Source organism: Ranitomeya imitator, chromosome 2 (genome assembly GCF_032444005.1).
Source record: "Ranitomeya imitator isolate aRanImi1 chromosome 2, aRanImi1.pri, whole genome shotgun sequence".
NCBI lineage: Eukaryota > Metazoa > Chordata > Amphibia > Anura > Dendrobatidae > Ranitomeya > Ranitomeya imitator.
The window spans coordinates 31250129-31322217 of NC_091283.1; the positions used below are offsets into that span (position 1 = coordinate 31250129).

General features: G+C 46.9%; 2 protein-coding genes across 3 annotated transcripts; one reads left to right on the forward strand and one right to left on the reverse strand.

The window, feature by feature from the left end:
• Nucleotides 1-4854: 4854 nt before the first annotated feature.
• Nucleotides 4855-48602, forward strand: LOC138661584 (complement C2-like). 2 transcript variants are annotated; one of them, XM_069746397.1, is made up of 19 exons: nucleotides 4855-4945; nucleotides 21091-21283; nucleotides 22519-22734; nucleotides 23158-23340; nucleotides 24174-24347; nucleotides 24439-24525; nucleotides 25890-26023; nucleotides 28958-29093; nucleotides 30252-30389; nucleotides 36961-37050; nucleotides 40556-40693; nucleotides 43088-43179; nucleotides 43609-43720; nucleotides 44761-44908; nucleotides 45699-45775; nucleotides 46402-46508; nucleotides 46730-46841; nucleotides 47656-47708; nucleotides 48067-48602. In XM_069746397.1, exons 2-19 carry the CDS (start codon nucleotides 21217-21219, stop codon nucleotides 48256-48258), a joined length of 2256 nt encoding a protein of 751 aa, XP_069602498.1. In that variant the 5' UTR covers nucleotides 4855-4945; nucleotides 21091-21216; the 3' UTR covers nucleotides 48259-48602. The 2 variants fall into 2 exon arrangements, with proteins under 2 accessions (XP_069602498.1, XP_069602499.1); XM_069746398.1 differs by lacking the exon at nucleotides 4855-4945 and having other exon boundaries at nucleotides 21102-21283; nucleotides 47656-47701; nucleotides 48060-48193.
• Nucleotides 48603-55667: 7065 nt separating this feature from the next.
• NELFE (negative elongation factor complex member E) lies at nucleotides 55668-66363 on the reverse strand. Its single transcript, XM_069746399.1, has 11 exons — nucleotides 66175-66363; nucleotides 62434-62512; nucleotides 61821-61890; nucleotides 61119-61264; nucleotides 60477-60551; nucleotides 60338-60375; nucleotides 60064-60266; nucleotides 59577-59721; nucleotides 59442-59496; nucleotides 58206-58308; nucleotides 55668-56101 (listed from the first exon to the last, which is right to left on the reverse strand). Exons 2-11 carry the CDS (start codon nucleotides 62506-62508, stop codon nucleotides 55977-55979), a joined length of 1035 nt encoding a protein of 344 aa, XP_069602500.1. The 5' UTR covers nucleotides 62509-62512; nucleotides 66175-66363; the 3' UTR covers nucleotides 55668-55976.
• Nucleotides 66364-72089: the final 5726 nt, after the last annotated feature.

Below are 72089 nucleotides of genomic sequence, written 5' to 3' on the forward strand. Positions count from 1 at the left end.
GGGGTAGCATAAGCCGGAAGATGCCCATGAGGTGTACGAAGGTCCTTCACCTGCCCTCCTGTCTCCCATTCCTGGAAGAAAGGCCGAAACCACCCCCTACAGGAGAATACCCACAGAGGAGCCCTCTCTAACCAGAGGTTGGCGATGTTTGCCTTAAGAAAGGTGTTTACTAGAAACACCACTGGGTTGACCATACCCAACCCTCCTAGTCTCCTCGTGCGGTACGTGACCTCCCTCTTGATTAGGTTCAGCCTATTTCCCCATAATAATTGGAAAAACAGGCTGTAAACCCGTGTCCAAAGAGGCTCTGGCAAGATGCAGACGCTGCCCAGATATATTAGCAAAGGAAGCAAATAGCCCTTGGCAAGACTAACCCTTTCCCTTAGGGTCAAAGACCAACCCTTCCACTGATTCACCTTCTGAGCGGCAATCTTAAGTCTGCCCTCCCAGTTTTGCTGGGGATAGTCCCCCGGGCCGAAACTGATGCCTAATATTTTTGCTGTGGCCTGAGGCCCTGGAAGGGTGTCCGGGAGATCAAAACTTGGATCTCCCCCTCCCAGCCAGAGACTCTCACACTTGTCCCGGTTGATCATGGATCCGGATGCCACCGAGTAGCGTTCAACCTCAGACATCACCCAATCTGCCTCCTCTCTCGAGGATACAAAAAGGGAAACATCGTCAGCGTACGCCACTACCCTCAAGGCGGCCTCAGGATCCGCCTGGTCCATCCCGACTCCCACCAACGGTCCACGCTCCACCCTCCTTAAAAGGGGGTCGATCGCAAACACGTATAACAGTGGGCTCAGAGGACAGCCCTGGCGGACACCAGACCTCACCTCAAAAGGGTGTCCGACCCAACCGTTCACGAGCGGAAAAGTCTCTGCCCCATTGTATAAAACTCTCAACCAATCAACAAACCTCCCAGGCAGACCATATCTCAGAAGGACGGACCAGAGGTACTCATGGTTAACCCGGTCAAAGGCCTTCGCCTGATCTAAGGACAGCAAGTACCCCTTCCAGTGACCCGCCCTGCCCTGCTCCACTGCCTCCCGGACACCGAGCACAGCACTAAATGTACTGCGGCCTGGAACAGAGCAGTGCTGGGCCCCCGAAAGGAGCCGGGGCGCAAACTGCACCAACCGATTAAAAAGCACCTTTGCCAGAACCTTTCGGTCCGTATTGAGAAGCGCTATGGGACGCCAATTCTCAATACGGGACGAGTCTTTACCCTTTGACAGGATAATCAGGGCTGACTTCCTCATTGAACTGGGCAGAATGTCCGAGGAGAGACACTCATTAAACATCTCAGTCAAGAGGGGGACCAAAGAGTCCCTAAAAGTCTTGTAGAACTCGGATGTTAAGCCATCCGGACCGGGCGACTTTTTGGGCCGGAGCCCATCAATCGCCCATCTCACTTCCTCTTCCCTGATTGCTTCTGTCAAAACATGAAGAGAGGGGTCATCCCCTGGCTCAGGGATGGTTTCAGTCAGGAAAGCCGACATCTCATCTTGATCAGGATCCCTCCTCCCCAAGAGGTGCAAGTAGAAGGATCTGACCACCTCCAGAATCCCCGATTTGGATCTGTTCAGGGACCCCGTACTGTCAATCAGTCCTCTCACCATCTTACAATTCACTGACAACCTGCAGTTTCTGTAAGGGTCGGGCGAGCGGTACCTCCCGAAATCCCTCTCAAAAACCAAGGATGTGTGCCTATCATACTGGCACCCCTTGAGCAAGGTCTTCACCCTGGAGATTTCCTCTCGGTCTCCTCCAGTCGAGACGAGCTGCTCGAGTTTCCTCCCCAGCTCCCGATACAGGCGGTACCTGTTCAGGCCCCTGAGGCTCGAGAGCTGACGGAAGAACCCCGCGACCCTTCTTTTGAAGATCTCCCACCACTCAGACTTACTGCTACAAAGACCCAAGAGAGGTACCTGGCTCTGAAGAAATTCCTCAAAGGACTGTCTTACTTCCGCCTCTTCCAGAAGGGACGAATTCAGCTTCCATAGGCCTCTCCCCATGCGGGGGGTCTCTGTAACATTCAAAGTAAAGAAAATGAAACAGTGATCGGAGAACTCCACCTCAACAGCGGACACTGCAGAAGAGACGGCTTCCTCCTTTAAAAAAAACCTATCTATCCTAGACCTACTGCTTCCCCTAAAAAAGGTGAAACCCCCGTGACCTGGGGTGTGCCGGATGTGGACATCCACCAGGCGAGCTTCGCTTACTATGCTATTCAAGGCTACGCTATCATAAGCCAGCCGGTCTCCGGGGCCTCCCCTATCACGGAGTCTGGTCACAGTATTAAAATCCCCACCGAAGACCACCTGCCGGCTTGTAAAAAGATAGGGCTTGATCCTCAGGAAGAGACATTTACGGTCCCACTTAGATTGCGGGCCATAGATATTGATGAGCCGAAGCTCCTGTCCCCTCATGAAGACGTCAAGGACCAAACATCTCCCCATTTCTACCTCAATCACCCGTCTGCATTCCACCTCCGCGGTCTTAAAAAGGACCGCTACCCCGCTATACGGCTCGGCCGCAAGAGACCAGTATGAGGGCCCACTCCTCCATTCCCTCTTTGCTTTGTAGATGGACCCCAGGTCCGTTAGTCTGGTCTCCTGCAAAAATAAAATATCAGCCTCAACCCGGGTGAAAAAATCAAAGGCCGTAAATCTAGCCGTATCTGACTTTATGCTGGCGACATTAATTGACGCCAGAGTCAACGGGGTAGGTTCCGCCATCATGGGTGATTGAGTTAGATGGCCTGTTTTTTAACCGTACCCCCTGATTTCCTCTTCCCCTCTGAGGAGCCCGACTCACCCCTCCTCTTTAAAGACACCGAGGTGTCCATATCCTCCTTTACAGTACTGGACTTCCCAGAAATAGATTCCTCGCCCCTGGACCCTGAGGTAGTCCCCCCCCCAGAGGAGTGTGAATCCCCCGGAGGACAGACCTCACCATTCCCTGAAGGCACCCCAGATGTTGCGTCCGGCCCCTCACCCCCGACCTCCGACACAGCAGAGTCATCGAGGGCTTGGAACCGATTGGAGAGGGGGATCAGAGGGGAGTCGGTGAGCCCTTCCGTAGGCACCCCAGTGGCCGGGGGGGGGGGGGGCTTAGATTTTTTAGCCTTGTTCTTCTTCTTCTTCCGACTCTTACCGGTACGATTGTCACCCATTTTTTTAGGCTGCTCCACCACCTCTTCATCCAGACTTTCATACTGGGAAGAGTTATCAGAAGCAGCCAACTCCTCCCTCTCCATCCTCCGGATCTCCTCGCTCACCGCCTTCTCCCCCAGGGCCTCAGAGGCTTCGGCTGCCGCGTCCAGGCTGGGGGCAGTCATCACGCCAGTTGCCTGAGGCTTATCCTGCCCCCTGCCCTTACGGCGCCTCACCTGTTGCCACTGGTGGGCAGATGTACCAGCCTCGCCTTTCCTCACTGACCCCTCAGCTCCCCTCAAGCCTCCACCCTCAGCCCCAGCAGAAGCTGCACCACCAGGGACCCCCTCGGGGCTCCCCCCTGCCGGGCCAGAGATGGTGCTGGAAAAGGAACGGGGGCAGCGGCTATACGGGTGACCTAGGTCACCACACAGGTGACACCTAATGTCACCACAGGCTGCGGCAAGATGGCCTACCCCGCCACACAAGGCACATTTCTGCACCTTGCAGCCTGCGCTGAAGTGGCGGGGATCACCGCACCTGTGGCAGACCTTCGGTTGCCCCTGGTAGAAGATCTGGATTCTGTTCCTCCCCAGAAATGCTGAGGAGGGGATGTGGGTGACCGTACCTCCTGAAACCTTCAACTTTACCATGAAGGTCCAGCCCCCTGACCAAATGCCAAACTCGTCCCTATTTTTCTTAGGGACCTCGGTGACTTCCCCATAACGGGAAAGCCACGTCATTATGTCGACCCCAGAGAGTGACTCGTTACTTGTCAGAACGGTCACCCTCTTTACACTATTTTGACGAGACACCGCCTGCACGGCAAAGTCTCGCCAGCCGGGCTCCCCCTTTGCCAGTTCAAAATTCGACCAGAAAAGCTCCAAGCCCTCCGGCCGAACAAAACTGACATCGAAGAAGGAGGTGCCAAACGGATGAATCAGGGCAAAGATGTCTGTTGCCCTGAAGTCCATCTTCAGAAGGAGCTCCACAACCCTCGCCCTTGGCGGGCACGCTTCACTGCCCCTCCACCGAAGACGGACCACATTCCGCCTGGCCACCCCCTGCCCGGCTGTCGGGAGGGACCAAACCGTTTCCCCTTCCCTTTTATCTTGGAAGGCAGCCAGGCCGTGTCTATCCAGCCAAAAGGCCAAGTCCACCACTCTTCCCTCTACTTCGATCGTCCGTTCTCCCTTTTTGAGGGCCTCCAGGAAACGGTGCCGCAAGACGCTATCCCTGAGGTCCAGAGGCGAGGAAACCCCTTGATTAGGCCCCGAGGCTCCAGCCACCACCCCCGAATAACTCAGAGGACCTGTGGCCGGGGGGGCAGATGGACCGGCCCCCTCCCCCCTTCTCCCACTACCATCAGACACCGTACTCACACTTGCCACGATATTCACACTTGCCACCTCAGACGCACTACCACTCGCATCCTCAACCACAGACACTTCCATACCCGCACCCTCCTCATCCACTCCATCAGTCACCGCACTCTCACTCACATGCACACTGGGGTCAGTATTATTTTGCCTCACCTTTTGGGTATTTCCAGGTTTTGTTTTCCCACTGCTACAGCCACCTACTGGTGGCATCTTCCCTGCTGGGGGGGTTTGGCACACACAGCGCTTGTGTCCCTTTAAGAGTCCTGCTGCCATTGGGTTTAAGCAGCACTGTCTGACCTTCCACCACAGCAGGCACAGAGCTTCCTCCCTCACTGGCAGGTAGGAAGTCAGGAGCAGACCCGCCTCCAGCTCCATCCTGCCTTGTGGCCAGAGCCCCCACCGCAGGTAAGCCCCCCGACACAGGGGACCCCGCCAGGCAGGCGCCCTTGCTGCTATCTGCTGCAGCTGCAGTTCCTGCACTATTGCTGACCGCAGCTAAGACCATTTTTTTTTCTTTTGCTTTGGAAGCCACGCCCCCAGCCTTCAGCTGCACAGCACAGCTATCCAAAGCTGCTCCTACATGGGCAGCGGGTGCCGAGGAGGCCACGCCCCCTGAGACCGGCCGCAGCGGGACCCCCAGAGCTGACCCAGAGCTGGATCCACCCCCAGGAATCCCCCCAGCGGTACCAGCCCCCCGAGGCACAGCACCCCCCACCACCACACCCTGGGCCACAAACAGCCTGGCCACAGCAACTCCAGCGGATGGCCCCAGGCTAGGCCACTCCCCCTCAGCATCCACCAGCAGCGATGCCCCCAATGCAGGAGACCCCGACTTCACCGCAGACCCCACCATGGGAGCCTCCACCATTTTCTTTTTATGAGCCTGTTCAGCCGGAGCCGCAGGCCCCTCACCCTTTACTTTACTAGGTGCCTGGGTCTCCAGAAGCGATCCAGCTTTAACGGATCCGTAAGTGGGGGAACCAGACACCCCAGCACTCACCGCCGGAGATGCGGTCCCGGCTGTCACTCTCCTGCCCACCACTGGGCCACCCTCCACATCATGCTCCATATCAGACACATCACTACCCCCTCCGTTACCACAAACAGAGGCAGCGCCCTGCGTGTCATGGCCTGTAATCTCCCCGCTCCCTCTCTGCGGACCCACAACAGAGGCCGAGCCGGGGTGGGTAGCGGGTGCCGCACAGCGGGATCGGGGGGCCCCAGAGAGGGGGACATACACGAATTTCTGCACAGTTGATGTTTTCTGCTTATTCCTTTTCTTGGCCTTTCTCTTCATCCCCCTCCTGGTTGCCTCGTCCTCGCAGATCTCATCCCCGAACCTCAGCTGGTTAAAACGGATCGGGGACTCGATCTGCCGGATCTGCTGCATGACGAGGCAGCCCCCCTCACTGCTACTACTCCCACCATCCTCATCCTCCCCCTCGCTCCCGCTGTCCCCTGAAGGGCCAGAATCTGACGGGAGAGCCACCTGCTCGGGGGCTATCCCTGTTGTGAGTTCTGTTTTTGGGCTCCCTCTGGTGGTTACTGATGGTACTGGGTGACTTGTCTTTCCTGGGTTTCTGGGTTCCACCTGTTCCATCAGCATATGGGAGTTTCCTATTTAACCTGGCTTTGCTGGCATTTCCTCGCCGGTTACCAATGTATCCAGTGTGTCTTGTTACCTCTGCTCCCTGCTCCTAGAACCTTCTGGACAAGCTAAGTTTGGATTTTCCTGTTTTGTGTTTTGCTTAATTTGGTTTTTAGTCCAGCCTGCAGATATGTGATTCTCTGCTGCTGGTTGCTCTAGTGGGCTGAAATTGCTTTTCATGTACCATGAGTTGGCACATGAGTTCAAGTAATTTCAGGATGGTTTTTAGAAGGGTTTTTCGCTGACCGCGCAGTTCACTTTTGTATCCTCTGCTATCTAGCTTTAGCGGGCCTCATTTTGCTGAAACTGTTTTCATACTACGTATGTGCTTTCCTCTCATTTCACCGTCATTATATGTGGGGGGCTGCTATTTGCTGTGGGGTATTTCTCTGGAGGCAAGAGAGGTCTGTGTTTCTTCTGATAGGGGAAGTTAGATCTTCGGCTGGAGCGAGACGTCTAGGATCATCGTAGGCACGTTCCCCGGCTACTTTTATTTGTGTGTTAGGTTTAGGGTCGCGGTCAGCTCAGGTTCCATCGCCCTAGAGCTTGTTTGTATCTGTGCTTGTCATTTTTGTGATCCCCTGCCATTGGGATCATGACAGTATAACCGGCCCACAAAGTGTTAATTGTATTGGCTGAAGTAGGAGGATAAGTAGTCTGAGGAAGTTTTTTTTTTTTTTTTTTTCTCTTTCCCTCAGAGTTTGCTGCCTAGCCTTATTGCAGCCTGGCTACTTCCTCCTCCTCTTAATCTTTGAATGGCTCTGATCCCAGCTGTTTATCATGGACGTCCAGAGTTTGGCTTCCAGCCTGAATAATCTTGCCGCTAAGGTTCAAGATATACAGGATTTTGTTGTACATGCTCCTATGTCTGAACCTAGAATTCCTGTCCCAGAGTTTTTTTCTGGAGATAGATCTCGTTTTCTGAATTTTAGGAACAATTGCAAGTTGTTTCTTTCTTTGAAATCTCGCTCCTCTGGAGACCCTGCTCAGCAAGTCAAGATAATTATATCTTTCCTGCGGGGTGACCCTCAGGATTGGGCATTTGCATTGGCACCAGGGGACCCTGCGTTGCTTAATGCGGATGCGTTTTTTCTGGCATTGGGTTTGCTCTATGAGGAACCTAACCAAGAGATTCAGGCTGAAAAAGCTTTGTTGGCCCTCTCTCAGGGGCAAGATGAAGCAGAAATTTATTGTCAAAAATTTCGGAAGTGGTCGGTACTTACTCAGTGGAATGAGTGCGCTCTGGCTGCAAAGTTTAGAGATGGCCTTTCTGAGGCCATTAAAGATGTTATGGTGGGGTTCCCTGCGCCTGCTGGTCTGTTGTGAATTCTGTGGCTGAGTTCACTTCTGTGGTCACAAGTGGTATTGCAGTCTCTGGGCTTCCTCCCTCAGGTGTTTTGGTGAGCTCGTTGGCTGCCTTGCTATTTAGCTCCACCTGAGTCTGTCTTCCTTGCTCCTTGTCAATGTTCCAGTGTTGGATCTGAGCTACTGCATCTTTCCTTGGGCCTGCTGCTCTGCTAGATAAGTGCTTCTAGTTTGTTTTCTGTTTTTTTCTGTCCAGCTTGCTATTGTCTTTTGCTGGAAGCTCTGAGAAGCAGAGGGGTGCACCGCCGTGCTGTTAGTTCGGCACGGTGGGTCTTTTTGCCCCTTTGCGTGGTTTTCGTTTTAGGGTTTTTTGTAGACTGCATAGTTCTCTTTGCTATCCTCGCTCTGTCTAGAATATCGGGCCTCACTTTGCTGAATCTATTTCATTCCTACGTTTGTCTTTTCATCTTGCTAACAGTCATTATATGTGGGGGGCTGCCTATTCCTTTGGGGTATTTCTCTGAGGTAAGTCAGGCTTGTATTTCTATCTTCAGGCTAGTCAGCTCCTCAGGCAGTGCCGAGTTGCATAGGTAGTTGTTAGGCGCAATCCACTGCTGCTTATAGTTGTGTGAGGATAGATCAGGTACTGCAGTCTACAGAGATTCCACGTCTCAGAGCTCGTCCTATTGTTTTTGGTTATTGCCAGATCTCTGTATGTGCGCTGATTACTGCACGCTGTGTTGCCTGATTGCCAGCCATAACAGTACAAGGAGCCTCACCAATGATTCCCAATAGAGGGAAAAAAGAAATCCTGACATCATTTTTTTTTCTTAGCTCTGTCTTCAGTCTTTTTTTTCCCCTAGACATTAGAGTGCTTCAGGACACAGCTGTGGACATGGATATTCAGGCTCTGTGCTCCTCAATGGACAATCTCGTTGTAAATGTACAAAAGATTCAAGATACTATTGATCAGAAATCGATGCTAGAACCAAGAATTCCGATTCCTGATTTGTTTTTTGGTGACAGAACTAAGTTCCTGAGCTTCAGAAATAATTGTAAGCTATTTTTGGCCTTGAAACCTCATTCTTCTGGTAATCCTATTCAACAGGTTTTGATTATTATTTCTTTTTTGCGCGGCGACCCACAGGACTGGGCGTTTTCTCTTGCACCAGGAGATTCTGCATTGAGTAATGTTGATGCATTTTTCCTGGCGCTCGGATTGCTTTACGATGAGCCTAATTCAGTGGATCAGGCTGAGAAAAATCTGCTGGCTTTATGCCAGGGTCAGGATGATGTAGAAGTATATTGTCAGAAATTTAGGAAATGGTCAGTACTCACTCTGTGGAATGAATCTGCACTAGCGGCTTTGTTCAGAAAGGGTCTCTCTGAAGCTCTTAAGGATGTAATGGTGGGATTTCCTATGCCTGCTGGTTTGAATGAGTCTATGTCCTTGGCCATTCAGATCGGTCGTCGCTTGCGCGAGCGTAAATCTGTGCACCATCTGGCGGTACTGCCTGAGAGTAAACCTGAGCCTATGCAGTGCGACAGGACTATGACTAAAGTAGAACGGCAAGAACACAGACGTCTGAACAGACTGTGTTTCTATTGTGGTGATTCTACTCATGCTATTTCTAATTGTCCTAAACGCACTAGGCGGTTCGATAGCTCTGCCGTTATTGGTACTGTACAGTCCAAATTCCTTTTGTCCATTACCTTAATGTGCTCTTTGTCATCGTATTCTGTCATGGCGTTTGTGGATTCAGGCGCTGCCCTGAATCTGATGGATTTGGATTATGCTAAACGTTGTGGATTTTTCTTGGAGCCTTTGCGGTGTCCTATTCCGTTGAGAGGAATTGATGCTACACCTTTGGCCAAGAATAAGCCTCAGTACTGGGCCCAGCTGACCATGTGCATGGCTCCTGCACATCAGGAAGTTATTCGCTTTCTGGTACTGCATAATTTGCATGATGTGGTCGTGTTGGGGTTTCCATGGCTACAAACCCATAATCCAGTATTGGATTGGAACTCTATGTCGGTAACCAGCTGGGGTTGTCAGGGAGTACATGGTGATGTTCCATTTTTGTCTATTTCGTCATCCATTCCTTCTGACATCCCAGAGTTCTTGTCGGACTTTCAGGATGTATTTGAAGAGTCCAAGTCTGATGCCCTACCTCCGCATAGGAATTGTGATTGTGCTATCGATTTGATTCCTGGTAGTAAATTCCCTAAGGGTCGTTTATTTAATTTGTCCGTACCTGAACACACCGCTATGCGCAGTTATGTGAAGGAGTCCCTGGAGAAGGGACATATTCGCCCATCGTCGTCACCATTGGGAGCAGGGTTCTTTTTTGTAGCCAAGAAGGATGGTTCGCTAAGACCGTGTATTGATTACCGCCTTCTTAATAAGATCACTGTTAAGTTTCAGTATCCCTTGCCATTGATTTCTGACTTGTTTGCTCGGATTAAGGGGGCTAGTTGGTTTACTAAGATTGATCTTCGTGGTGCGTACAATCTGGTGAGAATCAGGCAGGGAGATGAATGGAAAACGGCATTTAATACGCCCGAGGGTCATTTTGAGTATCTGGTGATGCCGTTCGGACTTGCCAATGCTCCATCTGTTTTTCAGTCTTTTATGCATGACATTTTCCGTGAGTATCTGGATAAATTCTTGATTGTTTACTTGGATGACATTTTGATCTTCTCAGATGATTGGGAGTCTCATGTGAAGCAAGTCAGAATGGTTTTCCAGGTACTGCGTGCTAATTCCTTGTTCGTGAAGGGATCAAAGTGTCTCTTCGGTGTGCAGAAAGTTTCATTTTTGGGGTTCATCTTTTCCCCTTCTACTATCGAGATGGATCCGGTTAAGGTTCAGGCCATCCAGGATTGGACTCAGCCGACATCTCTAAAAAGTCTGCAGAAATTCCTGGGCTTTGCTAATTTTTATCGTCGCTTCATCTGTAATTTTTCTAGCATTGCCAGACCATTGACCGATTTGACCAAGAAGGGTGCTGATTTGGTTAATTGGTCTTCTGCTGCCGTGGAAGCTTTTCAGGAGTTGAAGCATCGTTTTTGCTGTGCCCCTGTGTTGTGTCAACCTGATGTTTCTCTTCCGTTCCAGGTCGAGGTTGATGCTTCTGAGATTGGTGCAGGGGCGGTTTTGTCACAGAGAGGTTCTGGTTGCTCAGTGTTCAAACCATGTGCTTTCTTTTCCAGGAAATTTTCTGCTGCTGAGCGTAATTATGATGTGGGCAACCGAGAGTTGCTGGCCATGAAGTGGGCATTCGAGGAGTGGCGTCATTGGCTTGAGGGTGCTAAGCATCGCGTGGTGGTATTGACTGATCATAAGAACTTGACTTATCTCGAGTCTGCCAAGCGCTTGAATCCTAGACAGGCCCGTTGGTCGTTATTTTTTGCTCGTTTTGATTTTGTGATTTCATACCTTCCGGGCTCTAAAAATGTGAAGGCGGATGCTCTGTCTAGGAGTTTTGTGCCCGACTCTCCGGGGTTATCTGAGCCGGCGAGTATCCTCAAGGAAGGAGTCATTGTGTCTGCCATCTCCCCTGATTTGCGGAGAGTGTTGCAGAAATTTCAGGCTAATAAACCTGATCGTTGTCCGGCCGAGAAACTGTTCGTCCCTGATAGGTGGACTAGTAAAGTTATCTCTGAACTTCATTGTTCGGTGCTGGCCGGTCATCCAGGAATCTTTGGTACCAGGGAGTTGGTTGCTAGATCCTTCTGGTGGCCATCTCTGTCACGGGATGTGCGTGCTTTTGTGCAGTCCTGTGGAATTTGTGCTAGGGCTAAGCCCTGCTGTTCACGTGCCAGTGGGTTGCTTTTGCCCTTGCCGGTCCCGAAGAGGCCTTGGACACATATTTCGATGGATTTCATTTCTGACCTTCCCGTTTCTCAAAAAATGTCGGTCATTTGGGTGGTCTGTGATCGCTTTTCTAAAATGGTCCATCTGGTGCCCTTGGTTAAATTGCCTTCCTCCTCTGATTTGGTGCCTTTGTTCTTCCAGCATGTGGTTCGTTTACATGGCATTCCTGAGAATATTGTTTCTGACAGAGGTTCCCAGTTTGTCTCGAGGTTCTGGCGAGCCTTTTGTGGTAGGATGGGCATTGACCTATCTTTCTCCTCGGCCTTCCATCCTCAGACTAATGGCCAGACCGAACGAACCAATCAGACCTTGGAAACATATCTGAGATGTTTTGTTTCCGCTGACCAGGATGATTGGGTGTCATTTTTGCCGTTGGCTGAGTTCGCCTTTAATAATCGGGCCAGCTCGGCTACCTTGGTCTCTCCATTTTTCTGCAATTCTGGGTTCCATCCTCGTTTCTCTTCAGGACAGGTTGAGTCTTCGGACTGTCCTGGTGTGGATTCTGTGGTGGACAGGTTGCAGCAGATCTGGACTCAGGTAGTGGACAATTTGACCTTGTCCCAGGAGAAGGCTCAGCTTTTCGCTAATCGCAGACGCCGTGTGGGACCCCGACTTCGTGTTGGGGATTTGGTTTGGTTATCTTCTCGTCATATTCCTATGAAGGTTTCCTCTCCTAAATTTAAACCTCGTTTTATTGGTCCGTATAGGATTTCTGAGATTCTCAATCCGGTGTCTTTTCGTCTGACCCTCCCAGACTCCTTTTCCATACATAATGTATTCCATAGGTCGTTGTTGAGGAGATACGTGGCACCTATGGTTCCATCTGTGGAGCCTCCTGCCCCTGTTTTGGTGGAGGGGGAATTGGAGTATATTGTGGAGAAGATTTTGGATTCTCGTGTCTCTAGACGGAAACTCCAGTATCTGGTCAAATGGAAGGGTTATGCTCAGGAAGATAATTCCTGGGTTTTTGCCTCTGATGTCCATGCCCCAGATCTTGTTCGTGCCTTTCATGTGGCTCATCCTGGTCGGCCTGGGGGTTCTGGTGAGGGTTCGGTGACCCCTCCTCAAGGGGGGGGTACTGTTGTGAATTCTGTGGCTGAGTTCACTTCTGTGGTCACAAGTGGTATTGCAGTCTCTGGGCTTCCTCCCTCAGGTGTTTTGGTGAGCTCGTTGGCTGCCTTGCTATTTAGCTCCACCTGAGTCTGTCTTCCTTGCTCCTTGTCAATGTTCCAGTGTTGGATCTGAGCTACTGCATCTTTCCTTGGGCCTGCTGCTCTGCTAGATAAGTGCTTCTAGTTTGTTTTCTGTTTTTTTCTGTCCAGCTTGCTATTGTCTTTTGCTGGAAGCTCTGAGAAGCAGAGGGGTGCACCGCCGTGCTGTTAGTTCGGCACGGTGGGTCTTTTTGCCCCTGCATAGTTCTCTTTGCTATCCTCGCTCTGTCTAGAATATCGGGCCTCACTTTGCTGAATCTATTTCATTCCTACGTTTGTCTTTTCATCTTGCTAACAGTCATTATATGTGGGGGGCTGCCTATTCCTTTGGGGTATTTCTCTGAGGTAAGTCAGGCTTGTATTTCTATCTTCAGGCTAGTCAGCTCCTCAGGCAGTGCCGAGTTGCATAGGTAGTTGTTAGGCGCAATCCACTGCTGCTTATAGTTGTGTGAGGATAGATCAGGTACTGCAGTCTACAGAGATTCCACGTCTCAGAGCTCGTCCTATTGTTTTTGGTTATTGCCAGATCTCTGTATGTGCGCTGATTACTGCACGCTGTGTTGCCTGATTGCCAGCCATAACACTGGTCTGAATGAGTCTATGACTATGGCTGTTCAGATTGATCGGCATTTACGGGAGCGCAAACCTGTGCATCATTTGGCGGTGTCGTCTGAACTGTCACCTGAGATAATGCAATGTGATAGAATTCAGTCCAGAAGTGAACGGCAAAAGTATAGGCGGAAAAAAGGGTTGTGCTTTTATTGTGGTGATTCAGCTCATGTTATATCAGCATGCTCTAAACGCACAAAAAAGGTTGATAAGTCTGTTGCCATTAGTACTTTACAGTCTAAGTTCATTCTGTCTGTGACTCTGATTTGTTCATTATCATCCATTTCCGTCGATGCCTATGTGGATTCAGGCGCTGCCCTGAGTCTTATGGATTGGTCATTTGCCAATCGCTGTGGGTTTAGTCTGGAGCCTCTGGAAGTCCCTATTCCTTTGAAGGGAATTGACTCTACACCTTTGGCTATGAATAAACCTCAGTACTGGACACAAGTGACCATGCGTATGACTCCCGTTCATCAGGAGGTGATTCGCTTCCTGGTACTGTATAATTTGCATGATGTTCTAGTACTTGGTCTGCCATGGTTACAAACTCATAATCCAGTCCTTGACTGGAAATCAATGTCTGTGTTAAGCTGGGGTTGTCAGGGGGTTCATGATGATGCACCTCCGATTTCTATCGCTTCATCTACTCCTTCTGAGATTCCTGTGTTTTTGTCTGACTATCGGGATGTTTTTGAGGAGCCTAAGCTCAGTTCGCTTCCTCCTCACAGGGATTGCGATTGTGCTATAAATTTAATTCCAGGCAGTAAATTTCCTAAAGGTCGTTTGTTCAATCTGTCAGTGCCAGAGCATACTGCTATGCGGGATTATGTTAAGGAGTCCTTGGAAAAGGGACATATCCGTCCATCTTTGTCCCCTTTGGGAGCAGGTTTTTTTTTCGTGGCCAAAAAAGATGGTTCCTTGAGGCCTTGTATAGATTATCGTCTTTTGAATAAGATTACCGTAAAATATCAGTATCCTTTGCCATTGTTGACTGATTTGTTTGCTCGCATTAAGGGGGCTAAATGGTTCACTAAGATTGATCTTCGGGGTGCGTATAATCTTATACGAATAAAGCAAGGTGATGAGTGGAAAACCGCATTTAATACGCCTGAGGGCCATTTTGAGTATTTGGTAATGCCTTTTGGACTTTCTAATGCTCCTTCAGTCTTCCAGTCCTTTATGCACGATATTTTCCGTAAATATCTGGATAAATTTATGATTGTGTATTTGGATGATATTTTGGTTTTTTCTGATGACTGGGAGTCTCATGTTCAGCAGGTCAGGAAGGTGTTTCAGGTCCTGCGGGCCAATTCCTTGTTTGTAAAAGGCTCAAAGTGTCTCTTTGGAGTCCAGAAGATTTCTTTCTTGGGGTATATTTTTTCCCCTTCTACTATTGAGATGGATCCCGTCAAGGTTCAGGCTATTTGTGACTGGACGCAGCCTACATCTCTTAAGAGTCTACAGAAGTTCTTGGGTTTTGCTAATTTCTATCGTCGTTTTATAACTAATTTTTCTAGTGTTGTTAAGCCTTTGACGGATTTGACTAAGAAGGGTGCTGATGTTGCTAATTGGTCTCCTGCGGCTGTGGAGGCCTTTCAGGAACTTAAGCGCCGGTTTTCTTCTGCTCCTGTGTTGCGTCAGCCAGATGTTTCGCTCCCTTTTCAGGTTGAGGTTGATGCTTCCGAGATTGGAGCGGGGGCGGTTTTGTCACAGAGAAGCTCCGATGGCTCAGTGATGAAGCCATGCGCGTTTTTTTCTAGAACGTTTTCGCCGGCTGAGCGGAATTATGATGTTGGTAATCGGGAACTTTTGGCCATGAAGTGGGCATTTGAGGAGTGGCGTCATCGGCTGGAGCGGTACTAGAGACTTGGTGGCCAGGTCTTTTTGGTGGCCTTCCTTGTCGAGGGATGTGCGTTCTTTTGTGCAGTCTTGTGAGGTTTGCGCTCGGGCTAAGCCTTGCTGTTCTCGAGCCAGTGGATTGTTGTCACCTTTGCCTATCCCGAAGAGGCCTTGGACGCACATTTCCATGGACTTTATTTCGGATCTCCCTGTCCCTCAAAAAATGTCCGTCATCTGGGTTGTGTGTGATCGCTTTTCTAAAATGGTTCATCTGGTACCCTTGCCTAAGTTGCCTTCCTCCTCTGAGTTGGTCCCTCTGTTTTTTCAGAATGTGGTTCGTTTGCATGGGATTCCTGAGAACATCGTTTCTGACAGGGGATCCCAGTTTGTGTCTAGATTTTGGCGGACGTTCTGTGCTAAGATGGGCATTGATTTGTCCTTTTCGTCTGCATTCCATCCTCAGACGAATGGCCAGACTGAACGAACTAATCAGACCTTGGAAACTTATTTAAGGTGTTTTGTTTCTGCTGATCAGGATGACTGGGTTACCTTTTTGCCGCTGGCCGAGTTTGCCCTTAATAATCGGGCTAGTTCTGCTACCTTGATTTCTCCTTTCTTTTGTAATTCGGGGTTTCATCCTCGTTTTTCCTCTGGTCAGGTGGAACCTTCTGATTGTCCTGGAGTGGACATGGTGGTGGATAGGTTGCATCGGATTTGGAGTCATGTGGTGGACAATTTGAAGTTGTCCCAGGAGAAGGCTCAGCAGTTTGCTAATCGCCGTCGCCGCGTGGGTCCTCGACTTCTTGTTGGTGACTTGGTGTGGTTGTCTTCTCGTTTTGTTCCTATGAAGGTCTCTTCTCCTAAGTTCAAGCCTTGGTTCATCGGTCCCTATAGGATCTTGGAAATTCTTAACCCTGTGTCGTTTCGTTTGGATCTCCCGGCATCGTTTGCTATTCATAATGTGTTCCATCGGTCGTTGTTGCGGAAGTATGAGGTACCTGTTGTTCCTTCGCTTGAGCCTCCTGCTCCAGTGCTGGTGGAGGGAGAATTGGAGTATGTTGTGGAGAAGATCTTGGATTCTCGTGTTTCCAGACGGAAACTCCAGTATTTGGTCAAGTGGAAGGGTTATGGTCAGGAGGATAATTCTTGGGTGGTTGCCTCGGATGTTCATGCTGATGATTTGGTTCGCGCTTTTCATAGGGCTCATCCTGGTCGCCCTGGTGGTTCTCGTGAGGGTTCGGTGACCCCTCCTCAAGGGGGGGGTACTGTTGTGAGTTCTGTTTTTGGGCTCCCTCTGGTGGTTACTGATGGTACTGGGTGACTTGTCTTTCCTGGGTTTCTGGGTTCCACCTGTTCCATCAGCATATGGGAGTTTCCTATTTAACCTGGCTTTGCTGGCATTTCCTCGCCGGTTATCAATGTATCCAGTGTGTCTTGTTACCTCTGCTCCCTGCTCCTAGAACCTTCTGGACAAGCTAAGTTTGGATTTTCCTGTTTTGTGTTTTGCTTAATTTGGTTTTTAGTCCAGCCTGCAGATATGTGATTCTCTGCTGCTGGTTGCTCTAGTGGGCTGAAATTGCTTTTCATGTACCATGAGTTGGCACATGAGTTCAAGTAATTTCAGGATGGTTTTTAGAAGGGTTTTTCGCTGACCGCGCAGTTCACTTTTGTATCCTCTGCTATCTAGCTTTAGCGGGCCTCATTTTGCTGAAACTGTTTTCATACTACGTATGTGCTTTCCTCTCATTTCACCGTCATTATATGTGGGGGGCTGCTATTTGCTGTGGGGTATTTCTCTGGAGGCAAGAGAGGTCTGTGTTTCTTCTGATAGGGGAAGTTAGATCTTCGGCTGGAGCGAGACGTCTAGGATCATCGTAGGCACGTTCCCAGGCTACTTTTATTTGTGTGTTAGGTTTAGGGTCGCGGTCAGCTCAGGTTCCATCGCCCTAGAGCTTGTTTGTATCTGTGCTTGTCATTTTTGTGATCCCCTGCCATTGGGATCATGACATATTCCGCTATGCGACGCCTGGAGATCTCTTACCAGGCCACCAGGCGGTGGGTAGGGCACGACCTCCTCCTCGCATTCCTCTTCCTCATCATCCTCTTCCACCACCTGGCCGGAGCTCCGTGACCCCTCCAGAGCCCCACCGGCCATGGCTCTGAACCGGTCATCGTTCTCTAGCTTTTCACGGAAGGGCCCGCTGCCATCCAGGATCTCACATCTCCGGCTTTCCAGGTCTTGTATGGATTTTTTGATCTTCTTGACCGCGGCGGATAGCTTGGCCTTCTTATTGCCGGAGGCCCTGTCAGACCTCTCCTTAGCTACCCTCAACTCCCCCCAGAGGGATTTTAGCTTCCTTGAGGCGTCCTCATACTCGCAGAGGTGCGCATGGACGCGGGAACCATAGACCAGGGCGGATTCTCTAGCCGCCTTGGTGCCCCAACCAAGAGGCACCGCTGCAGCACCCCTGCTCGTACTCGGCCTACCTCCGGGGGAAGGAGCCGCCGCGGCCTCAGGGGTCCTACGGGTCTTCATGTTGGATCCTTGGCCAGATCTTGTGGCCCTAGCCGGAGTTGGAGTCCTCCCACCCCCCGCCGACTTGGACCGGGAGGTGGGAGCCGGGGGCCCAGCCCCGGAGGCCAGTCCCAAAATGAGCCTTCTTTCCTGGGAAGGGGGCAGACAAAAAGTCCTGGATGGAAAACTTTACCTCCCTTCCCAGGAGCTCTCTCTAGGCAGCACACAGAGCACACGGCAAGCCTCTTCCTGTATGACACTCCAGAGCTGCACTCACTATTCTGCTGGTGCAGTCACTGTGTACATACATTACATTACTGATCCTGAGTTACCTCCAGTATTATACTCCAGAGCTGCACTCACTATTCTGCTGGTGCAGTCACTGTGTACATACATTACATTACTGATCTTGAGTTACCTCCTGTATTATACCCCAGAGCTGCACTCACTATTCTGCTGGTGCAGTCACTGTGTACATACATTACATTACTGATCCTGAGTTACATCCTGTTTTATACTCCAGAACTACATTCACTATTCTGCTGGTGCAGTCACTGTGTACATACATTACATTACTGATTCTGAGATACATCCTTTGTTAGACTCCAGAGCTCGGTGTGATACGTGTCCATGTGATATTATACACAGACTTTAGCCTCTTACATAAACAGTTCCTGTGAATTCTGTATTATCAGCCATTATTGATTGAGCAAGAAGGGTAAACAGATGAAGGGAGATTGGAGAAATGAAAGTGAGAGCAGCATGGAGACCACACAAACTTCCAGTAAAGAAAATGAGAATGATTAAAGGGATCTCCAAGCATATGAGACACAGCTGTCCACTGTAACCATTCATTAGGAGATTCTTTGTTAAACCTTTATAGGGCAGGTGATAATCTGTCAGTGCCAGGCAGCAGCCGCCAAGGCAACAGGATCATAGGGTGCATTAAAACAGGTCTGGATACACATGATGAGAGCATTATACTGCCTCTGTACAAATCCCTAGTTAGACCGCAAATGGGGTACTGTGTACAGTTTTGGGCACCTGTGCTCAGGAAGGATATAATGGAACTAGAGAGAGTACAAAGGAGGGCAACAAAATAATAAAGGGCATGGGGGAACTACAATACCCAGAGAGATTAGCAAAATTAGGATTATTTAGTCTAGAACAAAGACGACTGAGGGGCGATCTAATAACCATGTATAAGTATATAAGGGGACAATACAAATATCTCGCTGAGGATCTGTTTATACCAAGGAAGGTGACGGGCACAAGGGGGCATTCTTTGCGTCTGGAGGAGAGAAGGTTTTTCCACCAACATAGAAGAGGATTCTTTACTGTTAGGGCAGTGAGAATCTGGAATTGCTTGCCTGAGGAGGTGGTGATGGCGAACTCAGTCGAGGGGTTCAAGAGAGGCCTGGATGTCTTCCTGGAGCAGAACAATATTGTATCATACAATTATTAGGTTCTGTAGAAGGACGTAGATCTGGGGATTTATTATGATGGAATATAGGCTGAACTGGATGGACAAATGTCTTTTTTCGGCCTTACTAACTATGTTACTATGTAATCTAATGAAGATCTGGAGATGTCACTAACATTACAGGCAGGTCCAGTTTTAGACAAAGCGGGGCCCAGAGCAAAGGTTTAAAATGGGGCCCCAAATACATATTGCCCCATTACACAGAAACATTTTGGTTGTGTTTACCTGTGCTGAGTTCAGGCTGCTAAACGAGTGTTATCGACAATATTGAAGTCATCCGTCGCTTGCTTCCCGGCCTCTTTACACCCGCTCATGAAGAATGATCGCACTAAACAATCACTAGTAGATTAATCTGTCCCCATACAGTGTCATGTTATCAGCAGCACATCTGCAGTTTTCACTGGGCAATGTGCTTCTGAGAACAATGATTTTGTTCCCATGTAAACAATCCAATCACTACATAAATATGCAACATTTTGCTTATATAGTATAATGTCTCCCCCATAGTCCTCCATATAGTATAATGCACCTCATAGTCCTTCGTATAGTATAATATGCTCTGCATAGTCCTTTATATACAGTAGTATAATACACACCCCATAATCATCAATATAGTGTAATGCATCCCACAGTCCGCCATGTACTACAATGGACTTACTATAGTCCTCCATATAGTACAAGGCACTCCCCATAGTCCTCGATAGAGTATAATGCAGCCACACAGGAGTGTACTGCAGTCCAACACACACAGAGGTATAATGCAGCCCCATAGGAATATAATGCATCCCTATCGGAGTATAATATATCCACATAGAGGTATAATGCAGTCCCACAGAGGTATAATTCAGACCGTGCAGAGGTATAATGCAAACCCCATAGAGTATAATGTAGCCCCATAGAGTATAATGCAGACCCATTAGAGTATATTGCAGCCCAAAAGAGTATAACAAAGCCCCAACAGAGTATAATGCATCCACCCCATAGAGTATAACGCAGCCCCATAGAGTATAATGCAACCCCACAGAGGTATAATACCGCCCCATAAAGTATAATGCAGCCCCACAGAGGTATAATGTCGCCCCACAGAGTATATAAAGGCATGGATGATTGACCACAGAGTATAACAGAGACTGATAGAGAATAATGCAGCCCCACAGAGGTATAATGCAGCCCCATAGGGAATAATGCATCCCCATAGTCATCCAGTATTATGGCCACCATGTACCTACGGATTTAAAAAAAAAAATACAATACTCACCTCTTCTCGTTCCCCGCTGCTCCAGTCTCTGCAGCATGTCTACTCATCTCAGCAGATTCACTGCCTGGCACAGAGTGGTGCACGATGAAGTGACATCATGGTACCTGCTGCGTCAGAGGCAGAGGGGGGGATGATGGGAGAGAGAGCATCACCTGATGCGTCTTTGATGCCGATGCAGTTGAATGTGCGATGAGGAGTGGAGGCCTTGGCACTGGGCTCCCCTGACTCACGGGCCCCATAGCGACCGAATGGTCTGCTGCTATTAGCGGCGCCCAACTGGCTTTGGTCTGGTGAGTAGTGGGGGGCCCTAAGCAAATGCCTAGTTTGCCTGCCCCTAAAGCCAGCCCTAATTACAGGAAAAGGGCCGATATCACCTACTGATCCCACAGGGAAACATGATTTCCATCATGCTTCATAAGGGACTTTATGTAGGATCTGAAAGTATATTTTTCCGAAATGTAGAGTGCTTGTGTCAGTCATGTTAGGTTCTAGTGAGTGGGCTTGTGCACCAACCCTTATAGAATAATGGTAAGGAGACACTTTCCAGGTCCGAGAGCCTAAGACACGAGCAACTACCTTATTACTGTTTGCGCTGCCTTCAATATGTGTTGAAATGATGGCCAGACTAACAAGATGGCTTACAGATTATCTACTTTTGACTCCTTGACCCTGTAGTGCCTCATATCTCAGCTTCCAGGCAGAAGATCACTGCTACTCAACATGTTTCCTGCAAACTTTAGGCTAGAAATAATTCCCCATTGAGTCAAATCATTTTTAATCTTCCTTCTTCTTTGTCCCGTTACAGTTGAACTCTGCATTTTTCTTTCATCATTTCCCGGAGGTTCCCTCCTCCCTGGAGGTGTAGTCTGGACTGTGCTCTTCTCATAACTCTGCACCCAGGGCAGCAGAGCTCGGGATACAGAGGACTGAAATGGGGCATATTTCATCAGGTGGCCTCCTCCAGGTGGTCCTCCTCCTGGGATTATTATTTTCAGCAGGTATGTGGAGTCCTCAAACATTTTACTTGCGATTTCCACATGGGGCCGGCGATCTAGGCACTGCACACACTTTGAGCAGAACTTTTTTTTTTGACTGACTTCTTAGTTATGAAGTTTGCAAATAAGCAACAATAACTGTAGTCAGATACAACCTATAGCCTTTGTAGGATTGTACTTTGGGTTTAAGCACAATCCAGATGCCGGTATGCCATTAGTCTGCTGAGTGTGAGTCTTTCGGAGATGGACATTTCAGTCAAGCTATTTGCTCTCTATCTGGTCTGCACGGTGTCTGGTCAGGAGAATATCTGACCAACTTGCAGGTGCTGTAAGAAATATTCACGCTTTGGTGACCTCTGGTACAATGGGTGGAGACCAGGAGGTTGACTTGGCTCTTCCACTCATTCTTTTTGCAGTCTGATGCTTTTCTCGAACAAAGGTTCTTCAGCTCCCACTAAAGCTCTTTGGTGACGTCCGATACAATGGGTGGAGACCAGGAGACAAACTTGGCTCTTTCACTCATCCTCTTTGCAGTCTGATGCTTTTCTTGAACAGAGGTTCTTCAGCTCCCACTAAAGCTCTTTGGTGATGTCCGATACAATGGGTGGAGACCAGGAGGTTGACTTGGTTCTTCCACTCATCCTCTTTGCAGTCTGATGCTTTTCTTGAACAGAGGTTCTTCAGCTCCCACTAAAGCTCTTTGGTGACGTCTGGTCCAATGGATGGAGACCAGGAGGTTAACTTGGCTCTTCCACGTGTCCTATTTACATTCTGATGCTCTTCTCAAACAGGTGGTCTTCAACTACAACTAAAGTTGGCCATACACATAGTCAGACTTGGGTGAATCCCCTGGTGGGTCCTTGTGCGGGAGTAAACATTTTACCTCTCTACATTAGCAGTAGTTGGCCCAATATTTTTGATTAACTATGTAGCTGAACCGTGAGACCCACAGTGAATGCTACTGATGGGGCCTTGTCACCCCAGTATGACACTGCAAATGGTCATAGAAACCATGGGGGGCCCTTAGACTTTGCATGGTCAGCCATCCCTCAGATGTCGACAGGTTCTAATCACTTTCGTCTAAAGGATATGGAAGCCTGCAGTCCAACGTCCAACTTCTTTAGGTGCTTTGGGAAAGTTATTGACAGGGCAATGATTTAATCTATCAAGGTAGTAATTTTGACTAACAGCATCCTGTTGTTGTCTACCAACCTCATATTTAAATTATTTTTTTGCAGCCTGTGAAGCAAGGGTCCATTGCCCTCAAGATCTTGGCAACCGGACTTCTACTGTTTCCCTTACTGATGGACTGAATGTGGGAAGCACTGCCAAATTCCAGTGCCCCTTAGGACAATACCCCTGGCCACAAAGCAGCCGTACATGCCAAACAAATGGCAAATGGACAGACATAAAAAACAGCTATGGGAGGAAGATAAAGGAAATATTATGTAAAAGTATGTACTAAAGAGTATAAACGTTGTCATAGTCCTTTGGCAATAGAGGTCATGCTCTTGATTGTTCAGTCAAAAAATTTTTAAAAAAAAGGAACAAGGCATATACGGTATATTTAATAGATTTTCATAAGCAATTACCAGGAAGAATAATGCTAAACTCTTATTGGAGGCAGACATAGATTCATATAAATATATGATTTCCAATCACTATCTTGTCATTAAGACGATATTGTCAATTTCAGGTAAAATATAGAATTGCAGTAGACAGTTATGATCAAGTCACAGGGACCGCTATGGGTACCTACCTAAGCCCATGAATGCCACTTACATGTAGGGGCCAAGCTAGTAAAATCAATTAGTTTATTATACTATCCTTTTATTTAAAATATTTTTTTGACTTTTAATTTTCTTGTATCTTTTCAGAAATTAGATGTCCTGACCCTGAAATGTTTGAGAATGGAGAATTTAATCCAAGAGGGCCATTTTTTGTAGACTCTAATATTACCTTCATGTGTAATGATGGTTACATCCCCAGGGGATCTATGGTGAGAATATGTAAGAAAAATGGAAAATGGAGTGGAGAGACAGCAATTTGTGATAATGGAGGTAAGTATGTGGTGACCATAGGTTAGTATGCGCTACAGCAAGTGCATGTGTAAAGCAAGTGAAAAATGGATAGATATAAAAAAAAAATCTATGGATGGAAGATACGAGCAAAAACACTCCCTTAAACTACAAGTGAAAAATTGATGAAAACCTAGCATAAACTTGTTAACTGAAGTGATAATGGGAAGAACACTATATTGATACTTAAAGAGAATTTGTCTGCAGGTTTTCCCTCTGTAAACTGACAAAACCACATGAATCTTTTTACAAGCCTCTATATCACCCCTGCTGGCCCACAAACATTGTGAATCATAGTTTGAAATTGTCCCATTTGGTATAGTAATGAGATATCATTGGCCTGGGTGTCGTCAGACCATATTCAGTGCCCCCTTTGTAAATACTAACACTGCCCAACCTTCTCTCATTGACATCAATGACGTCCCCATCGCTATCCCCTTAAGCTCTGAAATTTTGCATCCACTCCACTGATCAGAAGACTGGTAGAATGAACTAATCCTCTGTACATGAGCCAGTCCTCCGATTATCATCTCGGTTGAAGGATTTCAGAGGCTGTATGGATGAAATAGAAGACATCATCCACGTCAGTCAGAGGTTATGGGAGCGAAGCATGCATGGATTGTATTTATGATGGTAATGGATCACTAATTTGGTTTCTGATCACTATTTTATAACGGTAACCAAATGAGCAGATTAATTTGGTGAAGAAAATGGTCGAGCTGCTCTTAGATGGACCTAATAGTATGAGACCAGGAGTCATTGTGGGATTGCTGACTATTAATGGTATTTGCATTACCTGGTGTTCTACCCTACAGCCGGCCACTGTCCTGACCCAGGATTACCACCGGGTGCAATGAAAACGGGTATTCGATATGATATTGATGAAAGTGTCTCCTACAAATGTGTCTCTGGCCTCACACTAATTGGATCATCTACAAGAACGTGTCTAGAGAATAGGCGATGGAGCGGGACCGAGGTCACCTGTCAATGTGAGTACAGAGCCCAAGAAGTGACGCTGAGGTCCGAAGAATATGGCGCTGGTTATCTAAACCCATTATGTTATTCTCTTTTTTTTCCCAGTTCCTTATACATTTGACCTCCCGGATGAGGCCGGAGAGTTCTTCGCAGGGTCACTCTCTGGAATTCTGCAAACTTCTGAAGTAAAAGGTAAGCTGTTCTGGGAAGGTGGCAAAGTCTTTAGGAACCTTATAGTGGACATGTGGTTTACGTGAAGTGGCCAAGTATGAGAATGAAGCTCCACATGGTAACCTACAAGCCAAGGCTCGCTTGTGGGACACCAGAACTATGGTGGCCATGGCAGTGCTCTTAACTGTTGCCAGAGCTGTAGCTAGGCTTTTCTTCTCCTGAGTCAAGAGGTACATTGTCTTACCTTCTCCCGATATCTATCAAGGTCCAGGCAACGAGGCTTGTTGGCTTCCCTCCCAACACCAAGTACTAGGGGCAAATTCCCCATTTGCCATCCTATAGCTACATTTCTGCTTTTGCCCCCTGACATATCTTAAATAATCTCTTAATCTGAAAAATTCAGTCCCCAATTCATCATCTCGTTTGACCTTGAGGTTTTTTTTTCGTCTAGTTTTGTGTGATTTTCACATTTTTTTGTTTGCACCAATTAATTATTCTATTTGCAACTTTTTTTATTTTTTATCTATTTTATATGTGCCGTACTCATGTTTTTTTGTTTTGCGCTTTCTGAGCAGAGGCTAGCAATTCCAGATGTTTTAGCCTGACTCATCAATTACGACTTTGTGCACACGTTGCTGATTTTTCGCGCTTTTTTCGCGATAAAAACGCTATAAAACTGCAAAAAAAAGCATACATTATGCATCCCATCATTTTGAATGAATTCTGCATGTTTTGTGCACATGATGCGTAAAAAACGTAGCATGTTCATTAATTTTGCGTTTTTTTTTTGTTTTGCGGATTTCCCACTATAAAATGCATTGGGAAATGTCCGGAAAAAACGCATAAAAAATGCACCAAAAACGCGGCAAAACCGCGCCAAAAACGCATGCAGATTTCTTGCAGAAAATTTCAGGTTTTTCTCAGGAATTTTCTGCATAAAAATCCTGAACGTGTGCACACAGCCTAAAAGTTGCAAAATTTGGCACACCTTCACTCTAGTCGCCCCCTGATGTATTTTTGAATATGTCAAACTTTTTGTACAATTCTTGCGACTTTTGGCTCCAACATGCGACTTTTGGTGCCAAAAGTTCAAGACAGGAAGGGAGAACCCTTTTTGTGATGAACAGCAACTAATAGCACAAACCAAAAAAAAAGGAAAGTGACTGTAAAAAAAAAAAAAAACGCCAATGGCAAAATGGGGCCTCAGTCTTCGAAAAGTTGGGTGACCTCTCCAATGAGAACTGTAATGGCAGCCAATATTGGTGGTCATTCCCCAATGTATAAGCGGAAAATATCAACTTTGTTTGTCCATTAAAAAATCAAGTATTTTAATAATTCTCTTGAAACCTTAAACCATCTTCCGTTGTACATCCATTTGCTTTCAGACAAAGTGGGGAGAACGATGAAGATAAAGAAGGACGGGATTCTCAATGTGTACGTTCTCCTGGACGCCTCCAGTAGTGTTGGTGAAAAAAACTTTGACACCTTCAAAGAGTGTGTTGAAATTCTTGTCGGAAAGGTTTGTAATGGCGCCATATCTGAGCCGCTCTATCTGATATACTCACTGATATGAAGATCTGGCCTAATTATACCTAGGAAACATGGCGTATATGAGCAGGTCGGTGTCCCTGAGGTTAGATCCTCCTAACGCTTCTTTTGAAGTTAAAGAGTAATATTACCAGTCTACCACTCAAACCCTTATCCCATGCTGTGCAAATGATTATTATTAACTATAAAGTAACAGTACCGCCATATAGTACCCAAATAAGAGTGCTGATATAATACCATAGGAGGAACTGTGGTTTAGGTTTGAGATGAGCTGCTGGGAATTAAAAAAAAATAACTCAACTAGTCATCCTTGGGATATGTGATACCTTGCCAATTGCTGGGGGTCCCACTGATTCACAGAACGGGTCGTTTTAAGGTTCTATTAGAATATGAGATAGTTGAAAAGTTGATAAAACCAAATAACCGATCTGCAACCCATCAATGAAGGCCACAGCAGAAAGTGACTAGTCGTTCTGTCCAAATTGTTCTTCGAGCCTATGGCATTGTGGTCCCAGATGACAACCTTCACGGACCATCCACGAACGACAAGTCATTCAGAAGACAGTTTTCTCATCAGTCTCATTAAAGGGATTGTCCAGGACTTAGGGACTGATGGCCTAGCTTTAAGAAAAGTCATTAATACCGTATTGATGGGAGTCCGAAACAAGAAGCTTTGCCGATCTGCTCCCATAGCAGCCGGCTGTGCGCAGTGTACAGAGGAGGGACGGCACAGCTCCATACGCCGCGTAGTAGCCGTTGTCTGGTGCTGCAGATCAGCTCTTATTGAAGGGATTGGGCTGTACCTGAGAACGGTCACTACGCAGTGCACATGTATAGTCTCTCCTGGTGCCGTAGATTCTTGAGACCCCCGATCTGGCAGCGCTGAGAGACGTCGGTGAACTGGTCGGAGCATCGTAGGCCCTGAGGCTAAAGCTACACGATGTACATTGGATGTAATGATTTTGTATGGCAAAGTCCCAAATGTTTCCAGATGTGTTGGATTTTCTGTCGCGAGTCCCGTGCCACTTATGTGCAACTTGTTTTATTCACAGCAAAATCAGACTTTTAAAACGGTCACATGAAAGCAAGTCACAGGCACGATGCACAACTGGTTTTGCCTTTTCCGATAATTCCATGTCGTCATGTAGCCTTCACCTATAGGCCATATAGCCACAAGGAAGACAGAGATTTAACGTATGGAGACTGATGGAGCAGAGTCGGGTAAATGGCACCGCAGAGAAGACTTGATGATGTGGCAGAGCTGAATAGAACAGAACACTCAATGTAGTGATGTAATAAGAGCGGGTCAGGAAGCTTACTATAATGATGGAGCAGAGCCCAGTGATGTAGCAGAGCTGACATGGTTAGGAGACTCACTGTAGAAATGTAACAGAGCCCAGTGATGTAATAAGAGCGGGTCAGGATGCTTACTATAATGATGGAGCAGAGCCCAGTGATGTAGCAGAGCTGACATGGTTAGGAGACTCACTGTAGAAATGTAACAGAGCCCAGTGATGTAATAAGAGCGGGTCAGGAAGCTTACTATAATGATGGAGCAGAGCCCAGTGATGTAGCAGAGCTGACATGGTTAGGAGACTCACTGTAGAAATGTAACAGAGCCCAGTGATGTAGCAGAGCTGACATGGTTAGGAGACTCACTGTAGAAATGTAACAGAGCCCAGTGATGTAGCAGAGCTGACATGGTTAGGAGACTCACTGTAGAAATGTAACAGAGCCCAGTGATGTAGCAGAGCTGACATGGTTAGGAGACTCACTGTAGAAATGTAACAGAGCCCAGTGATGTAACAAGAGTGGATCAGGATAATTACTATAACAATGGGGCAGAGCTTAGCGATGTAGCAGAGTTGAGTCAGTTACGAGACCCACTGTAGAAATGTAACAGAGCCCAGTGATGTGACAAGAGTGGGTAAGGATACTTACTGTAACGATGGAGCAGAGCCCAGTGATGTAGCTGAGTAGTTTAGGAGACTCACACAAGCAATGTAACAGAGCCCAGTGATGTGACAAGAGTGGGTCAGGATACTTACTGTAACAATGGAGCAGAGCCCAGTGATGTAGCAGAGCTGAGTAGGTTAGGAGACTCACAGAAGCAATGTAACAGAGCCCAGTGATGTGACAAGAGTGGGTCAGGATAGTGGGTTACTATAACGATGGAGCAGAGCCCAGTGATGTAGCAGAGCTGACATGGTTAGGAGACTGACTGTAGAAATGTAACAGAGCCCAGTGATGTGACAAGGGATGGTCAGGATACTTACTACAATGATGAAGCAGAGCCAGCGATGTAGCAGCATTGAGTCAGGAGACTCTATGTGACACGGTAGCAGAGCCCAGTGATGTAACACGAGTGGGTCGGGATAATTACTATAACAATGGGGCAGAGCTTAGCGATGTAGCAGAGTTAAGTCAGTTAGGAGACCCGCTGTGACAATGTAACGGAGCCCAGTGATGTAACAAGAGTGGGTCAGGATACTTACTATAAGGATGGAGCAGAGCCCAGTGATGTAGCAGAGCTGACTTGGTTAGGAGACTTCCCATAGCAATGTAACAGCCCTGTAATGTGACAAGGGTTGGTCAGGATATTTATTATAAGGATGGAACAGAACCCAGCCATGTAGCAGAGCTGAGTCGGTTAGGTGGCATGTATAGCAGAGCTGACTCAGCTTTGCAGAAGAGATGAGTCAGTAATGAGATTAAAATGCAGAGTGACAGCTGTGTGACGTAGTAGTGTGGACACCAACTACTTGTATGATCAGGTGGACAGAAGCCGTGTCATGGACAAACCCTTTCAGTGCATGGTGCCGCTCTGCAACCCTGCAGGACACAATGATGACAGATCTCTTATAGCGCTGCTGACACCGCTGTCCTGTTGTTCTCGTCCTTTTAGCTCGGGAGGTTTGATATGAAGATTCAGTTTGCAGTGATATCTTTCGCCACAGAGCCCAAAGTCATTGTCAGGATTTCTAATGATGAAGATGCTAACGATGTGTTGGATCTTATCGAAAATGAGCTGAGATACAGCGGTGAGTGCCGTGGGGAGTGCCGAGGGGAGTGCCGTGGGGAGTGCTGAGGGGAGTACCGTGGGAAGTGCCGTGGGGAGTGCTGCGGGGAGCACCATGGGGAGCACTGTGGGGAGTGCCAAGGGGAGCACCTTGGGGAGTGCCGAGGGGAGTACCGTGGGAAGTGCCGTGGGGAGTGCTGCGGGGAGCACTGTGGGGAGTGCCGAGGGGAGCACCTTGGGGAGTGCCGAGGGGAGTACCGTGGGAAGTGCCGCGGGGAGCACCATGGGGAGCACTGTGGGGAGTGCCGAGGGGAGCACGGTGGGAAGTGCCGCGGGGAGTGCCATGGGGAGTGCTGCGGGGAGCACCATGGGGAGCACTGTGGGGAGTGCCGAGGGGAGCACTGTGGGGAGTGCCGAGGGGAGCACCTTGGGGAGTGCCGAGGGGAGTACCGTGGGGAGTGCCGCAGGGAGCACCATGGGGAGCACTGTGGGGAGTGCCGAGGGGAGCACGGTGGGGAGTGCCATGGGGAGTGCTGCGGGGAGCACCATGGGGAGCACTGTGGGGAGTGCCGAGGGGAGCACGTGGGAAGTGCCGTGGGGAGTGCCGTGGTGAGCACCGTGGGGAGTGCCGAGGGGAGCACCATGGGGAGTGCCGAGGGAGCATCGTGGGAAGTGCCGAGGGGAGCACCATGGGGAGTGCCGAGGGGAGCATCGTGGGAAGTGCCGAGGGGAGCACCATGGGGAGCGCCATGGGGAGTACTGCGGGGAGCACGGAGACATGCGATTCCTCAAGCAAATTCAGGTGTAAAAACTGCTTGAAATGTCGTCGCATTTTTACGCCAATATTTTTCACTTTGTGTTTTTACACCTGACTTGGCCAGTTTCGCCAACTATTTGAAAAACGGTCAAAGCTCAGTCGGGCGGGGCGTCTCCGACAGCGCTCAACGAATCCATCTTAATTTACGTCACCAAAGTGGTGTACATTACGACAGAGATGTACATACATCCCCAACCAAAGTAACATTTCCTACCCTGGTGCTCGGGCAACTAAAAGAGGCGCCATATCCCACTTCATGAATGTGGCGCATATTACTGCTGCGCACCTTAAGACTGGAGAGCGAAGAACAGTCACCAGGGAAAGTCCTAAACTCACTCATTCCTTTTCCTTCCCCTTGATCAGATCACAAGGACAAGTCAGGGACGAATACGTACGCTGCGCTGAGGCAGGTGTACGGGATGATGGCGTTCCAGGAGCAGGTATATAAGGACAAGGTGCAGTGGGACTCCATCCATCACGTCATCGTACTGCTGACCGACGGTGAGAGACATCAGCCTTCCACACAACACTGCAGAACAGCGACAATTACAGGGACGTTATCATCGGAAAATGACGCCTTGTTTAAATCAGATTTTTGTGCTCCATGTATTTATTTTTTACCAATGTTTTTATTTTTTTCATATAATAATAATAATTTTTATTTATATAGCGCCAACATATTCCGCAGCACTTTACATATCACAATATATATTTAAAAAACAAAAAGAAAACTAGCAATCTTGCAATGTTCCATAATGGCCACTGGGGCTATTTCATATACAGTGGGGCAAAAAAGTATTTAGTCAGTCAGCAATAGTGCAAGTTCCACCACTTAAAAAGATGAGAGGCGTCTGTAATTTACATCATAGGTAGACCTCAACTATGGGAGACAAACTGAGAAAAAAAAATCCAGAAAATCACATTGTCTGTTTTTTTAACAATTTATTTGCATATTATGGTGGAAAATAAGTATTTGGTCAGAAACAAACAATCAAGATTTCTGGCTCTCACAGACCTGTAACTTCTTCTTTAAGAGTCTCCTCTTTCCTCCACTCATTACCTGTAGTAATGGCACCTGTTTAAACTTGTTATCAGTATAAAAAGACACCTGTGCACACCCTCAAACAGTCTGACTCCAAACTCCACTATGGTGAAGACCAAAGAGCTGTCAAAGGACACCAGAAACAAAATTGTAGCCCTGCACCAGGCTGGGAAGACTGAATCTGCAATAGCCAACCAGCTTGGAGTGAAGAAATCAACAGTGGGAGCAATAATTAGAAAATGGAAGACATACAAGACCACTGATAATCTCCCTCGATCTGGGGCTCCACGCAAAATCCCACCCCATGGGGTCAGAATGATCACAAGAACGGTGAGCAAAAATCCCAGAACCACGCGGGGGGACCTAGTGAATGAACTGCAGAGAGCTGGGACCAATGTAACAAGGCCTACCATAAGTAACACACTACGCCACCATGGACTCAGATCCTGCAGTGCCAGATGTGTCCCACTGCTTAAGCCAGTACATGTCCGGGCCCGTCTGAAGTTTGCTAGAGAGCATTTGGATGATCCAGAGGAGTTTTGGGAGAATGTCCTATGGTCTGATGAAACCAAACTGGAACTGTTTGGGAGAAACACAACTTGTCGTGTTTGGAGGGAAAAGAATACTGAGTTGCATCCATCAAACACCATACCTACTGTAAAGCATGGTGGTGGAAACATCATGCTTTGGGGCTGTTTCTCTGCAAAGGGGCCAGGACGACTGATCCGGGTACATGAAAGAATGAATGGGGCCATGTATCATGAGATTTTGAGTGCAAACCTCCTTCCATCAGCAAGGGCATTGAAGATGAAACGTGGCTGGGTCTTTCAACATGACAATGATCCAAAGCACACCGCCAGGGCAACGAAGGAGTGGCTTCGTAAGAAGCATTTCAAGGTCCTGGAGTGGCCTAGCCAGTCTCCAGATCTCAACCCTATAGAAAACCTTTGGAGGGAGTTGAAAGTCCGTGTTGCCAAGCGAAAAGCCAAAAACATCACTGCTCTAGAGGAGATCTGCATGGAGGAATGGGCCAACATACCAACAACAGTGTGTGGCAACCTTGTGAAGACTTACAGAAAACGTTTGACCTCTGTCATTGCCAACAAAGGATATATTACAAAGTATTGAGATGAAATTTTGTTTCTGACCAAATACTTATTTTCCACCATAATATGCAAATAAAATGTTAAAAAAACAGACAATGTGATTTTCTGGATTTTTTTTTCTCAGTTTGTCTCCCATAGTTGAGGTCTACCTATGATATAAATTACAGACGCCTCTCATCTTTTTAAGTGGTGGAACTTGCACTATTGCTGACTGACTAAATACTTTTTTGCCCCACTGTACCTACTTCTTGTCCTTTCAAGATGAGTTTTCAGCTTGCTCCTTATCATCAGAGGCAAAATTACAATGACTGATAATAACACCTCTATATATACAGTAGATCACACAGGATCCACCATTCACAATAGGTGATGTCACAGCTCACCACCTCCTCCTGTACAATGACTGATAACACCTCTGTATACAGTAGATAACAGGATCCACCATTCACAATAGGTGATGTCACAGCTCACCTCCTCCTCCTCCTGTACAATAACTAATAACACCTCTATATACAGCAGATAACAGGATCCACCATTCACAATAGATGATGTCACAGCTCACTTCCTCCTCCTGTACAATGACTGATAACACCTCTATATACAGTAGATAACACAGGATCCACCATACACAATAGGTGATGTCACAGCTCACCTCCTCCTCCTGTACAATGACTGATTACACCTCTATATACAGTAAATAACACAGGATCCACCATTAACAATAGGTGATGTCACAGCTCACCTCCTCCTCCTCCTGTACAATGACTGATAACACCTCTATATACAGTAGATTACACAAGATCCACCATTCATGACAGGTGATGTCACAGCTCACCTCTTCCTCCTGTACAATGACTGATAACACTTCTATATACAGTAGATAACACAGGATCCACCATTCACAATAGGTGATGTCACAGCTCACCTCCTCCTCCTGTACAATGACTGATAACACCTGTATGTACAGTAGATAACTCAGGATCCACCATTCACAATAGGTGATGTCACAGCTCATCTCCTCCTCCTCCTGTACAATGACTGATAACACCTGTATATACAGTAGATAACACAGGATCCACCATTCACAATAGGTGATGTCACAGATCACCTCCTTCTCCTGTACAATGACTGATAACACCTCTATATACAGTAGATAACACAGGATCCACCATTCACAATAGGAGATGTCACAGCTCACCTCCTTCTCCTGTACAATGACTGATAATAACACCTCTATGTACAGTAGATAACTCAGGATCCACCATTCACAATAGGTGATGCCACAGCTCACTTCCTCCTCCTCCTGTACAATGACTGATAACATCTCTATATACAGTAGATAACACAGGATCCACCATTCACAATAGGAGATGTCACAGCTCACCTCCTCCTCCTGTACAATGACTGATAAGACCTCTATATACAGTAGATAACACAGGATCCACCATTCACAATAGGAGATATCACAGCTCACCTCCTCCTCCTCCTGTACAATGACTGATAACACCTGTATATACAGTAGATAACACAGGATCCACCATTCACAATAGGTGATGTCACAGCTCACCTCCTCCTCCTCCTGTACAATGACTGATAACACCTCTATATACAGTAGATATCACAGGATCCACCATTCACAATAGATGATATCACAGCTCACCTCCTCCTCCTGTATAATGACTGATAACACCTCTATATACAGTAGATAACACAGGATCCACCATTCACAATAGATGATATCACAGCTCACCTCCTCCTCCTGTACAATGACTGATAACACCTCTATATACAGTAGATAACACAGGATCCACCATTCACAATAGGTGATGTCACAGCTCACCTCCTCCTCCTGTACAATGACTGATAACACCTCTATATACAGTAGATAACACAGGATCCACCATTCACAATAGGAGATGTCACAGCTCACCTCCTCCTCCTCTACAATGACTGATAACACCTCTATATACAGTAGATTACTCAGGATCCACCATTCACAATAGGTGATGTCACAGCTCACCTCCTCCTCCTGTACAATGACTGATAACACCTCTATATACAGTAGATATTACAGGATCCACCATTCACAATAGGAGATGTCACAGCTCACCTCCTCCTCCTCTACAATGACTGATAACACCTCTATATACAGTAGACATCACAGGATCCACCATTCACAATAGGAGATCTCACAGCTCACCTCCTCCTCCTCTACAATGACTGATAACACCTCTATATACAGTAGACATCACAGGATCCACCATTCACAATAGGAGATGTCACAGCTCACCTCCTCCTCCTGTACAATGACTGATAACACCTCTATGTACAATAGATAACACAGGATCCACCATTCACAATAGGAGATGTCACAGCTCACCTCCTCCTCCTCTACAATGACTGATAACACCTCTATATACAGTAGATTACTCAGGATCCACCATTCACAATAGGTGATGTCACAGCTCACCTCCTCCTCCTGTACAATGACTGATAACACCTCTATATACAGTAGATATCACAGGATCCACCATTCACAATAGGAGATGTCACAGCTCACCTCCTCCTCCTGTACAATGACTGATAACACCTCTATATACAGTAGATAACACAGGATCCACCATTCACAATAGGAGATGTCACAGCTCACCTCCTCCTCCTCTACAATGACTGATAACACCTCTATATACAGTAGATTACTCAGGATCCACCATTCACAATAGGTGATGTCACAGCTCACCTCCTCCTCCTGTACAATGACTGATAACACCTCTATATACAGTAGATATCACAGGATCCACCATTCACAATACGAGATGTCACAGCTCACCTCCTCCTCCTCTACAATGACTGATAACACCTCTATATACAGTAGACATCACAGGATCCACCATTCACAATAGGAGATGTCACAGCTCACCTCCTCCTCCTCTACAATGACTGATAACACCTCTATATACAGTATACATCACAGGATCCACCATTCACAATAGGAGATGTCACAGCTCACCTCCTCCTCCTGTACAATGACTGATAACACCTCTATATACAGTAGATAACACAGGATCCACCATTCACAATAGGTGATGTCACAGCTCACCTCCTCCTCCTGTACAATGACTGATAACACCTCTATATACAGTAGATAACACAGGATCCATCATTCACAATAGGTGATGTCACAGCTCACCTCCTCCTCCTGTACAATGACTGATAACACCTCTATATACAGTAGATAACACAGGATCCACCATTCACAATAGGTGATGTCACAGCTCACCTCCTCCTCCTGTACAATGACTGATAACACCTCTATATACAGTAGATAACACAGGATCCATCATTCACAATAGGTGATGTCACAGCTCACCTGTTCCTCCTGTACAATGACTGATAACACCTCTATATACAGTAGATAACACAGGATCCATCATTCACAATAGGTGATGTCACAGCTCACCTCTTCCTCCTGTACAATGACTGATAACACCTCTATATACAGTAGATAACACAGGATCCATCATTCACAATAGGTGATGTCACAGCTCACCTCCTCCTCCTATACAATGACTGATAACACCTCTATATACAGTAGATAACACAGGATCCATCATTCACAATAGGTGATGTCACAGCTCACCTCTTCCTCCTGTACAATGACTGATAACACCTCTATATACAGTAGATAACACAGGATCCATCATTCACAATAGGTGATGTCACAGCTCACCTCCTCCTCCTGTACAATGACTGATAACACCTCTATATACAGCGGATAACAGGATCCACCATTCACAATAGGTGATATCACAGCTCACCTCCTCCTCCTGTACAATGACTGATAACCCCTCTATATGCAGTAGATAACACAGGATCCACCATTCACAATAGGTGATGTCACAGCTCACCTCCTCCTCCTGTACAATGACTGATTACACCTCTATATACAGTAGATAACACAGGATCCACCATTCACAATAGGAGATGTCACAGCTCACCTTGTCCTCCCTTCGCAATCACCTTTGCACTCACTCATTAGATGCTTCAGTACAATGATAGGGTGTGAGTCTGGTCGTTGCGACTAATGTCCATATATATTTCCTGAAACATAGGAAGATAGGTGCTAAAAAGCCCCAATGGCTAATGTGAAAATTGTAAGATTTCTAATTTAGTTGTAACACAGATTGTGATGTGAAAAAAAACCAAACAAAAATCCTTTGTCCACAATGCATTTAGCACAAAATCCTGATTTAAACCATAATTCATTTTTCCTATTTGTTTCCCTTTAAGTTCTGCTCCAAACTCGCCATGAAACCACGACCGCCCTAGAAAACACGGACTATCAGGGTCTCAGATCCCAGGAGACGCTGCCCCTTCTCTTTACCCAGCGGTGGTCTCACAGCTGCAGCTGCTTCTCCCACAATAGGGGACCTTCTGATCTCCATAACACTGAGGTCCCATCCTGGACCGGCCAATGTCTCCCATAATGTGGCCGTTCAGTGCAGGTTTGGGGCGATTCCTGCGGAACAACCATAAATGGTGTCTGCTGTATACACAGCGCACAAACCTCAGCCGAAACGGAGGACGTCTCCATTGCTGCCCACCAGACCTCCCCGCTGTCCTGGAAAACTAGGCTCAGCCATGTCCGAAACCACCCCTGCCGGTATTCAGAAGTGGACGGGGTGTTCTTAGTGGTTCTGAGTACACCGCCCCACTGGTTACCAATTAGTGCCTGACACCTGCGGAGAATAAAGGTAACGTGTAACCCTTCACCAGTCCCCAATACCGGGCTCGGCAGACGTCACACCCAGAAATTGGCACAGACGTCTTCACTTCTCTGGTTTCTCAAAATGTTTCCCCAATATAAACCCGAAATAACTTCCCTGATCCCCGAGTCAAACTCACAGCTCATTACTGTCACCAGGAAAAGCCAATATGGGAGGCCGACCTGTGGAAATGATCAAGAAGATCCGAGAATTCCTGAGAGTTTCAGACAATAGGGAAGATCATCTAGGTAAGAAATTATCTATTATCTATTATTATCTATCTCTTATCTATCTATCTGTTATCTATTATCTATCTATCTATCTATCTATCTATCTATCTATCTATCTATCACATATCTATCCATCTATCTATCTATCTATTATCTATCTATCTATTATCTATCTATCTATCTATCTATCTATCTATCTAATATCTATCTATCTATCTACCTATCTATCATCTATTATCTATCTATCTATCACATATCTATCTATCATCTATCTATCTATCTATCACATATCTATCTATCATCTATCTATCTATCTATCACATATCTATCATCTATCTATCATCTATTATCTATCTATCTATCTATCTATCTATCTGTTATCTATTATCTATCTATCATTATCTATCTATCACATATCTATCTATCTATCTATCACATATCTATCTATCTATCTATCTATCTATCTATCTATCACATATCTATCTATCATCTATTATCTATCTATCTATCACATATCTATCATCTATCTATCATCTATTATCTATCTATCTATCTGTTATCTATTATCTATCTATCATTATCTATCTATCTATCTATCTATCTATCTATCACATATCTATCTATCTATCTATCTATCTATCTATCTATCTATCTATCTATCTATCTATCTATCTATCTATCACATATCTATCTATCATCTATTATCTATCTATCTATCTATCTATCTATCTATCTATCTATCTATTATCTATCTATCTATTATCTATCTATCTATCTATCTATCACATATCTATCTATCATCTATTATCTATCTATCTATCACATATCTATCTATCATCTATTATCTATCTATCTATCTATCTATCTATTATCTATCTATCTATTATCTATCTATCTATCTATCTATCTATCTATCTATCTATCTATTATCTATCATCTATCATCTATCTATCTATCTATCTATTATCTATCTATCATCTATCTATCTGTTATCTATCTATCTATCTATCTATCTATCTATCTATCTATCTATCTATCACATATCTATCTATTATCTATCTATCTATCTATCTATCTATCTATCTATCTATCTATCATCTATCATCTATCTATCTGTTATCTATCTATCTATCATCTATCTTTTATCTATTATGTATCTATCATCTATCTATTATCTATCTATATTTATATATATCATCTATCTTTTATCTATCATCTATTTATTATCTATCATCTATCTATCTATCTATCTATCTATCTATCTATTATCTATCTATCTATGTATCTATCTAACTATCTATCATCTATCTATATATATATCTATTATCTATCTATCTAACTATCTATTATCTATCATCTATCTATTGTGGCGTTGCACCTACTGTTTGTGTTGGGGGCTTGTCAGCGGATTAGCGTAGTCAGGCACGGTTTTCTCCCCAAAACAGTCTATTTGGTTTATTTATACAGCATAAACCACATAACATAAAGTCCATTTCATTACATCCATGAACATATTACGACCACCAGTCTGTTCATGCAGCAGATAAACCTCTCTGCCGTATATTACAATCCCCTTGACCGTGGTTACCTTCCAGGATCTCCTCTCCTCACGCTGACCCCTTGTCACTCCTGGCTTCGCCAAGACAGACTCCACTCACCAGAGCTTCCAACACTGACCACCAGGTCCAAAGATCCACCACGTGCTATTCAGGGAGATAGCACTCCCAACACATAGGCTTTTCCAGGACCTACAGCACAGACCATTCAGGTCCACACTCTCAACCATGTGACCCACACCCTGGTCACATTATGAAGCTGTAACCACCCCCACAGGTGGGAGGTGTGTGTGACTAGTTCGACCCTCCCAGCTCTTCAAACTAGCCCAGTAAGCCTCTCTATAAACTATACAAAAACTTGTGGGACTACAGGTCAGAGAACTACAATACTGCAGGCTTACCGCGCAGACTTCCTATGCAACACATACCGGCCATTTACAATCTATCTATCTATCTGTCTGTCTGTCTGTCTGTCTATCTATCTTCTGCACAACACAACTGATGGTCCCAACCCCATTTATAAGGCAAGAAATCCCACTTACTAAACCTGACACACCTGTGAAGTGAAAACCATTCCCGGTGACTACCTCTTCAAGCTCATCAAGAGAATGCCAAGAGTGTGCAAAGCAGTCATCAAAGCAAAAGGTGGCTACTTTGAAGAACCTAGAATATAAGACATAATTTCAGTTGTTTCACACATTTTTGTTAAGTATATAATTCTACATGTGTTAATTCATAGTTTTGATGCCTTCAGTGTGAATATACAATTTTCATAGTCATGAAAATACAGAAAAATCTTTAAATGAGAAGGTGTGTCCAAACTTTTGGTCTGTACTGTATATACACCAACCCAAGGGTCTCCTGTGTGATTTATATAAAGTAGTCCCAATGTCTCTTATGTGATGTATACACAGCAGTCTCAGTGTCTCCTTTGTGATGTATACACAGCAGTGTCAGTGTCTCCTCTGTGATACATATACAGCAGTGTTGGTGTCTCTTAGTGATGTATATATAGCGGTCCTAATGTCTTTTATGTAATGTATTCAGCAGTCTCAGTGTCTCCTTTGTGGCAGCCTCGGTGTCTCTTATGTGATGTATATATTGCAGTCCCAGTGTCTCCTATGTGATGTATATATAGTAGTCCTAATGTCTCCTGTGTATTGTATTCAGCAGTCTCAGTGTCTCCTATGTGATATATACAACAGTCCCAGTGTCTCCTATGTGATGTATACAGCAGTCTGTGTCTCCTATGTGATGTATATAGCAGTCTCAGTGTCTCCTATGTGATGTATACAGCAGTCTGTGTCTCCTATGTGATGTATATAGCAGTCTGTGTCTCCTATGTGATGTATATAGCAGTCTGTGTCTTCAATGTCATGTATATACATCAGTCAGTGTCTCCTATGTGATGTTAATGATATATTAAATCCACCAGCTGCATGATCATAGAGTAAACATAGCTATTAGACACAGAAAGGAAAAATGTGACTTAAATGGCAAAAAGCAACTCCGATTATAGTCAAATTATAAAAAGGAGAAAAAAATGGAGCTCTAGTGCTTAAATATAATAATTTAGTGACACATATAGTATAAATTATGCATCATATTCATAAAGACAGAAAGGCAGTACATGGATAACCAGGCAGTATAAGCACAATAACAATAGTAAATAGATATGAACACATAAAAATAGTTAATATACATATAACAGACACAATGGTCATAGATATAAGTGCAGACATATGAGTGTCATGATGAATACATAGTGAACGGACTGATACCCAGAATATTGATGCAGACGGGCAAGAGAAACAGTCCCCAATACACGTTTTGAGTTTTCAGTATGTGGCTTCCTCAGGGGGTCTCTACATCTTTTGTGCCCCCGTATTCTGTTGACCATATTGCACATTGTTGGATGCTGACACTCGCTCCTTTATTTTTCTGTTCCCACATTTGCTTTTTGATAGATGTCTACGCCTTTGGTGTTGGAGGAGACACAGATAAGACGGAGCTGAATGAACTGGCCTCGCAGAAAGAGAATGAAAGACACGTTTTTATCTTGGACACGGCAGATGACATGAAGACTACTTTCCAAAAAATTACACGTACAGTTCTGCAAATCTCATCTGTCTCTCACGCTGTCTCTTTTCCCCTTCTGTATAGCATAAAATCAGTGAGTAATCCCAATCACAAACGTAAGCTGCCACCAGACAGGTAGAGCGCCGCTGGTCTCCTGATCTTTATCATCAGAAAAAATACTAAATTTATAATACATCAGTCCAGCAAAATTGTGAAATAACCAAGGCGAAGGTTATGTATAGGCTTGCTTCCCTCCATTCGGGGTCAGGTGCAGAGGGCAACCAGTTAGGGCCCACGACTTTCAAATGGTGAAGCGTTCTGTGAGTGACAGGAGAGAGCGCCGCTTAGGAGGGTGTTGGTTGGGAGCGGAACGGCACCTTCGCAATGGGAGGTTTGATAAGAGGAAGTTTACTGCGCCCCAAGGTCAGACCTGGAGACCAGTGAGTGAGTAGAGGTGACGTGACATTGGTGTTGGGAGGTTTGATAAGAGGAAGTTTACCGCACCCCAAGGTCAGACCTGGAGTCCAGTGAGCGAGTAGAGGTGACGTGACATTGGTGTTGGGAGGTTTGATAAGAGGAAGTTTACTGCGCCCCAAGGTCAGACCTGGAGACCAGTGAGCGAGTAGAGGTGACGTGACATTGATGTTGGGAGGTTTGATAAGAGGAAGTTTACCGCGCCCCAAGGTCAGACCTGGAGTCCAGTGAGCGAGTAGAGGTGACGTGACATTGATGTTGGGAGGTTTGATAAGAGGAAGTTTACCGCGCCCCAAGGTCAGACCTGGAGACCAGTGAGCGAGTAGAGGTGACGTGACATTGATGTTGGGAGGTTTGATAAGAGGAAGTTTACTGCACCCCAAGGTCAGACCTGGAGACCAGTGAGTGAGTAGAGGTGACGTGACATTGGTGTTGGGTGGTTTGATAAGAGGAAGTTTACCGCGCCCCAAGGTCAGACCTGGAGTCCAGTGAGCGAGTAGAGGTGACGTGACATTGATGTAGGGTGGTTTGATAAGAGGAAGTTTAACCGCATCCCAAGGTCAGACCTGGAGTCCAGTGAACGAATAGAGGTGACGTGACATTGATGTTGGGTGGTTTGATAAGAGGAAGTTTACTGCTCCCCAAGGTCAGACCTGGAGCCCTGTGAGTTAGTAGAGGTGATGTGACATTGATGTTGGGTGGTTTGATAAGAGGAAGTTTACCGCACCCCAAGGTCAGACCTGGAGTCCAGTGAGCGAGTAGAGGTGATGTGACATTGGTGTTGGGTGGTTTGATAAGAGGAAGTTTACCGCACCCCAAGGTCAGACCTGGAGTCCAGTGAGCGAGTAGAGGTGATGTGACATTGGTGTTGGGTGGTTTGATAAGAGGAAGTTTACCGCACCCCAAGGTCAGACCTGGAGTCCTGTGAGTTAGTAGAGGTGATGTGACATTGATGTTGGGTGGTTTGATAAGAGGAAGTTTACCGCATCCCAAGGTCAGACCTGGAGTCCAGTGAGCGAGTAGAGGTGACGTAACATTGATGTTGGGTGGATTGATAAGAGGAAGTTTACCGCATCCCAAGGTCAGACCTGGAGTCCAGTGAGCGAGTAGAGGTGACGTGACATTGATGTTGGGTGGATTGATAAGAGGAAGTTTACCGCATCCCAAGGTCAGACCTGGAGTCCTGTGAGCGAGTAGAGGTGACGTGACATTGATGTTGGGAGGTTTGATAAGAGGAAGTTTACTGCGCCCCAAGGTCAGACCTGGAGTCCAGTAAGCGGGTAGAGGTGATGTGAATTTGGTGTGGAGTATAGTAAAGACTCGGCCATTGGCGATATGTCTCTGCTAAACATCTTGAGCCTGAAGGGTTCCTCAGGGGAGGAACTAGAGAACCCCACCTGTGAGCAAGTTTGTAGATTCGCCCTCGTTTGAGAATGGGGTGAAGACCTCAAGAGTGAAGGGTTCCTGGGCGACAAGAGCCGGAAAAGTCTCAGTGTGAAAGTGAGAGGGGCATGGAATTAAAGAGCACTGCCAACTGGTGAGAATACCCAACCATGGTAGTTGGGTCAGAAGTGCCACGTGCCAGGGGTCCAAGAGTGAGGCTGGACAAACAATTATTTGAGGCTTAGTGAAGTCTATTGGGTGTCTAAGAGAAACTTCAACCGGGACGTTTGGGTAATTTTGGCAACATTTTGTTCAATAATTGTACCTCTAAGTAGAGAATTCAGTAAAGTATAAAGACAAAATACAGTCTCCGGCATTATGCCTAACTGCGCCATGCCGAGAGGTGAACCAGGGCTGTCTGGTAAATCATGCTGAGGTGGCGGTCTACCACACAAGTTCCGAGCATCTGTTATATATCTACAGTATCTCTATCTTATATGTATTTATCTCTTACATGACTTCCACCAATTGATCATAAATGTATAGATTTTTTTCCCTGACAGATATCAGGGACTACGGGGAAATGTGTGGCCTCAACGACGAGACGGATGAATCTGACAAAAGCTTGATTTATCCCTGGAACGTGAAGATCGGAGTGAGTGGAACAGAAAATGAGCCCAATTTATCATTTACACTTATTTTATTTTGTGTCTCGGGGGATTCGGTGGCGTTTTTAGCAGCAAATTCTTCAAAATTGCACACGCGGCTTCATTAATTTTGCACAAAATCAAATATACTCCATATTTGTTGTCTTTTACCTTCCTTTGTGTTTTTTTTAGAGCAAAAAGTCACTCGCTAATCTAACGTTTGGGTAAAAATTTCCGTCTTAGAGTACAATAAAATCATCTGGGGAGGAAACCGGAAAACATTTGTTTAAAAATTTTGCGACTTTTTAAGAAAAAAAATAGACGAAAAAGTAAAAAAAAGATCAAAATGAATACTTCTGTCAGGAGCTCCGTCTCCTACGTATATGGCGCCTCAGGAAAAATCAGAACTCTGCTGTAATAACTATTCTCTATCCTAGTTTGGAAAGAAAAGCCCGTGCTTCGGCTCTCTCATCTCCGGCAGATGGGTCCTCTCTGCGGCACATTGCTTCACCGACCTCCAAAACCTCGACGGATACATATTCGACATTGGTAAGCCGATATGTTACTTCCTATAGACGCAATGCCTCAGTAGTGCAGCCTCAGGTTCTGGGCCTGCAACCTAAAGGTATTAGAAAACTGTTTATGTATCTTTACTGCTCAATAGAACAAGAATGAAAGCCGCCCTCCCCCATAAACCTAAAGGTGGCCATCCATTTCCTATGGACAGTCAGGGCCAGATCCGGGTTTATCCAGGCCCTTGGGCAGCATCGTCCCAGGAGTTCCGTCTTCCGCCTTTCTCGCCTTCCCAGAGCTATAACTTATAGTTCTTTTCTTTTTTTTTCAGTTTTACCATTATGATTAGAGGGGGAGGCATCAATTCTGCATTTTCAATTTTTCTTTCGTTTCGCCGATCACTGCATGGGATAAATTTATCATTTACATGCAGTAATACCACATATGTAAAAAAAATTATCATTTTAAAAAAATTTAATTATATTTTGAGGACGAGATATTATGGTGATGTCATCGGTAGACATGTTTGCAGGCGATGGGGTCGACGGGCATCGAAAGAGGACACTTCCCCCCTTTTTCCAACCTCTTAAGTGCCTCTGTCACTATTGACAGCAGCATCTAAAGGGGTTAAGCAGTTGTGATTGATGTACGGCAGATGTGGACCCCTCAAGAGTTTTGGTCCTGACATTGCCCGGCGTTTTTGAGCTCCGGGGCCCTTGTGTTCTGGAGTTGTTGCCCCTCTGTTAGCTCAGTGCCTCCCATGCAGCAGGATGAACGCCGCACCGCCATTTGCATCGGTCCATCCCCCACCAATGGAATGGCATAGGAGGTCTGGTCCTGACCTTTCATGATACACTCCATGCCTCTGCGCCATAATCTATACCGATACGCCATGCTGATGTAAGGGAGGTCCTTCTGATTAGCTGACTCGAAGGGCCACAATCTGCTCTGGTTGAGTGAATTTCCCCTTTAAGATCTTCCCAACAATATGGCGTTGTGCATGCTCACTTCTTCCTTCCTTCTGTAGACACTTGAGGGTCCGCGGCGTATAATATATGTAATCTCATGTCTTCTAGGTGGCGAAACGTACAAACCAGAAAGCATTACAATTCACGACTGCTACAAGCTGAGCCGTAAATCGGGGAGAGGGATACCTCAGGATTTCGACTATGATGTGGCTCTTGTAAAACTAAGCACGAAAGTGAAATTCTCTATTAGCACCAGGTAGGACACTGTTCAGAAGTGACTACCTGAAGCCACCACTAGGGGGAGCTCACTGCATACAGATTTTTAAAGCTTCCATGAATATCAGTAATTGCTGTATAAGTCAGTAAGTAGTGAGCTCCCCCTAGTGGTTGCTGCAGGCAGCCAGAATTAACCTTTTAAGGGTTATTCACTTCTTCATAAAATGGGTATTGTTGGATAATACCTCTGAATACAAGCACCTATGCAATTTACTGCTTATCGAAATTTTCAGCCGTCCAGGAGATATTAACCTTTTTCTTTTGTTTACAGCTGGTTGCCTTGGAAACCGACCGCCGCTGCTAGACAGAGGAACATGCACATTGTTCACAAGCTCTCTTTTACTGTTTGTAAGTGTGTTCTGAAGCTGGGCAGGATCATCTGGAGGACGCCGTCACTGGAGCTTCAGGGCAGTATTTACAAGCTAGACAGCAGCGGTGGTCGGTCTCCTAGGAAACGAGCTGTAAACAGAAGAAAAAAGTGTTAATATCTCAAGAGCGGCTGCAAATTTCAAGAAGCAGAAAATTGCAAAAGGGCTTGTTTTTACAATCTCTATCCAACAATATACATCTATGGAAATAAAATTTGAACCTTAAAAAAGAACTGCAGATGTCAACGCAAAAAAAGTTTTTTTTAAATTTGGCAGAAGTGGGGCCCATTTTGATTTTTATGATTCCAGCTATCATTACAGATCCCCCCCTGGGGTTGGCACCATTCCACATTGAACAAGGGCCTAAATCAACCTGGCGACCTCCTTATCTTTGTGTTACAGGCCCATCTGCCTCCCCTGCACGGAGCCCGCCAACAGGGCCATGAAAAAGGCGAAGGATGCAAGCTGCGACGAGCACCGTAATGTCTCCTCCGTGTGTCCTGTCCAACACACATTCACACCAGCTAGTTAAAGGGAATGTCCAAGTGCGACCATACTGGTTGTCATGGCTACATCGGTCGTCATGTCATCGAAGTATTCTCCTGGATGCTAGGTTATATGTAGGTCACCATGGCAACCAGAAGGAACCCGCCATTGCTTCCATTGTTAGAGGCCTTCAGCTTTCTTTGAAGCCTGTTAATGGGTCATTAATGGGGGTCTGACCTTTAGGACCCACACATATCTTAAGACTGAAGGGGCATCGCCTTGCTTGAGGGTATAACCCCCCGCTAACCATGGAGAGATGAAATTTTCTTATGATATACCACCCAGGCATGCAGAAACCACAAATAAAAATGGAGATTCTTTCAGCCCTGAACCCAGTAGGCCTAAATTATCCAGCACAGACTGGTTGCTAGGGACGCTTAGATAAAGTCTATGGTTGTTAAGTGGCGAATGCCTAGCAACCAGACTGAAAAAGCGTAGGCACTGTGCTGCCGAGAGGAGGGAAGAGCGGCTCGGCAGCACTCATCCTCCATCTTGGAGGACTAGATTTATAGGGCCTTTGTATGTTACCGGCCCGGTAATGGCTTCTGTATCGTGACAGGTGACTTCTTACAGAAAGGCAGCGACGTGCCGGCTGAATTTCTGTCCAGAGCAGGACAAAAAAAAGAGCTGAAAAAGATGGAAGTCTTTATAAAGTACGACAATCTGGTAAGTCTGACTCTCCATATTGGGAGAAAGCAGCTGAATATATAAATACAGGGGAATTGGGAATGACTTATCTCATCAATCAGGTGACCGCTGCAGCCAATCACTGGCCCTAGTGTTCACATGCTTATTATTGACAAGAAACTGCCACTTCATTTTTCAAAGCGAGGTTCTGCAGCAGCTGGACTGACATTGCAATGACTGTATTCTATTTTATCGTCCAGAGAGAAGCCTGCGTATCGGCCATTAAAGGCTTGGAGACCTATAAAAACATCACTGCCGATGACATGGTGTCTCCGCGCCACCTCTGTGTGCAGGGAGATATGTCTTGTAAGGGTAAGTGACTCCTCCAGCAAAACCAAAAGGGTCCCATTCATCATTTTCTTTTTTAAAGTCAGTTTTTTTTTACGGGGGGGGGGTGCGGTATTGTCCGACATTTTGTGCCCCAATTTCACCAATATTGCGCTAGCCTGCTCAATAATTTTGTGCAAAATCAAAAATGTTTTATCCTTAATCTGCTTTATGACCTTTAATGCAAAAAAAAATTGCAGTCTCGGGTAAATCGTCATAAAGAATGAGTCACAGTTAAAGGCGCACATATAAGGACCCCCGGGGTGAGGGACTGGATGACATTTGCAACAAATTTTGCGACTTTTTCAGAAATCACAAATTTGAAAATCGGCAGAAGAAGCCAACAAAAAAACAAACAAAATATATATAAAAAAAAAACCCTGACAATTACATAAAAAAGTGACATTAGAAATGGCGCAAGTGAAAAGATGAGGGAAAAAAACAAAAGTGTGCAGCACTAAAGACTTAATGAAAAAAAGTCACAAATGTAATAATGAATCAGGCCAATGTTTCGGGACTCCTCAAATATCAGATGCAATTTTTAGGGAGGAGTTAGAATGCAACGAATGTTGAAGTTTCCCTGCAGCACTTCCACAGGAGAAATGAGGAATTACAGTGCACTCACAGCGCAATGCACATGTTGGGTCCTCCAGAGGAAAAAGTGCTTTTTGTAATCCCTCTCTGGTCCTGACATATTTACCCTTGTACCCCACCTGTTTTTACTAACTCATAATTCTCCCTTTATTGTTCTCCATTTCCCAGCTATTTCTATATGACCAAACCCATTCTTCTCTTACAGGAGAATCCGGGGGATCTCTTTTTGTGAACCCGAATAAGAGAAGATTCTTCCAGGTGAGACAGAAAGCAACGTGTAAGATAATCTGCCGGGAGCAGAAACCTCCATACGTCAGAGTCTGTGTAAAGTCATTATACCGCTATACTGTAACCTGGGGGCACAAACAGGTCCGTGCCTCAGCGCCCATTAGGCCATCATGAGAAATGATATAAAGACTATACAATGAGGTGGGCTTTATAGATCGTGAGATTCACAGTACACTGCACTGCTATAGTATTGCAGTGCATTAAAAAAAGGAGGATCAAGTGCCCTTAAGGGGACTAATTAAAAGTGTAAAAAAATATATATATAGTGAAGGTGCAGTCTTGCGATAACAATCTAATCTCTCATACTACTTGTTTTCTCACCTTTTAGGTCGGGGTCCTCAGTTTTGGTACATATAATCCCTGCGAAACACCTAACAGGAAAACCTCGTTTCCAAATTATGCTCGGGATTTTTATGTTGACCTCCTGCAGGTTCTGCCGTGGCTCCATAAACATCTCAAAGATGATCTGACATTTCAAGCCGGCATAAGGAACTACGAAGAAGTGGTCTGTCCTGCATGATGTGATACCGCGCCCGGGTCAGCGTCCGCCTCGTGACACTAGGGCCGTTATGTATAAAGCGACTTCTTCATTTCTAGTCTATGAAATGACCTCACAACCCTAACGAGCGATAGCAGGACCCCCCTTATATCACATGGACCTGTCGTATAATTTCCTACCTGTTCTTCCTGCTTTCTGAATAAAATGCCAGATTTACAGTGAAGACTGACAAAGTCAATATTTGCCAATGCCCCTGTTGGGGGGTTTGTGTTGGCAACTGGTTTAACCCACTCAATTTAGCATTTTTTTTACGAATTTATGGACTGTATTGCCTCTTCCTATAAAAGATATATTGTTTAAAGCTCTTACTGTAATTATTATTGGATCTCCTCTATGCGAATGTTAAAGACGCCTATTCATCGTCTGCACTGCCCCCCCCTGGGGAAATCAGACCACAACCTCATACTGTTGTCTCCATCATACCAACCTGTTGTCAGTAAACAACCAGCGACAATAAAACTAATTAGGAAGTGGACTCCAGAGGCAGAGGAGGCTCTACAAGACTGCTTTGACCTCACAAATTGGCAAAGCAGCTGGGCCCAATGGCCTCAGCCCACGTGTCCTCAGAGCGTGTACAAGCCAACTGTGTACTGTCTTAGGCCGGCGTCACACTGGCGAGTTTTACGGACGTATGAGCGCAGAAAATACATCCGTAAAATATGCATAACACACGGCCCGATGATTCTCTATGGCCCTGCTCCTATCAGCCGTATTCAACGGATCCGTATTATACGGTCTTCTACAGCCGTAGAAAATCGCAGCATGCTGCGTTTGTCACCGTATTGCGCAAAAAAAAAATCGCCAATGAAAGTCTATGGGGGCGAGAAAAATACGGATTACACATGGACCAGCAGTGTGACTTGCGAGAAATACGCAGCACTGTTAGAGAGAAAAGCCGGCAATTCAGTGCGGTGTACAGTAAAATCACACTGACAGGTTACAGTAGAATAGGTAGAATAAATGTGGACACATAGAATAGGTATATATATATATATATATATATATATATATATATATATATATATCTATCAGTGAGACACATATATGTATATATATTAATATTTCATCCAGCGCTAGATACTGTAGCTTTAAGGGTATGTGCACACGTCAGGATTTCTTGCAGAAATTTTCCTGACAAAAACCGGACATTTCTGCCAGAAATCCGCATGCGTTTTTACCGCGATTTTGACGCGTTTTTGGTGCGTTTTTTCCCAAATGCATAGAATTGCGGGAAAAACGCAGAAAATCCGCAAAAATAATGAACATGCTAATTTTTTTTTACCGCGATGCGTTTTTTTCGCGGAAAAAAACGCATCCATGTGCACATAACATGCAGAATGCATTCTAAATGATAGAATACATAATGTATGCGTTTTTAATGAGTTTTTATAGCGTTTTTACCGCAAAAAAAACGCGAAAAAAACTGAACTTGTGCACATAGCCTAAAGCCGGTAATTCAATTGCCGGCTTTTGCCCAAAATTTGGGCGCTCTAGCTATTAAATTAAAGGGTTAAATGGCAGAAAAAATTGGCGTGGGCTCCCGTGCAATTTTCTCCGCCAGAGTAGTAAAGCCAGTGACTGAGGGCAGATATTAATAGTCTAGAGAGGGTCCATGGTTATTTCCCCCCCCCCTCCTGGCTAAAAATATCTGCCCCCAGCCAACCCAGAAAAGGCACATCTGGAAGATGCGCCTATTCTGGCACTTGGCCACTCTCTTCCCATTCCCGTGTAGCGGTGGGCTATGGGGTAATGAAGGGTTAATGCCACCTTGCTATTGTAAGGTGACATTAAGCCTAATTAATAATGGAGAGGCGTCAATTATGACACCTATCCATTATTAATCCAATAGTCTGAAATGGTTAAAAAAAACACACACACATTATTACAAAGTCTTTTAATGAAATAAAAACACAGGTTGTTGGAATATTTTATTATCCTGGTGATCCACCTGAAGACCCTCGCTCTGTAACACAGGAAAAATAAAACAACAACAATATCTCATAACTTCCGAGGATCTGTCACGTCCCACGATGTAAATCCCTCTGCTGGATGTCCTTCGAGCGTGGGAAAAAAAATCAGAAAAGTTCCCAGGCTCGAGGTCATACAGTTAGGGCCAGAAATATTTGGACAGTGACCCAATTTTCGCGAGTTGGGCTCTGCATGCCACCACATTGGATTTGAAATGAAACCTCTACAACAGAATTCAAGTGCAGATTGTAACGTTTAATTTGAAGGGTTGAACAAAAATATCTGATAGAAAATGTAGGAATTGTACACATTTCTTTACAAACACTCCACATTTTAGGAGGTCAAAAGTAATTGGACAAATAAACATAACCCAAACAAAATATTTTTATTTTCAATATTTTGTTGCAAATCCTTTGGAGGCAATCACTGCCTTAAGTCTGGAACCCATGGACATCACCAAACGCTGGGTTTCCTCCTTCTTAATGCTTTGCCAGGCCTTTACAGCCGCAGCCTTCAGGTCTTGCTTGTTTGTGGGTCTTTCCGTCTTAAGTCTGGATTTGAGCAAGTGAAATGCATGCTCAATTGGGTTTAGATCTGGAGATTGACTTGGCCATTGCAGAATGTTCCACTTTTTGGCACTCATGAACTCCTGGGTAGCTTTGGCTGTATGCTTGGGGTCATTGTCCATCTGTACTATGAAGCGCCGTCCAATCAACTTTGCAGCATTTGGCTGAATCTGGGCTGAAAGTATATCCCAGTACACTTCAGAATTCATCCGGCTACTCTTGTCTGCTCTTATGTCATCAATAAACACAAGTGACCCAGTGCCATTGAAAGCCATGCATGCCCATGCCATCACGTTGCCTCCACCATGTTTTACAGAGGATGTGGTGTGCCTTGGATCATGTGCCGTTCCCTTTCTTCTCCAAACTTTTTTCTTCCCATCATTCTGGTACAGGTTGATCTTTGTCTCATCTGTCCATAGAATACTTTTCCAGAACTGAGCTGGCTTCTTGAGGTGTTTTTCTGCAAATTTAACTCTGGCCTGTCTATTTTTGGTATTGATGAATGGTTTGCATCTAGATGTGAACCCTTTGTATTTACTGTCATGGAGTCTTCTCTTCACTGTTGACTTAGAGACAGATACACCTACTTCACTGAGAGTGTTCTGGACTTCAGTTGATGTTGTGAACGGGTTCTTCTTCACCAAATTAAGTATGCGGCGATCATCCACCACTGTTGTCATCCGTGGACGCCCAGGCCTTTTTGAGTTCCCAAGCTCACCAGTCAATTCCTTTTTTCTCAGAATGTACCCAACTGTTGATTTTGCTACTCCAAGCATGTCTGCTATCTCTCTGATGGATTTTTTCTTTTTTTTCAGCCTCAGGATGTTCTGCTTCACCTCAATTGAGAGTTCCTTTGACCGCATGTTGTCTGCTCACAGCAACAGCTTCCAAATGCAAAACCACACACCTGGAATCCACCCCTGACCTTTTAACTACTTCATTGATTACAGGTTAACGAGGGAGACGCCTTCAGAGTTAATTGCAGCCCTTAGAGTCCATTGTCCAATTACTTTTGGTCCCTTGAAAAAGAGGACGCTATGCATTACAGAGCTATGATTCCTAAACCCTTTCTCCGATTTGGATGTGGAAACTATCATATTGCAGCTGGGAGTGTGCACTTTCAGCCCATATTATATATATAATTGTATTTCTGAACATGTTTTTGTAAACAGCTAAAATAACAAAACTTGTGTCACTGTCCAAATATTTCTGGCCCTAACTGTATGAGGACATCCAGCAGAGGGCGCATCAAGGTGACATTAACCCTTCATTACCCCATATCCCACCGCTACACGGGAATGGGAAGAGAGTGGCCAAGTGCCAGAATAGGCGCATCTTCCAGATGTGCCTTTTCTGGGGTGGCTGGGGGCAGATGTTTTTAGCCAGGAGGGGGGGCAATAACCATGGACCCTCTCCAGGCTATTAATATCTGCCCTCAGTCACTGGCTTTACTACTCTGGCGGAGAAAATTGCGCTGGAGCCCACGCCAATTTTTTCCGCCATTTAACCCTTTAATAGCTAGAGCCCCCAAATTTTGCACATACACGCTACTGACATTAGTAGTGTGGAATATGCAAAAAAATGGCGATATGACATGGTTTACTGTATGTAAACCATGTCTCATATCCTGTTGGGTTTGGGAAGGAGAAAGAAAAAGTCGGTAATTGAATTACCGGCTTTAAAGCTATCTCACGCTGGATGAAATATTAATATATATACATATATGTGTCTACTGACATATATATTATATATATAGAGAGAGAGACAGTATATATGTTGTTACGATTTTTTGAGCACATGGATCCATTGTATGTCCGTATGTCGGTTTTGCAAGCCTGCGAGAAAATCTCGCAGTTCGGATGCCATACGGATTACATACGGAGGATGCCATGCGCAAAATACGCTGACACACCCTGCCTACGGAGGAGCTACGGACCACTATTTTGGGGACTTTTCTGCGTATTACGGCCGTAAATTACGGACCGTATTTTTATACGCTGAGTGTGTTGCCGGCCTTACAGGACCTGTTTAACTGGAGCTTTCAATCACAGGGTGTACCAGGACTGTGGAAGACCACCTGCCAGGTGCCGGTTCCGAAGACCACTGTTCCAACTTCCCTACACGACTATCGTCCAGTGGCCTTAACATCGCCTGCTATGAAGTCCTTGGAGAGATTAATACTCGCCTACTTGTGTCCGAGGGTGAGGGCCTACACTGACCCCCTACAGTTGGCGTACCAGTAGAGATTGGGGGTGGATGATGCTGTAGTGTCTCTGCTACATTCATTCTTGGACAACGATGGATCTGCAGTGCGCGCCATGTTCTTAGACTTCTCAAGTGCTTTCAATACCTTACAGCCGCCCTTACTACGTAATAAGCTGACTGATATGGCGGTGGATGAGGGGATGGTGAACTGGATAAGTGACTACCTGTCGGACAGGCCGCAGTTTGTAAGGATGGGGGAGGTGGTATCTGGCATTGTTGGAGCCCCTCAGGGTACAGTGCTGTCGCCCTTCCTCTTCACATTGTATACAGCTGACTTTCAGTATAAATCAGATTTTTGTCACCTCCAAATATTCTCAGATGAGTCAGTGATTGTAGGGGGCATTGTGGGGGGCCGGGGGGAGGAGGAATATAGAAGGGCGGTTTCTGACTTTGTGGATTGGTGCCGGACTAACTGTGTAGAACTAAATGTGAAGAAAACCAAGGAGTTGGTGGTAAGTTATAGAAGGAAAAAGGAGGATAATTTACCGATCAATACTGTTGGCCAGGAGGTTGAGATTGTTGAGAGCTACAAATATTTGGGGGATCACATTGACAGTAAACTCGATTGGAGGTGTCATACGGAGAAGGTTTACAAGAAGGGAATGAGCAGACTGTACTTTTTTCGGAAGCTCAGGTCGTTCAATGTCTGCAGTAAAATGCTGGAAATGTTCTACCAGTCCGTTGTGGCAAGCGCCATCTTTTGTGCTATCATATGCTGGGGCAGTAACGTGCGAGTATCAGACGCTAATAAGCTCAACAAACTTATCAAGAAGGCGAGCGCGGCTGTTGGCCTCCATCTGGACTCTTCTGAGGAGGTATTGGAGGATAGGATTCAGAAGAAGTGAATGAATAATAATACACCCCCACTATACGGGCAGAAGAGCACATTCAGCAGCCGTTTAATCCTACTAAGGTGCAAGAAGGAGAAATTCAGGAAATCGTTTGTACCTACTGCTATGGGGATGTATAATAATTTCCTGAGGTGGGTAGACAACAATGACTGATTTCCGGTGTACTAATGTCAATTAACAGTGACTTATATACCTGAACCACCCACATTTATTTGTTATGTAATGTTGGTATACCTGTGCAAGATTTGTGTCCTAATATTTTATGTACTGCTGGTTGTATTGCTGCTGTAATACCGTAATTTCCCCCGGGATCAACAAAGTGTCGTATCGTATCGTAAAGAACCCCTACAAAGAAAAGTCACTAAATATACCGCTCTTACTATAAATAATGCCCAAATGAAAAATCTTCATATTTACCACTCATAAGGTAAAGATCCCCTACATATTAAGTCATCAGAGTAATCCTTTACATTTGAAGGCACCATATAAAACAATCTTACTGTAAAGAATCCCTACATGTGTAGTAACCACATTATCAATCTTACTGTAAAGAATCCCTATATATGAAAAGTCACCATTTTATAACTTTTATGGTATAAAATCTCATCCTGTAGCCAATCAAGCGTAACTGGTTATTGAACAACCATCAGATTAAACGCTCTTACTGTAAAGAATCCCTACATTTGAAAAGTCATCATAATGTCACTCTTTTATACATGTATATGTTACTTTAGACAGGGTACTGGCTCATACTGTAAAGAACCACTAACTATGAAAAGTAACCAGATTAACGCTCTTACTGTAAAGAAGCCTTTTTCAATACTTTATATGAAATTTCCTTTCCTTCCCCCACAGTGCATCTAACCTACTGCTTTTAGAATTAATCGTGCATGTGCTTTTTATTTAATCGTGTGAACATATATTTTAAGATCATATAAGAATGAATGACAAACAATAAACAGTGATTGAAAGGGGACAAAAGACCAGAAATCAGAGTCGAAATGATGTAAAATATGTTGACCAAGAGATCTAGATGTAATTTGATTGTTTGGTCGTCAAGATTGTTATTCCTTTAGCGTTACCCAGGGTGCACCACGTGGAGGCGGACTAACGCTGCACCCTGTGCATGTGCTGAATATTTGCAATAAACTTTTTTTTTTATTTTCCTGTAGTTTCTTTATCGATTTGATATCCCTTCACTTTCGGGCTATAAGACGCAAGGGGCAACGTCAGCGTCCGTCCTTCTTACCCCGAAAGAAAGCAATCATTGAAGCCCTCCCAAACCACAGGGAGAGCAGAAATTAACCCCTACAAGTACCTTATATGCTGGATTATCAGATGGACATGCATGTCTACATTAGCAGTATTGTGACGGATTGGCTTCCCGGTCGCTGATCGTTTAATGGTCTTATTACACAGCCTGAATGATGTGCACAGAACACTCGGTGCAGACCACAAGATCATTTCACCCGACGATTTGCTTGTTTGGCGGGTGATCGTCAGCCCTTTTATACAGCTCGATTATTCGATTATTAGGAAATGACAATGGTGCAGTGTAAACGGACCTCTAGGGTTAATAAACGACCCACATCTGCTATTTTGTGTTTCAGCTGGAATTTTTACAGTAAATATTCCCGATTATCAGATGAGTGATTGGTACAGAATAAAGCAGTAGGGTGACTGCAGAGAGCAGTTCTAAGATTTCAGCACACATGGAGGATGAGAGTAGTAGTAGACGTTTATTCTACAGCGTTGAACACTTGCACATTACGCAGACAGCGTCCACCTCACTACAAGAGGGGAGACCTGAAAAAAGGGTTTTCCCACCATAGCGACCCTTAGTACGTGTTCACATCATAAAAGACCAGACGTCAGCAACCTGAGGCACTCCAGCTGCTGAGAAACTACAACTCCCAGCATGCCCCGCAGGTTGCTGACCCCTGCACAATGTCAAGGAAACAAAGCTGCGCTCCGGTGAGCCGTCTGATGCCTCGCGCCATCCCGTCCCACACGAGCTCCTCTCTGCCGATCACCCGGTCGTGTTCCCTGCGCCGGAGGAATCTGGATTGGAGGAATCTAGATTGAAGTAATCCTCGGAGTAGCTGACCTGAGATCTCTTGTCTTTGTATGATCCCTTCACACTACTGTGGAAAGCTGCGGAGACATCAAGGCTTACAGTCAGCGCTTAAAGGGAATGTTCACCATTACAGACAACTTGTACAGATTGTTTCATGTATACAGCTCCAATGTGGACCTGGTCAGCCTCCATATGTGGCTTGCTGACAGTCTAACCATGGAGAACATTAGTCTGCCCACGTCACTCCCCCCTGGTGTATAACATCTGGCCCCATTAGGCCCCCCGGTGTATAACATTTGACCCTATTAGGCCCCCTGGTGTATAACATTTGGCCCCATTAGGCCCCCTGGTGTATAACATTTGGCCCCATTAGGCCCACCGGTGTATAACATTTGACCCTATTAGGCCCCCTGGTGTATAACATTTGACCCCATTAGGCCCCCTGGTGTATAACATTTGGCCCCATTAGGCCCTCCGGTGTATAACATTTGACCCTATTAGGCCCCCTGGTGTATAACATTTGACCCCATTAGGCCCCCTGGTGTATAACATTTGGCCCCATTAGGCCCTCCGGTGTATAACATTTGACCCCATTAGGCCCCCTGGTGTATAACATCTGGCCCCATTAGGCCCCCTGGTGTATAACATCTGGCCCCATTAGGCCCCCCGGTGTATAACATCTGGCCCCATTAGGCCCCCCGGTGTATAACATATGGCCCCATTAGGCCCCCCGGTGTATAACATTTGACCCCATTAGGCCCCCTGGTGTATAACATTTGGCCCCATTAGGCCCTCCGGTGTATAACATTTGACCCCATTAGGCCCCCTGGTGTATAACATTTGGCCCCATTATGCCCCCCCGATGTATAACATCTGGCCCCATTAGGCCCCCCGGTGTATAACATCTGGCCCCGAAGGCCCCCCCATATATAACATCCAGCCCCGTAGACCCCAGGTGTAAAGCATCCGGCCCCCTACATCTCCAGTGTATACCATCCAGCACCGCACACCCCCTTCCTGATGTAAAAAATCAGGCCCCATCGCCCCTCGCCTGCTGTGTTCCTTTACTACCATGTGGCAGAACGTTGCAGAGTTCACCGATACCAGCGCGGTCCTATAATAGGAGCCACCAGGGTAACAAGTCCGTTCATGACATTTCTTCCTCCTGAATCTTCCCCCATCTCCTGTGAGTGATATTACTGAGAAGTGGAAGGAACCGCAGCAACTCAACCACAAAATAGAGACCCCTTAATGTTACAGAGCGGAGGGCCGAGTGCTGAAGAGCAGAGAGCAGAAAAGTCACCACCGCTCTGCTGACCCCATAATTGCAGAGTCCAGACCTCCTCTGGTATAACATCAGCACAAACACTGCGCCCCCGCCGGGATCTTCATGGCCGAGCAGCTGCATGCAGCCGTACATCACCAAGCACAATGCCGAGCAGCGGATGCAGTGGTGTAAAGCCACCACCAGTGGACTCTGGAGGAGACGTGTTCTGTGCAGTGATGGATCACACTTCTCTATCTGCGTCTGATGGAGGAATCTGGGTTTGGTCACACCAGGAGGACGTTACCCCCTGACTACATTGTGCCCCCTGTACAGATGGTGGAGGAGGATAATGCTATGGGCTGTTACCAGGGGGCGGCCTCGGCCCTTAGTTCCAGTGAAAAGAAATCTAAATCTTCAGCACAAGACATTGTGGACAATTGTAGCTTCAGCTTTGTGGGAACAGTTTGGGGAAGACCCTTATCTGCCCCCATGACCGACCCCAGTGCACAAGCTCCATACAGACATGAGGGAGCGGCCGCACAGACCTCAGCCCCTTCCTATAATGGTGATTAAGAGCTCGGCCTCCCCCAACATCAGGGTCTGACCCCACGACTGCTCTTCCAGATGAAGGGACAAAAATTCCCACAGACGCCTCCAAAATCTTGTATAAATCCTCCCCAGAAGAGCGGGAGCCGATATATTTGCAGAGGGGCAACTCCATATTAATGTCTATGGATGTAGGATGGGGCGTGAGAGAAGCTCCTGGAGGGGGATTGTGGGGGGCACTTACTTTTGTGTATAGAGATTTGTGTATAGAGCATGTGAGCTGAGTGGAGTGTCTCTAAAGAAAGTCACTGAGATCCAGAAACATGACATTTATGTGACCTGTGAGTGAGCGGCTGCCAAATACTCACCCAGCTGACCCCACACAGACTTCTCTATGGCGGCATCCAGCATTGGCTGCTTCCGGGCGATGCTGACCTTCACCGAGACGTCCTCTATCATTGTGTTATTAAGCTGAAAAAACATGGAGAGTGGAAGAAAAAATAAAATTATATCAAATGTATCACATCACAGTTATAACACAGAGCAAGTTTGTTTCGTCACTTTTACCACTTTTTTTCCTCTTAAATTAAAGGGAACCTGTCACCCCCAAAATCGAAGATGAACTAAGGCCACCGGCATCAGGGGCTTATCTACAGCATTCTGTAATGCATTCTGTAATGCTGCAGATAAGCCCCGATGTATCCTGAAAGATGAGAAAAAGAGGTTAGATTATACTCACCCAGGGGCGGTCCGATCCGGTGGGCGTTGCGGTCCGGGGCCTCCCATCTTCTGACGATCACGTCCTCTTCTGGTCTTCACGCTGCGGCTCCGGTGCAGGCATACTGATTTGCCCTGTTGAAGGCAGAGCAAAGTACTGCAGTGCGCAGGCGCTGGGCCTCTCTGACCTTTCCCGGCACCAGCGCACTGCAGTACTTTGCTCTGCCCTCAACAGGGCAAATCAGTACGCCTGCGCCGGAGCGTGACTACAAGAAGAGGACGTCATCGTCAGAAGATGGGAGGCCCCAGACCGGATAGCGACACCCATCGGACGGGACCGCACCGGGACCGCCCCTGGGTGAGTATAGTCTAACCTCTTTTTCTCATCTTTCAGGGTACATCGGAGGCTTATCAACAACATTACAGAATGCTGTAGATAAGCCCATGATGCTGATTTTTAAGCTCAGGCCACCTGCAGTCACCACTAGAGGGAGCTCTATTATTGAATGCATACAGACTATTCCGTGAGCTCATTTGCTCCCCCTAGTGGTGACTGTAGGGAGATGAACTCTATCACTTCATATTGGCTCCTCTGTCCTCCGTATGACTAGAGCATTAGAGCCCCATTAAATCTCTATGAAACAAAAGGTCCCATAAACGCTGCATGGAGCAGTACTGCACATGTGACCACCACGTCATCCAAATTGGGCACATGGGACTCCTTGTGGACAGAAGGACCCCAATACATTTATCGCTTATCCTGTGAATATGTAATAGATCTGGGTTTTTGTAGGTTAACCACTTTGATTCTCTAACTATGTAGGGGATTTAGAAGCAGATCCAAGCCCTTCCGTCTTCTTCTCTAGTGCCCCCTGGTCCAATCTCACCTCTTGGATCGCCTGATCTGCTGATTCCATCTTCTCAAATGTGACAAAAGCGCAGCTGTACGGGACAAAACAGAAGCTCGGATTATGTCTGCTTGTTCTCCCCAGCACGACGGACGAGCATCTCTGCGCACTTACTTCCGCTGAGCGTCAGTTGCGAGGTCTATGATCTTCCCAAACTTGGAGAAAGCGTCAGTGAGCATCTGCTTCTTCATGCCCACGCCGTTAACGTACACCGTGTTTCCTTTCCTCGGTGCTCGACGTTCTGGAAAAGAATCTGATCCTGTGTACACCAGGGATGAGAAATGGAGAACAATTAATCTACAGCCTAGGTTTACACGGAAGCCCACCCTGCCACCTAATAAACAACACGGGGGTCGCAGTGATGGGGTTAGTACATTTTCCAAAAACAGCACCACTCTAGTACACTGGTTGAGTCTGGAATTACACCTTAGCCCAATTCAATTGGCTGTAATACCAGAACCAGTCAATGGATAATAGTGGAGCTGGTTCTGGAAGAAAGCTGCCATGTTGTTCTTCTTTTGTCTAAGGTAATTGGATTGTGAGCTCCTGGGGTCACTGTGTAATGTGGTTACGATCCCTGCAGTCACACAAGTGTACGTACTCCGGTGGAAGCCTTCTCGGTCTCGCTCCCTCTCCCGATCTCTATCACTTCTGTCTCTCTCCCTCTCTCTCTCGCGGTCTCGCTCTCTGCCGCGGTCTCGTTCGTAAGGCTCCCTGTCGCCTACGCGATGGCCTTCTCTGTCGTTCTCTCGGTCCTCTGTCTCCCTCTCGGGTTCTCGCATACGTTCACTGGAGCTGACAAAACTGAGAAGGGCCGAAAATCAGATCAATAAGAGGATAGAAAGGTCAGAGGCCACGGATGGGGGGAGACTCACCTGTCGTACAGAGACTTCCTTTGGTTGCGCCTTGAACTCTGGAGAGAGAAGAAGAGATGACGTGTTAGGAGCGAGGGTCTCAGATTGGATGGTTCCTATAGTAAAAAAAAAAAAAAAAAGAAGTTCCAAGAGTGCCGACCTCCGCCTGCTCCTCGTCTACAGAGACACTGCGCTGGAAAGGCTGGAAAGTGGGTGCTGGGCCCTTATCGGGGTCCTAAGGGAGAGAAAAAAAGGCGTCAAACAATTAGACAGTCATTAAAATTAAGAGGTGAATTCCTATCTTGATGGTCTGTGGGAGTCCAACCCCTGCGGCCCCCCGACAATCCCAAAAATGATAGAGACCAGGGCTGTGGAGTCAGAGTCGTGGAGTCGGAGCCCATTTTGGTGGCGTCGGAGTTGGTGTCAGGGAAATTGAGGAGTCGGAGGTTCGGCTTACTGACTTCACATACCTGTCAGGGCTGTGGAGTCAGAGCCCATTTTGGTGGAGTCGGAGTCAGAGTCAGTGTCATGGAAATTGAGGAGTCGGAGCCCATTTTGGTGGAGTCGGAGTCAGAGTCGGTGTCATGGAAATTGAGGAGTCGGAGGTTTGGCTTACCAACTCCACAGCCCCGATAGAGACACAGTCATGGACTCCCACTTGACTGCATGAGTAAAGACTTTAAGCCGAGGCCATACATTACGTGCAATGTCATAGTGTGTGTAGGTCATATAGGGACCAGCAGGGCCCCTCATAGACCAGCCAAGAATAAAAAGACCCCGTGGGGTCACATATAGACGTCACCTTCAGTTTGCCCTCTAGTGTCCGGGAACGCTTGAATCCGCTGTTTTTGGTCCCGGATTTAATCGCGCTGATGGCGCCGGTCTTCACCAGCATCTTGGCTTGTTCTGTCGCTGTGGCCGTGTCCACTGCTGGTTGGTCTGATAAAGCTGGAAAAGACAAGTTCCCCAGAAAAATAAATAAATGGTAACAGCGCCGCGCAGGTCTCCGGGCTGTGCCTGGTATCGCAGCTCAGAGGGGTCGTCTTGCTTTCTTTTTTTTAGGCATGGATCGATTAAGAATAAGTAATGCCGACATAATCACCTTCCAGCACCCCCGAACATTCAGCACAGGCTGCTCTGGGGGTCTACCCATTAGAATGTCAAAGTACTGCTGCAGCGGTTAGGTGACGAGGATAGCACGTCACCAGAGAAACATCTTCTTGTCACCTAACCGCTGCAGCCAATCACCGTCTGCAGCGGTCCTGCGACTCCAAACAAGGCAGACCCGGCTTCTGCCTCTGGTGCAAACCTTCGGAGCAGCCTGCACTTCATCCCAGAGGGCGCTGGAAGGGGAGTCTATGCCTTTAATCCATGCCTTTATAGAAATTAATAAAACAAAATGACATATTTTACTGTCAGACAAGTGATTGCTGCAGTACCAGACACGACCACTGGAGAGCGGCGACTCTTTAAATATGGAGAGTAACTATCTGAGCTGCCTCACATCTCTTGATGCCGGCCTGGATCGTCTGGTTGGTGGACGTTTGCTTCTTCAGAGCCAACAAGGCTTTTTTCTAGTAGAAGACAGGAAATAAAATACATTAAAAGAAAGATCCTGCAAAACATGGCGGCTTTCTCTCATAAACAGCGCCACCCCTGTCCGCGGGTGGTATCTGGTAATGCAGCGTGGCTCCACTGCCCTAGCTGCAATACCACAGACAACCCCTGGACCGGTGTGGCGCTGTTCCTGTCCTATAACACTACAGGAAATCATATGATGCGATGTAGAAACACAATACCGGAATCATAACGTTGTGTGTAGCCCTCATATAATCCATCCATGTGACCGCTGCAGCCAATCACTGGCATCAGCCATCTTGGACCGTACATCTTACCTGAGATCTGTCATTGGCTGCGGTGGTTGCATGGATGTACTTTAAAAAAAAAAAAAGGAAATCCATGAATCCATGTGACCACTGCAGCCAATAATAGGCCTCAGCTAGCGTGGACATACCAAGATCGCTGATGCTAGTGATTGGCTGCAGCGGTCACACGGATTTATTTTTTTTCAAATCCTGAACATCCCCTTTAATTACTCCCAAACCCCTTTAACAAACCTTCTTTTTCAGCTTGGCAAACTTCCTCTGTAGAGCCTCCTCTTCATCCGTCAAGACGGGTGGCAACAAAACCATGGTGCTTGGGGGAGGGAAGGAAAAAAAAGAGGAGAGCGGGGGGTTAATACTAAATAGGTACAAGCAAAACAGAGTCACTCATTTACATAATTAAAGGGGTTGTGCCCATGTAAAGGGTTGGTACCATCAGATGCTCATACTGGCGGACCACTACCATAGTGATGATTTACATCTAGGACCCCAAAAATACAGAAGTAGAAGCTCTTTGGACCTTTTCCTGGGCAGAGGGAGCATTTCTGTACAGATAAAGGAGCCATGCAGATATTTAACCCTTTGATCTGAGGTTCGGGTTGATGACCCCCATCCTGCAGGCTTCTATTTTTTTTTATTATTATTATTATTGTACATTTTTATGGCGCCATTTATTCCATGGTGCTTTACATGTGAAAAAAGGGGGCAAATATAGACAATTACATTAAACATGAGCAATACAAGGCACACAGGTACATAAGGGGGGAGGACCCTGCCCACGAGGGCTCACAGTCTGCGGGGGATGGGTGAGGATACACTGGGAGAGGGTAGAGCTGGTCATGCGGTGGTTCAGTAGGTTGAGGATCACTGCAGGCTGTAGGCTTGGCGGAAGAGGTCGGTCTTCAGGTTCTTTTTGAAGGTTTCTACGGTAGGCGAGAGTTTGAGGTGTTGGGGTAGAGAGTTCCAGAGTAGGGAGGAAGCACGGGAGAAGTCTTGGATGCGATTGTGGGAAGAGGAGATAAGAGGGAAGTAGAGAAGGAGATCTTGAGAAGATCGGAGGTTGCGGGTAGGTAAGTACCGGGAGACGAGGTCACAGATGTATGGAGGAGACAGGTTGTGGATGGCTTTGTATGTCATTGTATTTTGAACTGGAGTCTCTGGGCAATAGGAAGCCAGTGAAGAGCTTGGCATAGGGGAGAGGCTGAGGAATAGCAGGGAGACAGGTGGAATAGTCGGGTAGCAGAGTTTAGGATGGTCTGGAGTGGGGCCAGAGTGCTAGAGGGGAGGCCAGAGAGTAGGAGGTTGCAGTAGTTGAGGCGGGAGAAGATAAGGGCGTGCACTAATGTTTTTGTGGTGTCGCGGTCAATGAATGTGCGGATCCGGGAAATATTTTTGAGTTTGAGAAGGCAGGAGGAGGCAAGGGCTTGGATATGTGACTTGAAAGAGAGTGCAGAGTCGAGGATCACCCCGAGGCACCGGGCGTGTGGGACTGGAGAAAGTGAGCAGCCATTGACATTGATGAGAACCAGAATAGGGCAAGTCTGTGATGCCAAGAGATGAGAGGATCTGTAGCAGAAGGGAGTGGTCCACTGTGTCAAAGGCAGAAGACAGGTCCAGGAGGAGGAGGACAGAGTAGTGTCGCTTGCTCCTGGCAGTTAGTAGGTCATTGGTGACTTTAGTTAGGGCAGTTTCAGTTGAGTGTTGGAGTTGGAAGCCTGACTGTAACCGGTCAAAGAGGGAGCAGGAGGAGAGGTGGGAGGACAGTTAAAGATGGACGTGTTGCTCCAGTAATTTGTAGGTATAAAGGAGAAGAGATATCGGGCGATAGCTGGACACAGAGGATGGGTCGAGGGAGGGCTTTTTGAGGATGGGTGTGATCTTGGCATGTTTGAAGGATGAGGGGAAGAGACCTGTTGTGAGTGAGAGGTTGAAGAGGTGCGTTAGGGTTGGGATGAAGACCGTGGAAAGGTTAGGGATGAGGTGGGATGGGAGCGGGTCAAGCGTGCAGGTGGTGAGGTGTGATCTTGACAGGAGGGTGGAGAGCTGATCCTCTGTCATGGTGGAGAAGCTGGTTTTGGAGGAGCAGGGTTGAGCAGCTAAGAGGGGCAGTGGGCGTTGTGGGCCAAAGCTTTCTCTGATTGATTCTTTCTTTAAACAGAAGATCGATACAAAGTCTTCAGCAGAAATGAGAGGAGGGGGAGGGGGTGCAGGGGGACGGAGGAGAGAATTGAAAGTGTTGAAAAGCTGTTTAGGGTTGTGAGACAGGGAGGATATGAGAGATGAGAAGTTTGTCCACAGTGAGTGTGGACTTGAAGCTGGCGAGGGACTGCTTGTATGCAGTGAAATGGTCGGCAGAGCGGGATCGCTTCCTTCTCCGCTCAGCGACCCTGGAAGCCCGTGTCAGTTCTGTGGTCAGGCTGGTCAGCCAGGGCTGCCTGTTGAGTGTACGAGTTTTGCTATGCATGAGCGGGGCGGGCGAATCGAGTGTTGCTGTTATAAAAAGTGGCAGCAGCATCTGTGTCATGAAGGGAGGCTATGTCTTTAAGGCCGGGTTCACATTGCGTTAAAGCAGCAATTTCAACACATGTAATAAACAGGCCGCGTTAACGCAAGTACCGAAATGTGATCGTGCTAGTGCAGATAGAGCTAGCAGAGCGCTAGCGGTGACGGACCCGGAAACGCTGCTGCCTGCGTCCGTCACGCAATGATGGTACATCGCTAGCACACGCCCATTTTGGGCATGCGATGCGTCCGACATAGGACTTAATGGCGGCGTTAACGGACTGTGGAAATGTAATATGAACCCAGCCTACGAGGGAGAAGGGACTCAGAGAGAGGTTGTAAATTGAGGGGTTTGAGATTTCTGCGAGAGTGGGTCAGTTTGTAACTGACTATATGTCTCAATTTGTGGCCATATATGAGATCTCTGCTTGCTGTCAGTCACATATACGAGATCTCTGCTTGCTGTCAGTGACATATACGAGATCTCTGCTTGCTGTCAGTGACATATACGAGATCTCTGCTTGCTGTCAGTGACATATACGAGATCTCTGCTTGCTGTCAGTGACATATACGAGATCTCTGCTTGCTGTCAGTCACATATACGAGATCTCTGCTTGCTGTCAGTCACATATACGAGATCTCTGCTTGCTGTCAGTGACATATACGAGATCTCTGCTTGCTGTCAGTGACATATACGAGATCTCTGCTTGCTGTCAGTGACATATACGAGATCTCTGCTTGCTGTCAGTCACATATACGAGATCTCTGCTTGCTGTCAGTGACATATACGAGATCTCTGCTTGCTGTCAGTGACATATACGAGATCTCTGCTTGCTGTCAGTGACATATACGAGATCTCTGCTTGCTGTCAGTCACATATACGAGATCTCTGCTTGCTGTCAGTCACATATATACGAGATCTCTGCTTGCTGTCAGTCACATATATGCGAGATCTCTGCTTGCTGTCAGTGACATATACGAGATCTCTGCTTGCTGTCAGTCACATATATACGAGATTTCTGCTTGCTGTCAGTCACATATATGCGAGATCTCTGCTTGCTGTCAGACACATAGAGATCTCTGCTTGCTGTCAGTGAGTGGAAACAGTCACATTTTCGCCCGAGGATTTACCGCCTGTCCGGATACGATCAGCAGCAGCGTCGTCTGTAGTCGTGCAGCAGGTTTATCACCTCCGGTCACTGACAACAAGCAGAGGTGGTGCAAACAGTGGAGAATGATGACACAGAGCCGGTGATGACATAAAAGCAGAAATCTGGGAGAAATGGAGACAATATGAGCAGAATGCAGGCAAATATGAGCTGTACATGTAAGAAGAGGCGGAGAGACCCCGGGAGCATCACTGGTCACTGAGCTGCCCACAGCAGCGGATTACACCGGCTTCACACAGCGGCAACAACCGAACTGAGAGCAAATTTAGAATAAGAAACGTGAAATTAGAAAGCTTATATTTACCTCCTCGGTCGCACTTTTTAGACGTCACCGTCAGATTTTTTTTTTCTGTTCCCGGATGTTACCAACCACCTGAACGGCGCATGCCAACCACTGACGTCATCATTGCATTTCAACCAATCACAGCGGACTTTCGGTAATATATTTCCGCCCCAACTTGTCTTGACTGGTCACATGACTAAAATCGTTTCCGCCACACTTTTCAAGCCCTTTGACCAATCAGCAGATAGAAGTAGTCGGCTGTGATTGGCTGGTCGTTGTCACCGCCCTCCGTTTGCTGTATTTACGTCTTGTTAATCGGCGGCACTTGGCACTTGCTGCTTTTTGTGTGTGTAGTAGTTGTGCTGTGAGTGTGTTCGGACAGGACGCCCATGGTTATAAAGCTGCCGCCAGCTGGTAATGGGCCATCAAATGAGTAATAAATGATGAGAACGTGAACATGCGCACTAATTCCTGGAAAGCAAAGCAACTTGGGGAACAAAAGAGCCAATTAACAGCCACAGCCCACAATATATGGGTCAGACCCCACTGATCATGTATGTAGGGGGCTTCTGTGACCACTTCTGTCATAGGTACCGACTAGTGCGGTGGTCGCGTCACTGCACCGTACATGGGGGGGCATATATAGCCTGCCCTGTCCTTCAAACCACACATCCAAGCTCTTTCCACCTCCTGTTGCCTCCAGCTCAAAAATATCTCCAGGATCCGTCCTTTCCTCAACCCCCAATCTACTAAAATGCTTGTGCACGCCCTCATCATTTCCCGCCTTGACTACTGCAACATCCTTTTCTGCGGCCTCCCTGCTAACACCCTTGCACCTCTCCAGTCCATCCTTAACTCTGCTGCCCGACTAATCCATCTCTCTCCTCGCTACTCCTCCGCTTCCCCCCTCTGCAAATCTCTTCACTGGCTCCCATTCCCTCAGCGTATCCAGTTCAAATTACTAATACTGACCTACAAAGCCATCGACAACCTGTCTCCTCCATATATCTCTGAACTAATCTCCCGATATCTTCCCTCACGTGACCTCCGATCCTCCCAAGACCTCCTCCTCTCCTTCACACTTATTCGCTCCTCATCCAATCGCCTCCAAGACTTCTCCCGAATATCCCCCATCCTCTGGAACTCTCTGCCCCAACACATCCGACTATCAACCACAGTCGGATCCTTTAGACGGAACCTGAAAACCCATCTCTTCAGGAAAGCCTACAGCCTGCACTGACACCGCTGCTGCCTCATCACCAACGAAGCTACCGCCTCACCAACACCGGAGCTACCACCTCACCAACACCGGAGCTACCGCCTCACCAACACCGGAGCTACCGCCTCACCAACACCGGAGCTACCGCCTCACCAACACCGGAGCCACCGCCTCACCAACGCCGGAGCTACCGCCTCACCAACACCGGAGCTACCGCCTCACCAACACCGGAGCTACCGCCTCACCAACACCGGAGCTACCGCCTCACCAACACCGGAGCCACCGCCTCACCAACGCCGGAGCTACCGCCTCACCAACACCGAAGCTACCGCCTCACCAACACCGGAGCTACCGCCTCACCAACACCGGAGCTACCGCCTCACCAACACCGGAGCCACCGCCTCACCAACGCCGGAGCTACCGCCTCACCAACACCGGAGCTACCGCCTCACCAACACCGGAGCTACCGCCTCACCAACACCGGAGCTACCGCCTCACCAACACCGGAGCTACCGCCTCACCAACACCGGAGCTACCGCCTCACCAACACCGGAGCTACCACCTCACCAACATCGGAGCTACCACCTCACCAACACCGGAGCTACCACCTCACCAACACCGGAGCTACCACCTCACCAACACCGGAGCTACCACCTCACCAACACCGGAGCTACCACCTCACCAACACCGGAGCTACCACCTCACCAACACCGGAGCTACCGCCTCACCAACACCGGAGCTCCTGCAACCCTCAACCTACTGTCTCCTTCCCCATAATCCTGTAGAATGTAAGCCCGCAAGGGCAGGGTCCTCGCCCCTCTGTATCAGTCCGTCATTGTTAGTTTGTTTACGTGATATGTGATATTATGTGATATTTGTAACTTGTATGTAACCCCTTCTCATGTACAGCACCATGGAATCAATGGTGCTATATAAATAAATAATAATAATAATAATATAGTCATGGATATCCCTTCTCATGGTCAGCGGGGGGGGCATATTTAGTACATGGGACCCCCATTCTCATGGTCAGCGGAGGGCATATATAGGACATGGACCCCTGTTCTCATGGTCAGCGGGGGCATATATAGTAATGGATATCCCTTCTCATGGTAAGCGGGGGCATATATAGTCATGGATACCCCTTCTCATGGTCAGCGGGGAGCTTATATAGGACATGGGACTCCCATTCTCATGGTCAGCGGGGGGCATATATAGTCATGGATACCGCTTCTCATGGTCAGCGGGGGGGGTGTTGTGAATTCTGTTGTCAAGCTCCCTCCTGTGGTCGTGAATGGTACTTCGGCGAGTTCCGTCTATGGGCTCCCTCTGGTGGCTATGAGTGAAGCTGCGGCTTCTGAGGTTCCTTACACAGGTGACGTGGTTTATCCTTTGGTTGGCTGTTCTATTTAACTCCTCTCAGATCGTTACTCCATGCCAGCTATCAATGTTTTTGCATTTGTTCAGTTCGCTCCTGGATCTCTCTGGTGACCTGCCTTCTCCTGCAGAAGCTAAGTTCCTGATAGTCTTTATTTGTTCACTGTTTTCTTGTCCAGCTGGTTATCATGATTTTGTCTTGCTAGCTGGAAGCTCTGGGATGCACAGTGGCCCCTTCCGCACCGTGAGTCAGTGCGGAGGTCTTTTTTGCACACTCTGCGTGGTCTTTTGTAGGTTTTTGTGCTGATCGCAAAGTTACCTTTCCTATCCTCTGTCTATTTAGTTAGTCTAGCCTCCCTGTGCTGTAACCTGTTTCATTTCTGCGTTTGTGACTTTCATCTTTACTCACAGTCAATATATGTGGGGGGCTTCCTTTACCTTTGGGGAATTTCTCTGAGGCAAGGTAGGCTTTATTTTCCTTCTCTAGGGCTAGATAGCCCTTAGGCTGTGACGAGGCGCCTAGGTCTGGTCAGGAGCGCTCCACGGCTATTTCTAGTGTGTGTGATAGGATTAGGGCTTGCGGTCAGCAGAGTTCCCACATCCCAGAGTTCGTCCTGTATGTGGTTTAACTATCAGGTCATTCCGGGTGCTCCTAACCACCAGGTCATAACAGGGGGGCATATATAGGACATGGGACTCACACTGTAAACAAGCAAACAGCAGTGCATAGGAGACGGCGGACAATGTCCCACCGTATCTCCTACACTGTGGCTGCCTCAGCTGTGAATTGGGCACCCCCCAGAGCTGTCCAGTTCTCAGCTGTGGGGGAAGCAAGGCACCATTTCATGTGCAAGCGGTGACAGGAAGTCTGGGCAGCGGCGGTGAGAAGAGCACCAGGGCATTGGTGGTAAGAGGAACACCAGGTCAGCGACGGTGAGAAGAGCACCAGGGCAGTGGTGGTGAGAAGAACACCAGGGTAGTGGTGGTGAGAGGAGCACCAGGTCATTGGTGGTGAGAGGTACACCAGGTCAGCAGTGGTGAGAAGAGCACCAGGGTAGAGGTGGTGAGAAGAGCACCAGGGCAGTGGTGATGAGAGGAACAGCAGGGCAGCGGTGGTGAGAAGAGCACCAGGGTAGTGGTGGTGAGAAGAGCACCAGGGCAGTGGTGATGAGAGGAACAGCAGGGCAGCGGTGGTGAGAAGAGCACCAGGGTAGTGGTGGTGAGAAGAACACCAGGGCAGCGGTGGTGAAAAGAGCACCAGGGTAGTGGTCGTGAGAAGAACACCAGGTCAGCAGTGGTGAGAAGAACAGCAGTTCAGCGGTGGTGAGAAGAGCACCAGGGCAGTGGTGGTGAGAAGAGCACCAGGGTAGTGGTGGTGAGAAGATCACCAGGGCAGTGGTGAGCAGTGCTGAGAAGAGCACCAGGGCAGTGGTGATGAGAGGAACAGCAGGGCAGCGGTGGTGAGAAGAGCACCAGGGTAGTGGTGGTGAGAAGAACACCAGGGCAGCGGTGGTGAAAAGAGCACCAGGGTAGTGGTCGTGAGAAGAACACCAGGTCAGCAGTGGTGAGAAGAACAGCAGGTCAGCGGTGGTGAGAAGAGCACCAGGGCAGTGGTGGTGAGAAGAGCACCAGGGTAGTGGTGGTGAGAAGATCACCAGGGCAGTGGTGGTGAGAAGAGCACCAGGGCAGTGGTGGTGAGAAGATCACGAGGGCAGTGGTGGTGAGAAGAGCACCAGGGTAGTGGTGGTGAGAGGAACACCAGGGCAGCGGTGGTGAGTAGAACCCAGGGTAGTGGTGGTGAGAGTTACCAGGTCAGCGGCGGGGAGAAGAGCACCAGTGCAGCGGCGGTGAGTACCGGTTGTCAGTCTGGATTGTACTATTGTACTACTAATACCAGGATACTGAGCTGTTCTCATCGCTGAAGGAAAGACTGTGGCGGATTCTCCATCCAGTGGTGAGGAAAGCTCGGTAGCCGGGGATTAGTGGTACAATGCCAGGTTACAGAGTCAGCTTTCCGTCTTTTGCCGGTTCACCTATCATGCTACCATATCTTGGGTTGCATGTTGGATGTGCTGCGCCCCAGAGTACTGGTCGTTGCAGTAATGTTATTCTTCCACCAGGGGGAGTGATGTTATGTCTGAAGGCAATGAAGGAGATCTTCTGTCCAGGTATCACAACCACAAAACAAACTTCACACTCCAGTCCGCCAGGGGGAGCTAAGCTTCTATCTACTAGGGCACTCCTCACACTTCGGTAAAACTGGTGGGTTGGTTAGGAAGTTAGACAGAAGCTGACTGGAGGGAGTAGGGGTCAGTCAGTCAGTCCCGACCGAGTTTGGCAGCGGCTGGTTGGAGGGTACACGGAGCTGCGCCTGCATCCCATGCGGCAGCATCCCAAGAAAGAGACATTGAAAGGAATTGTGTTGCAGTGAGTGAGAAACTAAGTCATAGCAAAAGGAGAGGAATATCAGCAGGAGACCAGCTAGAAGCAGGCTGCCTCCTTCTGAAGCGCAGTACCAGTAGCCAGAACACTGAGGGAGTAAGGATCTCTACGCCATTACTTCAGAGACTGGCAGGATAGTTGATTCCACGTTGGCTGCCCGACCATATACCCAGGAGGCACGGTGGCAACTTGTGGAGGCTGGGGTGTCTCTAGGGTCCCTATAAAAAGCCTCAGGCCACCAGTCATAGGGGTTTGTCCTAACCGTCAGGGGGACAGAGAGAAAGAGACTTAACATCTGCCATAGTTGTGAGGACCTTACCGAGTTGCTCAGCAGGGAGGAACTACAACACTCAGGCGCTAGAGGAAGGCTATTGAATTCCACCTGGATAAGGGGACTCTGGATTTGCCTTCAGACCGGCCGGACTCTGCCTACCCTGTGGTCCCTACCCTGGACTGTGGATGCTGAAGCCTTCAGTAAAGGTAAAGAGACTGCAACCTTGTGTCCTCGTTATTCACTGCACCTTACATCATCCACCATCCACCATCTACACTCTGGGAAGCCCTGGGGATATACTCCACCTGTGGGAAGGTATACCATCTAGCTGCCATCACATCACCCCAGCGGACCCCTAAGCAGCGTCGGTCACCCTGACCGAATACCACAGGTGACGTCACGAACATCCCTTTTAAAACCTTTTCCCCATTTCATCAACGGACGACCCCTAGGGCCACGGACTGGGTCAGCCAACGTGACATCCCCACCGAGAACAGAAGGGACCGGTACTGAGTTCCCCACAGCCCTTGGGGGCGCTGCAAACTTTGGCGTCACGAACAGGATCTACTTAAGCCTGAAAAATCGGGTCATGTGCGCCTAAGAACTGTGCCAGAATCGTATTTG

Excerpts from the sequence above, each read along its gene's own strand:
- LOC138661584 (XM_069746397.1), top strand. The coding sequence starts at position 21,217 with ATGGGGCATATTTCATCAGGTGGCCTCCTCCAGGTGGTCCTCCTCCTG. Across the intron at positions 23,341-24,173 it reads AGCAATTTGTGATAATGGAG|CCGGCCACTGTCCTGACCCA; the intron begins GTAAGTATGTGG and ends TCTACCCTACAG. Across the intron at positions 24,526-25,889 it reads GCAAACTTCTGAAGTAAAAG|ACAAAGTGGGGAGAACGATG; the intron begins GTAAGCTGTTCT and ends ATTTGCTTTCAG.
- NELFE (XM_069746399.1), bottom strand. The coding sequence starts at position 62,508 with ATGGTTTTGTTGCCACCCGTCTTGACGGATGAAGAGGAGGCTCTACAG. Across the intron at positions 61,265-61,820 it reads CCAGGCCGGCATCAAGAGAT|CTTTATCAGACCAACCAGCA; the intron begins GTGAGGCAGCTC and ends TGTCTTTTCCAG. Across the intron at positions 59,722-60,063 it reads CCGAGAAGGCTTCCACCGGA|GATCAGATTCTTTTCCAGAA; the intron begins GTACGTACACTT and ends TGGTGTACACAG.